The following is a 72,089-nucleotide window of genomic DNA, read 5'->3' on the forward strand; positions in this document are numbered from 1 at the left end:
CCATCCTTCATCAAAGACACCAACCACTTTCTCGAACGCCTGGAATCCTTACCCAATCTGTCACCCCCGGAAACCATCCTTGTAACCATTGATGCCACTTCCTTATACACAAATATTCTGCACGTCCAGGGCCTCGCTGCGATGGAGCATTTCCTTTCACGCCGATCACCTGCCACCCTACCTAAAACCTCTTTCCTCATCACCTTAGCCAGCTTCATCCTGACCCACAACTTCTTCACTTTTGATGGCCAGACATACCAACAATTAAAGGGAACAGCCATGGGTACCAGGATGGTCCCCTCGTAGGCCAACCTATTCATGGGTCGCTTAGAGGAAGCCTTCTTGGTCACCCAGGCCTGCCAACCCAAAGTTTGGTACAGATTTATTGATGACATCTTCATGATCTGGACTCACAATGAAGAAGAACTCCAGAATTTCCTCTCCAACCTCAACTCCTTTGGTTCCATCAGATTCACCTGGTCCTACTCCAAATCCCATGCCACTTTCCTTGACGTTGACCTCAACCTGTCCAATGGCCAGCTTCACTCAAACCCACCAACAAGTAACAGTACCTCCATTATGACAGCTGCTACCCATTCCACATCAAACGGTCCCTTCCCTACAGCCTAGGTCTTTGTGGCAAACGAATCTGCTCCAGTCCTGAATCCCTGAACCATTACACCAACAACCTGAAAACAGCTTTCGCACCCGCAACTACCCTCCCGACCTGGTACAGAAGCAAATAACCAGAGCCACTTCCTCATCCCCTCAAACCCAGAACCTCCCGCAGAAGAACCACAAAAGTGCCCCACTTGTAACAGGATACTTTCCGGGACTGGATCAGACTCTGAATGTGGCTCTCCAGCAAGGATACGACTTCCTCAAATCCTGCCCTGAAATGAGATCCATCCTTCATGAAATCCTCGCCACTCCACCAAGAGTGTCTTTCCGCCGTCCACCTAACCTTCGTAACCTGTTAGTTCATCCCTATGAAATCCCCAAACCACCTTCCCTACCCTCTGGCTCCTATCCTTGTAACTGCCCCTGGTGTAAAGCCTGTCCCATGCACCCTCCCACCACCATCTACTCCAGTCCTGTATCCAGGAAGGTGTACACGATCAAAGGCAGAGCCACGTGTGAAAGCACCCACGTGATTTACCAAATGACCTGCCAACACTGTGATGCATTCTATGTGGGAATGACCAGCAACAAACTGTCCATTCGCATGAATGGACACAGGCAGACAGTGTTTGTTGGTAATGAGGATCACCCTGTGGCTAAACATGCCTTGGTGCACGGCCAGCACATCTTGGCACAGTGTTACATCGTCCGGGTTATCTGGATACTTCCCACCAACACCAACCTATCCGAACTCCAGAGATGGGAACTTGCTCTTCAATATATCCTCTCTTCCCGTTACCCACCAGGCCTCAATCTCCGCTAATTTCAAGTTGCCGCCACTCATACCTCACCTGTCATTCAACAACATCTTTGCCTCTGCACTTCCGCCTCGACTGACATCTCTGCCCAAACTCTTTGTCTTTAAATATGACTCCTTGTGTCTGTATATGTGTGGATGGATATATGTGTGTGTGTGTGTGTGTGTGTGTGTGTGTGTGTGTGTGTGTGTGTGAGTGTATACCCGTCCTTTTATCCCCCTAAGGTAAGTCTTTCCGCTCCCGGGATTGGAATGACTCCTTACCCTCTCCCTTAAAACCCGCTTCCTTTCGTCTTTCCCTCTCCTTCCCTCTTTCCTGACGAAGCAACCGTTTGTTGCGACAGCTAGAATTTTGTGTGTATGTTTGTGTTTGTTTGTGTGTCTGTCAACCTGCCAGCGCTTTCATTTGGTAAGTCACATCATCTTTGTTTTTAGATATATTTTTCCTACGTGGAATGTTTCCCTCTATTATATATATATAGAAAAATATATCTAAAAACAAAGATGATGTGACTTACCAAATGAAAGTGCTGGCAGGTCGATAGACACAAAAACAAACACAAACATACTCACAAAATTCTAGCTTTCGCAACCAACGGTTGCTTCGTCGGAGGGATGGTAAGAGGAGCCCCCAGTCAAGGGAGACTTACAGGGGAGGATAAAAAGGAAAGATAGATTGCTGAGGACTGCACTGCATGAGATCTGAAAATCTGAGAGCTTAAAGGTGGAATATATGGCAATATATAATACAAGTATGACTGACACAACATTGTGCACAATCTAATAAGTTTAGAAAGATAAGTATGTGATAGAGGGAAGAGGGGGGGGGGGGGGAAGAGGGCTTGGAGGGGGAATAGATGGGACTGAAAACTAAGGTACACAAAACTAAATGGATGTGAAGAAATGAATACTGAAACCAAAGAAATTAACAAAAATGAAGAAGCAAGGACTTGTAATGCCAGTTCCCACCTGTGGAGCTCTGAGAAATATATTTCTGTGGTAAGAATCAAGATGGGATGTTTGATGAAACAGCACTGAGGTTAACACTGTCATGTTGCAGAGCAAGTTCTGCAACAGGATGTTGTGTGTTTCCAGCATACACACTGTGCCTATGAAAATTCATCCAAACTGATGACCTGGTGGTAGTCGTACCAATGTAAAAAAGCTGAAGAGTGTTTATGTAACAGGTGGTACAGGAGATGTGTCATTTCACAAATAGTTCTCCTTTGATAGAATATGTTTTGACAGATACAGAGTTGGTATAAGTGATGGTAGGAGGGTGCATAGGTTAAGCCTTACAGTGGAGACAGTCACAGGGCTAGGAACCATAGAGTAGGAATAAGTATGGAAGAAGCATCAGGTCTGAGAAGGATGCGGTTATTGGCAGGGACATGACAAGCTATTCTACATGTCATGGACAAAATGTCGGATAGAATGGACCTCATTTCATGGTATGATTTTAGGGAGACATAGGCTTGTTGAAGTAACTGATAAATACTTCCAAGGCCAGGATAATACTGAGTGACAACAAGTGTATTCCTAGGAATTATTTGGAGGGATCAGTAGTACCAGAACTGCATGTGATGGCCGAGGAAATCTGCTTTTGAGCTGAGGTGGTGCTGTAATTATGACCAGTGAAGACAGAAATGGGAAAGGTGATCTATCCCTGTAAAGAGCCTGCATCTGAATAAATGTGTTTGCCTTGCCTGTGCTGTATGAGAGGAAACATTTGACATGGAAAGAATGGCAGCTGTTAAAATATAAGTACCATTTTTGTTAATAGTTTTAACCTTTTAAGTGGGCATGATGGATATATCTGTCCATGCTCTGCTATTGCACAGTGGGTTCGACGGATATATCCGTCCACTGCGTTCTGTGGCTAGTAGCTAGTGGGAATGACGAGTTATCGGCCTGCCGTTGACACTGTGGTATTAGTTGAGCTTCGTCCACTAGATGGCAGCTCTTGTCATGCAACACAGCGTGTTCTAGGCTAGTTATAACATTGTCCACCCGAGCGCACGTCAAGAAAATGCGTCCTGTGAAGCAGCTGCAAAAGCGTGCCTTTTTCGTCTGTGTTTACCGCAGTGTTAGTGAGTGATCTTTTGCAATAGCGAAAAGAAGTCGTTTATCATATTCGCAGATTGAGAAGCTGCTTTTAGAAAGTGATGATAATTTCAGTGACAGTTCTGAAAGTTTTCAAGATACAGATGTTGAGGCTCATGAAAGTGAGTTTGATTCAGAACCATCTGACAACGAGACACTACTGCAGCAGATGGTACCTAGTGAATTTGTGCATGCTAGTTCAGTTCGTATTCAATATTTATTCAGTGGTGATAGCGGTACAGTTGTGCCTCTAAAACAAAATGATGTGATGAGTTGTTTTATGTGTTTTGTGGATGATGCTTTGCGCACAATGATAGCTGAACAGAAGAACTTATATGCAGAACAGTTCATAGCTTCTCATCCCAATATAGCAGCATGTTCCAGGGTTCACAGTAGGCAGAATACTACATGCGATGAGGTAAAAACGCTTATTGGAATGCTTGTACTTCAAGGAATTCTTCACAAACCAGACCACAAAATGTACTTTTCAAAGAGGGAATCAGTTGACACACCTTTCTTCAAGAAAGTGATTAGTGAAAAGCGGTTTCATCTTCTATTGAAATTCCTCCACTTTGCTGACAATACCTCATATGATCCACTAGGCACTATCAGCAGAAAACTATTCAAAATTTACCGCATTATGGAGCATCTGTGGCGTAAATTCAGATCAATGTACATGCCAGATAGGAACATCACCGTTGACAAATCGTTGTTGCTCTGGAAAGGACAGCTTGGATGGAAGCAATATACACTCCTGGAAATGGAAAAAAGAACACATTGACACCGGTGTGTCAGACCCACCATACTTGCTCCGGACACTGCGAGAGGGCTGTACAAGCAATGATCACACGCACGGCACAGCGGACACACCAGGAACCGCGGTGTTGGCCGTCGAATGGCGCTAGCTGCGCAGCATTTGTGCACCGCCGCCGTCAGTGTCAGCCAGTTTGCCGTGGCATACGGAGCTCCATTGCAGTCTTTAACACTGGTAGCATGCCGCGACAGCGTGGACGTGAACCGTATGTGCAGTTGACGGACTTTGAGCGAGGGCGTATAGTGGGCATGCGGGAGGCCGGGTGGACGTACCGCCGAATTGCTCAACACGTGGGGCGTGAGGTCTCCACAGTACATCGATGTTGTCGCCAGTGGTCGGCGGAAGGTGCACGTGCCCGTCCACCTGGGACCGGACCACAGCAACGCACGGATGCACGCCAAGACCGTAGGATCCTACGCAGTACCGTAGGGGACCGCACCGCCACTTCCCAGCAAATTAGGGACACTGTTGCTCCTGGGGTATCGGCGAGGACCATTCGCAACCATCCCCATGAAGCTGGGCTACGGTCCCGCACACCGTTAGGCCATCTTCCGCTCACGCCCCAACATCGTGCAGCCCGCCTCCAGTGGTGTCGCGACAGGCGTGAATGGAGGGACGAATGGAGACGTGTCGTCTTCAGCGATGAGAGTCGCTTCTGCCTTGGTGCCAATGATGGTCGTATGCGTGTTTGGCGCCGTGCAGGTGAGCGCCACAATCAGGACTGCATACGACCGAGGCACACAGGGCCAACACCCGGCATCATGGTGTGGGGAGCGATCTCCTACACTGGCCGTACACCACTGGTGATCGTCGAGGGGACACTGAATAGTGCACGGTACATCCAAACCGTCATCGAACCCATCGTTCTACCATTCCTAGACCGGCAAGGGAACTTGCTGTTCCAACAGGACAATGCACGTCCGCATGTATCCCGTGCCACCCATCGTGCTCTAGAAGGTGTAAGTCAACTACCCTGGCCAGCAAGATCTCCGGATCTGTCCCCCATTGAGCATGTTTGGGACTGGATGAAGCGTCGTCTCACGCGGTCTGCACGTCCAGCACGAACGCTGGTCCAACTGAGGCGCCAGGTGGAAATGGCATGGCAAGCCGTTCCACAGGACTACATCCAGCATCTCTACGATCGTCTCCATGCGAGAATAACAGCCTGCATTGCTGCGAAAGGTGGATATACACTGTACTAGTGCCGACATTGTGCATGCTCTGTTGCCTGTGTCTATGTGCCTGTGGTTCTGTCAGTGTGATCATGTGATGTATCTGACCCCAGGAATGTGTCAATAAAGTTTCCCCTTCCTGGGACAATGAATTCACTGTGTTCTTATTTCAATTTCCAGGAGTGTATTTCATCAAAGCGTAGCAGATTTGACATCAAATTATACAAACTCTGTGAAAGCAGTTCAGGATATGTATGGGACTTTATTGTTTACACTGGAAAGGACACTAATTATGGTAGCCACTATCTAGACGAAAAAATAACCTCTTGAATTGTTTTAGAGCTTGCACACGATCTACCTGGGAAAGGCCACTGTATTTATCTTGACAATTGGTACACCAGTACGTATATGGTGGACAAACTAACCAGCAATAACACCGATGTTGTCGGCACAATGCGGCAAGACAGGAAGGGGTTCCCTGACTCCATAAAAAAGGAAAAACTGAAGAAAGGGGAGTACATAACAGGGTACAAAGGCAAGCAGATGGTAATGAAATGGAAAGACAAAAGAGACGTTGTAATGGTCAGCACCTTCCATGACGATACATTTGTAAATGTAAACTCAAAGAAGGGAATCGTACAAAAGCCACAAGTTTTCGTTGACTACAACAAGAATATGGGGGGTGTGGATAGGTGCAATTCTCAGTTACAAAAAGCTACCAGATGGCCAGAAACAGCCTGAAAAAATACTATCAGAAGATTTTCCGCCACTTGTTGGACATTGCATGCTACAAGACATTCATTCTGTACATGAAGCATGGTGGCGAACAAAGTAAAATGAGCTTCCTGATTAGTCTTGGTGAACAGTCGACCATATCTTCACCACATCAAGGGACATCAGTAGGACGCCCACCTCAAACACCAAAAGCAACACACCTTACAGCCAGGCATTTTCCAGACCTTCTGCGACCCACAACGAAGAAAAGACCAACAAGGTGTGTGGTGTGTATGAGAAAAGGCCTTCGCAAAGAGACTTCATACTGGTGTGCAGAATGCGAAGTTTCCTTATGTGCAGCACCTTGTTTTAAAATGTTTCACTCTGAAAACGATATGTAATATTGTGAAAATATAGTTTTGTTAACTTCTGCAATATATTTTATTCATTTCCACCCAATATCAATTTAAATTCCACAATGAAAATGCGAAGGAAAACATGAGAACAGTGCGCAGCACCATCGAGAACGGGCGCGCTGGCTTATATTACCCACTGTGGAAGAGGCGCGCATGCAAACGACCCACTTAACAGATTAAATGGTCTGGACATCATGAGGGTTCAAAAAATGAAAATTTTCTGTTTTATTTAATAAAATTCTGTAATTCTTCACAATTCTCCAAACATGTACTTTATGTACAATATGCAACCTCATCACTTTTGTGTTTAAATGCCTTTTTAAAGCAGATGCAGTGAGTGCTTTTTAAGTGCCTAGGAGCCCACAAGAGGTCTGCTAATATCAAATATAGACCTTAATTTGAGGAGGAAATATCTCAGAATGTATGTTTGCAGCTCAGAATTGTGTGGTACAGAAAAGACTCATTGGAAACAAGAAGGGACAGAGTGATAGGGCATATGTTAATGTATCAGGGAATAACTTCTGGGTGCTAGAGGGAGCTGTAGAGGGTAAAAACTGTAGATGGAGACAGAGACTGGAACATATCTAACAAATAATTGAGGACAGAGTTTGCAAGTGCTACTCTGAGATAAAAACAGTGCCACACTGACAGCGGGAATTTACTGCAATTGACCCTTCTGTCAATACAAGTAGTTTACTTCAGTTTACGTGTGCTTTTTGCATGCATTTATGTTGTAGACCTTGTGTTGTGATTGGGCTAGGTGTATTTCAATGATTTAGCATGACAAAATGTCAAAAACTAACAAACTGAATTCCAGTCACAAATTTGATGGTAAACTGCACAAGTGGATTGTTGGAAATCATATTAAAACTGTAGGAGTTGTTATGTCACAGTGAAGTGGGGTTAGGATTAATACTTAATTGTGCCAGTACAACAGATGTGAAGCAAAAGGATGAAAACATACACATGCACAACCCATGCTAGAAACTGTTGTGGTAGAACTAAAGCCAAAATACGAAGGTCTTTCAGATTCTAAATTCCTGCAAAAATGTTTACAAGGCAAAATGCAGAATCCAAAAAAAAAACTCTCAGTAGTTGCATTTGGGACCACTTGCCAAAACTGCATTTTTTGGCATGTCAGCCTTTCAGATTGGTGTGATGAATGTCATAATATACTTTAATAATGGAGTTACAAGCAGATTCAAAACCTTAAACAGACTAATCATCTGGAGACACAATAAAAATGGGCTTCTACTGGTGGACAGACAGTGTGTCAGTGAAGGTAAAAAAAACTGCTGAATGCATGACAAAGGAGGCCAGAGTAACAAAGAAAAGAAAGAAAACTAGAGAAAACTTGTCCAAGACTTAGCATATCATTGGCTAATAGCCAGCAAACATTTTATTGTATTCTAAGAAGCTAAATGAAAATTTTCCCAAACAGGGCTTGTTACAAAGTTCAAGATCTTGTTGTTGACCCACTGTCCAATGATCCCTCCAATCCACAAACTGCATATACCTAGGAACGTGTGTGAAGATAATGGTAATGAAGTCATCAAGATAAAGATCTTATCTTGAGTTTTATTTCTGAGGAAATGCAATAATCCTATTCCCTTGTCTAGTGTTACTGTTAATAATGTTAGTATCATCCACAATCTGGACAGTTTAGTATGATTACAACTCCGTCCAGGTAATATTACAATAAACAATTTACTTTTTTGTCTGTCTCACAACATGATTAACAATAAACAGCAAATTCTTTTATCCCCAGAACCATGGCAGAAAATGATTTGAACAGGTCTCAGAATTATAAGCACTTTGTATGTGTGTAGGAAGGCGATATGAACTACTATCTCTGGCACACAGTATAAGCATAATTAACAAAATATAAAAAGTTGTACCACACTGTCCCTCTCCGTAGGTGAGCAGAATCTTAACACTCTAACCACAAGTGTATTTTCCTGTTTATCTATGAAAATAGTGGGGCTTTATTTCAGTAATTAGAATAGTTGGCCTTTACAAATGTCTGCTTGTGTCTGTATATGTGGGGATGGATATGTGTGTGTGTGTGTGTGTGTGTGTGTGTGTGTGTGTGTGTGTGTGTGTGTGTGTGTGTGTGTGTGTGCGCGAGTGTATACCTGTCCTTTTTTCCCTAAGTTAAGTCTTTCCGCTCCCGGGATTGGAATGACTCCTTACCCTCTCCCTTAAAACCCACATCCTTTCGTCTTTCCCTCTCCTTCCCTCTTTCCTGATGAAGCAACCGTGAGTGGCGAAAGCTTTAATTTTGTGTGTGTGTTTCTTTGTGTATCTATCAACATACCAAAGCTTCGTTTGGTAAGTTACATCATCTTTGTTTTTAGAATAGTTATAAGGATATAATTATATGAATATAACAAGATGACCAAATCTTATTTTTGAGATGATTTTAAATTGACCTTTAACATAAATAATCAGAAAAATTTGAATATTCCATTTAGTATTATAAAAACTGAGTAAACTTACTGGTAAGTTTTCTGTGTCGTTCATTTCTTAAAGGAAGGTTCTATGCAAAGCTCAGGAATATGAATACAAAATTGCTTCCACCAGAAGGTACATGTGTAAGTATATGTATGAGACTAGAGAACATTAAAAACATGAATCCCAATATTATAGATAGGAAAACAGTGACCTAAAATGTCTCAGAGAGAGAGAGAGAAAAATATATATATATTTCACGTGAAAATAGCAGCCTATGATGTTTCAGAGTAAAAGAAAAATATTTGATGGGAAAATAGCAGCCTATTATGTTCCAGAGCAACAGAAAAGTAACTGACAGAAAGATCATGATTTGTGAGGTGCAGACAGAGTAGAAAACAGATCTGACACCATAATAATGGGCCCTGTAAAACTGTCTGGAGAGAGCTAAGTGCACCCGTCACATTGCCCATGGATGGAGGGTTAAGGTATTAATATTTCTGCTAAATTATTTATTAATGACTGCTAAGATTAAATTGTATGATTTCTGGAAACATCCCGTCAAAACTGATCGAAGTTCAGAATATCTGTTACAAATTCTTTTAAATGTTCATATATGTAAAATTCATATAAATTTTCGTCAGGGTGATTACTCAAACATGGAAAAAAATTCCCAGAAAGTTTCAGGTGCAATGGGTAACAGGGTGTCAAGAAACTCCTGATAAATTAATAGAAATTAATGGTGAGTGGGAGCATGGTGTACAGGCAGCATTTCTCAATGTCTTTTCCTACCTCTCACCTGAGTTATAGTAAGACACTATTCTTTATTGCTAGCTTGTCAAAGGTTAAGCAATTAGTAATTTTTCTTCTACTCATTAGCAGTTAGTGCTACTGGGGATTAGCTTCCCCATTTGGGCTAATTCTGAGATGGGAAAGTAGGCGCAACTGTGGGCAAAGTTAGATCAGTCTTGGTTCATAATAAAGTACACTGCTGGCCACCGTAAATGCAACACCCTGAAGGAAGCATCCGAATCAAGTGAAATTTACACCATGAGTTTGCAGCGATGAGATATGCAACTGATTAGAATTTCAGCGCAGACGCACATCACGCGCGCCTGTGGCGCCACCTCATAGCGCCATTTAAGGCTTGGCGATTTCGATGAGTGTACGTTCGGCACGTGTGTTTACCTTGTGGTTGTTTCACAAGACGATCAGTTATGCCTCGTAGACAACAGCGAACATCTTTTGATCAAGTATCCGAGTTCGACAGAGGAAGGATAGTGGCTTACCGAGATTGTGGATTATCATACAGAGAAATCGCTAGTCGTGTTGGACGAAACCAAACAACTGTAAAGCGGATATGTGACCGTTGGATGCAGGAGAGTACGACGGACCGACGTGGTCGATCGCATTCACCTCGGTGCACCACTGCATGTGCTGATTGGCAAATTGTGCGCATGGCAGTGACGGATCGCTCAGTGACATCCCGAACCATAGCACAGCACATTGCGTCTGTAACGCATCATCCAGTGTCTGCGCGTACCATTCGACGCCGTTTACAGCAGAGTGGTCTGTCCGCAAGACGTCCATTGCTTCGTCTACCATTGATGCAGAACCACAGACGTCTCCGTCACCAATGGTGTGATGACAGACGGATGTGGACGGCAGAATAGAATGACGTTGTCTTTACTGACGAGGCACGCTTCTGTCTGCAGCACCACGATGGTCGGATTCGAGTGTGGAGACACCGTGGAGAGAGGATGCTGGACAGCTGCATTATGCACCGCCACACTGGTCTTGCACCGGGTATTATGGTATGGGGCGGTATTGGATATTACTCTCGCATGCCTCTAGTACGCATTGCCGGTACTTTAAATAGCCGGCGCTACATATCGGAGGTGCTGGAGCCAGTTGTCCTTCCTTACCTTCAGGGCTCGGCCACAGCCATATTTCAACAGGATAATGTGCGACCATACGTGGCACGCATTGTCCAAAGGTTGTTCGTCAATAACCAGATTGAATTGCTTCCCTGGCCGGCTCGCTCTCCGGATCTTTCGCCGATAGAAAACATGTGGTCCATGGTTGCTCAACGAGTGACCCAGATTACATCCCCAGCTGCCACACCAGATGATCTTTGGCAACGTGTGGAAGCTACTTGGGCTGCTGTACCCCAGGAACACATCCAACGTCTCTTTGACTCAATGCCGAGACGTGTGGCAACGGTGATCTCCAACAATGGCGGCTACTCTGGCTACTGATTCTGGCAGGAACCACATGTCACAGACGTCTGTAAACGTAATCATTTGATACTTGGTCAACATGTTATCTACAAAATAAATTTTGTTGTGCTACCTCTTGTCTTTCTTGGTGTTGCATTTACGGTGGCCAGCAGTGTATTTGCAAAATCATAATGACAGTACTATAAAAATGATAGATTTCTACTCTCCAGATATTAGAGATGTTGTGTCCCAGACAGGCATAACGAAAATACTGCCAAACATGTAACCTCTTGAGCCAAAGGGTCTTCTTCTGAAGTCAACACGCCCCCCCCCCCCCCAATTCCCTCTCTCTCTCTCTCTCTCTCTCTCTCTCTCTCTCTCTCTCTCACACACACACACACACACACACACACACACACACACGACCATTATGTCTGGCTGCAGAGGCAAACTTCGAATAACTGTGCATGATGGGAGATGAAATCTGGTTAATATGATTAAGGAGGGGGCTGCGGTGTCTTTCTTCACATACTTAGGCTGATCTCAGAACCTCTCCACTGAGTCTCTCTCTCTCTCTGCCTCTATCTGCCCTCAGACCTACCACTGCATGCACTCCTACCTTCTACATGCTTCATAAAGTCCATATGCCCCACCATCCATTGTTTCCAGTATTGTACGCACACTGAGAGAATCTCTGCTTCGTAGACCAACACCATCTGCCTATCATCTGCAGCCTTCCCTCCTACATAAAAGACACTGACCATTTCCCCCACTGACTCTCCATAGTTACCATTCCTTAACCACACAGTGCCTGGTTTATCACTACTGATGCCACCTCCCTTTATACTAACATCCCTAATGCCAATGGTATTCCTGCTATTGAACACTTCCTTTCCTAAGGCCCAAAGGATGCCAAACCTGCAACTTACTTCCTGGTCACAATAACGAAGTATATCCTAACTCATAATTACTTCACCTTTGAAGGCATCACCTACACACAAATCTGAGGTAGGGCAATGGACGCCTGCATGGCACCCATCCCATGCCAAGCTATTCATGGGCCGTCTAGAGGAATCCTTCCTAACAGCCCAGAATCCCAAAACCTTGACCTGGTTCAGATTCACTGATGATATTATTGTAATTGGGATCCAGGGTGAGGGCATCCTACCTCACATTCCCCCAGACTCTCAACAAATTCTTCCCCATTTGCTTCACCTGGTTCTCCTCAACCCAACAGGCCACCTTCCTGTACGTTGATCTCCATCTCAGAGATGGCTACATCAGTAACTCCATCCATATCAAACCTACCAACCACCAGGAATACCACCATTTTGACAGCTCTTACCTATTCCCTTGCAAACATCCTAACCACTTATGCCTTTTTGCTTCTGTAGTGAGAAGCAGTCCCTCCCAAAATGAAACAACCATCTCGCTGAGGCCTTCACAGACCTTACAGTCTTGTACTGAAATAGATGTTCCATGACTTATCTCTACAGTCACCCATCACCACGCAACGTACCACCATCCAACCACAGAGGAGCATTCCCATCATAAATTGGTACCACACAGGACAGGAGTTACTGAACCACATTCTCCATCAGGGTTTTCACTATCTCTCGTTGTGCCCTGAAAGGAAGAGCATCCTATTCACTATCCTTGCCACCCCTCCCACAGTGCTGTTCCAATGGCAAACAAACCTATATAGCATCTTCTTGCATGCCTACTCCACCCCTGCTCCCATTCACTTGCCTCATGTTTCATATCTCTGTATTAGACCTACTTGCAAGACCTGCGCCATACATCATCCCGAGACCACCTACTCCAGTCCAGTCCAAACATCACATGTCCCAATTAAAGCAGGACTACCTGTGAAAGCAATCATATGATCAACAAGCTAAGCTGCAACTACTACGCTGCATTTTACATGGGAATGACAACTAACAAGCTGTCTGTCCGAATGAATGGACTCTGACCTACATACAGTTGGTCCACACAGTTGCTGAGCACACTAACCGACACAAAATTCTTCACTTCCGTAACTGCTTCACAGTCTGTACCATCTGGATTCTTACTACCAACACCAGTTTTTCTGAACTGAAAATGTAGGAACTCTCCCTGCAGATAAACCCTACACTCCTATCCCCCTAGACTCAACCTTCATCAGTCGCAGTCCTTCACCCACCTGTCCCTTTCCCTGTTCCCACTTGAGTACTACACAGCCTTCTCTTCCACCAATGCACCCATGTATTTTCCTTCTCGTTTTTTTTTTACTTCTCTCTTTTTTGCGCACTCCCCCCCCCCCCCCCCTCTGCCCCACAAATCATCTGTCTACCTCCTGACTGTGCCTTACTGCCCAACCCTCTTCACACCAGGCAGGTCCCTGTCTACTCCTAGAGCCAGTACTTGATTATGCCCATCCCTACCCTACTATGCTTTGATGTCCAAATACTTATAATCTAGGTTACATAAAGCTATTCAATCTGTACATTTTGCAAATGTTTCTTGGATGAAGATTTAGGTACCACACCAATATTTCAATGAAAATGGAAACATATTAATCAGATGTAATAACATCAATATGATGTCCCTAAGAAAACTGAAGGGAAGGTGGTGATGAATTTAGTGTGCGGGACAGTGAAGCCCTTCTTGATTTCATCCATGATGTGAGATGGACAGGAAATAGGGTTGATCCAAGGAATGGTAGAATGATGGTGGTCTGACCGACATTATGCCATGTCACACTGATGGCATGTGAATATACAACATAGTTGAACATAAAAGAGCAAAACTTTATTGATATGAATAACTTTAAAGGAATTTACTAGTTTATCAATGACAATTTGTGCAGAGTAATTTGTTTTCATTTATTTATTTATTTATCCATCCATAGACAATCAGGATTGTATGGATGTTGTCAAATGAGTATATACAATAGGTAAACAAATTTATAATTATCACAATTGGAATTCATGAATATTGTAACATAAAGATACAGTGCTAAATCATTTAATAACACAATTGATAATTTTTACATGTAGCTGTATACTGACATCTTCCAAGTAATCCTTGACAGTATAAAAACACTTTTCCAAGAGATATATTTTTAGCGATTTCCTGAAGATATCTATTTCGCTTATGTCTTTGATTTCTCATGGAAGATTTTTGTACAATTTCATTACATTGTGTAACATGCTATTTTGAGTTTTTGATTTGTTTTTCCTATAGAGGTGAAAGTGTTGCCTGTGTCTTGTTTCATGTGCATGTATGGAACTGTTTATTAGAAACTGGTCAATGTGTTTTTTATGTATATCACTGTCTGAAAAATGATATTCACAAAGAATGTCAATATACCCAAAGATTTGAATAACTCTGTCCAATGGGATCTATTGCTACTTTTTGGTATGATTTGTACAGCCGTTTTTTGCAACTTAAATATTGTTTGTCTGTTCTGCTCATTTGCTCCCCCCAGAAGGATATGCCATAACTATTTATAGAGTCGACACATGCAAAAAATGCATTTCTAGTAGTTGAGCTACTACACATTGAATTCATTATCCTAAGTGCATAGCATTCTGAAGCTATTCGTTTTCCAAGTACTGCAGTCATGTGACTAGGGCCTCCCATCGGGTTGACTGTTTGCCGGGTGCAAGTCTTTCGATTTGACACCACTTCAGTGACTTCTGCATCAATGGGGATGACATGATGATGATTGAGAGTCAACATGCATTCCTAAAAATTTTGTTGTTGGTACACATTCTATGTGCTTGTCATTAACTTTCAGTGTGGTACTGTTTAGTTTTCTGTTTAAGTGGAAACTAATACTGTTGGTTTTTTTTTTTTTACATTTAGGGTTAATTTATTAGCCTCTATCCACTGGCATACATGCTTAATTGTTCCCTCCACATGATACAGATTGAGAACTTTAGTTTAGCTACTCATTACTGTAGATCTGTTATGGAAAAAGGTGGTGTTGCAACATTTATAAGAAATAATATAGTGTATAAATCCCTAGATTTAAGCAAATACTGCGATGAACAACATTTTGAGGAGTGTGGCATTGAGTTAACAGCAGACAGTGCAACTGTTATTGTTCTGGTTGTTTACAGGGCACCTGCTGGAAATCTAAATGTATTTCTAAGACAAACTGAATCACCTCTGGCCCACCTATGTAGGAAAACTAAATCTCTCATTGTTATACGTGACTTCAATGTGGACCTTTTAACAGAAAATAGAGACAAGACAGATTTTGAACATTTAATGTACTGTTACAATTTAGTACCATTAGTGGACACTCCAACTAGAGTAACTGCCAGCTCTAGCACTTTAATAGATAATGTATTTGTAGATAAGGATGTTGTTGCTGTTGTGGTGAAGTCACCCATTGTTGTTGTGGTCTTCAGTCCTGAGACTGGTTTGATGCAGCTCTCCATGCTAATCTATCCTGTTCAAGCTCCTTCATCTCCCAGTACCTACTGCAGCCTACATCCTTCTGAATCTACTTAGTGTATTCATCTCTTGGTCTCCCTCGATGATTTATACCCTCCACGCTGCCCTCCAATGCTAAATTTGTGATTCCTTGATGGCTCAGGACATGTCCTACCACCCGATCCCTTCTTCTAATCAAGTTGTGCCACAAACTTCTCCCCAATCCTATTCAATACCTCCTCATTAGTTAGGTGATCTACCCACCTAATCTTCAACATTCTTCTGTAGCACCACATTTCGAAAGCTTCTATTCTCTTCATGTCCAAACTATTTATCATCCATGTTTCACTTCCATACATGGCTACACTCAATACAAATACTTTCAGAAATGACTTCCTGACACTTAAATCTATACTCCATGTTAACAAGTTTCTCTTCTTCAGAAACGCTTTCCTTGCCATTGCCAGTCTACATTTTATATCCTCTCTACTTCGACCATCATCAGTTATTTTGCTCCCCAAATAGCAAAACTCCTTTACTACTTTAAGTGTCTCATTTCCTAATCTAATTCCCTCAGCATCACCCGACTTAATTCGAATACATTCCATTATCCTCGTTTTGCATTTGTTGATGTTCATCTTATATCCTCCTTTCAAGACACTGTCCATTCCGTTCAACTGCTCTTCCAAGTCCTTTGCTGTCTCTGACAGAGTTACAATGTCATCAGCGAACCTCAAAGTTTTTATTTCTTCTCCCTGGATTTTAATACCTACTCCAAATTTTTCATTTGTTTCCTTTACTGCTTGCTCAATATACAGATTGAATAACATCGGGGAGAGGCTACAACCCTGTCTCACTCCCTTCCCAACCACTGCTTCCCTTTCATGTCCCTTGACTCGTAACTGCCATCTGGTTTCTGTACAAATTGTAAATACAATTTCGCTCCCTGTATTTTACCCCTGCCACCTTTAGAATTTGAAAGAGAGTATTCCAGTCAACATTGTCAAAAGCTTTCTCTAAGTCTGCAAATGCTAGAAACGTAGGTTTGCCTTTCCTTAATCTTTCTTCTAAGATAAGTCGTAAGGTCAGTATTGCCTCACGTGTTCCAATATTTCTACGGAATCCAAACTGATCTTCCCCGAGGTCGGCTTCTACCAGTTTTTCCATTCATCTGTAAATAATTCGTGTTAGTATTTTGCAGCTGTGACTTATTAAACTGATTGTTGGGTAATTTTCACATCTGTCAACACCTGCTTTCTTTGGGATTTGAATTATTATATTCTTCTTGAAGTCTGAGGGAATTTCACCTGTCTCATACATCTTGCTCACCAGATGGTTGAGTTTTGTCAGGACTGGATCTCCCAAGGCAGTCAGTAGTTCTAATGGAATGTTGTCTACTCCCGGCGCCTTGTTTCGAGTCGGGTCTTTCAGTGATCTGTCAAACTCTTCACGCAGTATCGTATCTCCCATTTCATCTTCATCTACATCCTCTTCCATTTCCATAATATTGTCCTCAAGTACATAGCCCTTGCATAGACCCTTCATATACTCCTTCCACCTTTCTGCTTTCCCCTCTTTGCTTAGAACTGGGTTTCCATCTGAGTTCTTGATATTCATACAAGTGGCTCTCCTTTCTCCAAAGGTCTCTTTAATTTTCCTGTAGGCTGTATCTATCTTACCCCTAGTGAGATAAGCCTCTACACCCTTACATTTGTCCTGTAGCCATGCCTGCTTGGCCATTTTGCATTTCCTGTCGATCTCATTTTTGAGACGTTTGTATTCCTTTTTGCCTGCTTCATTTACTTCATTTTTATATTTTCTCCTTTCATCAATTAAATTCAATATTTCTTCTGTTACCCAAGGGTTTCTACTAGCCCTCGTCTTTTTACCTACTTAATCCTCTGCTGCCTTCACTACTTTATCCCTCAGAGCTACCCATTTGTCTTCTACTGTATTTCTTCCCCCACTCCTGTCAATTGTTCCCTTATACTGTCCCTGAAACTCTGTACAACCTCTGGTTTAGTCAGTTTATCCAGGTCACATCTCCTTCAATTCCCACCTTTTTGCAGTTTCTTCAGTTTTAATCTACAGTTCATAACCAATAGATTGTGGTCAGAGTCCACATCTGCCCCTGGAAATGTCCTACAATTTAAAACCTGGTTCCTAAATCTATGTCTTACCATTATATGATCTATCTGATACCTTTTAGTATCTCCAGGATTCTTCCATGTATACAACCTTCTTTCATGATTCTTGAACCAAGTGTTAGCTTTGATTAAGTTATGCTCTGTGCAAAATTCTACCAGACGGCTTCCTCTTTCATTTCTTAGCCCCAATCCATATTCACCTACTATGTTTCCTTCTCTCCCTTTTCCTACTGTCGAATTCCAGTCACCCATGACTATTAAATTTTCGTCTCCCTTGTCTACCTGAATAATTTCTTTTATCTTATCATACATTTCTTGAATTTCTTCGTTATCTGCAGAGATAGTTGGCATATAAACTTGTACTACTGTAGTAGGCTGGGCTTCGTGTCTATCTTGGCCACTATAATACATTCACTGTGCTGTTTGTAGTAGTGAGTAGTCCCCACCCGGAGATCCAAATGAGGGACTATTTTACCTCCGGAATATTTTACCCAAGAGGACGCCATCATCATTTAACCATACAGTAAAGCTGCATGCCCTCAGGAAAAATTACGGCTGTAGTTTCCCCTTGCATTCAGCCGTTCGCAGTACCACAACAGCAAGACAGTTGTGGTTAGTGTTACAAGGCCAGATTAGTCAATCATCCAGACTGTTGCCCCTGCAACTACTGAAAAGGCTGCTGCCCCTCTTCAGGAACCACATGTTTGTCTGGCCTCTCAACAGATACCCCTCCGTTGTGGTTGCACCTACGGTACGGCTATCTGTATCGTTGAGGCATGCAAGCCTCCCCACCAACGGCAAGGTCCATGGTTCATGGGGGGAGGTAGATAAGGATATTTGCAATAATTTAACAATGAAAAATATTATAAATGGGCTCTCTGATCATGAAGGGCAATTCCTCACTCTAAACCAAATGAATGTACAAAGAAAAGAAAATTTCATTTGGAAAACATTTAGGATTATAAACAGACACACCACTGAAACCTTTAATCAGCAATTATGGCTTGTGAATGGTCTCCTGTATATGCTACAGTTGATGTTAATTCAAAATTTAATATATTTATCAATGAAGTTACAAGCCTTTTTGAAGAAGCATTTCCTAAAAAATCAGTGAGAGAAAACCTGTTCAAATCTGGAAACAAGCCTTGGATTACTAAAGGCATCAGAATCTCTTGTAAAACAAGAAGGGAACTATATGCTGAAGCCAGGAGTTCAAATGATAACAGTAGGATTACACACTATAAAATCTACAATAAAGTTCTGAATAAGACCATTCAGGTAGCAAAGAACATGTGCTTGAAGGCAGAAATTGACAACTCGAGCAATAAAGTAAAAACTATCTGGAAATTTGTAAAGAAAGAAATGGGGAAAAATGCAGTTTGTAGTGAAAATATCCAAATCAAAAGTGAGGGTAAACTTGTTAGCAATCCAAAACCAGTTGCAGACACATTCAACAACAATTTTTTAACAGTGACAGAAAAAATAGCTTTACAAGGGTCCATGAAGCAAGCCATCAATCTTTTGAAAGCTAGAGTACCTGGTTCAGTACAGCACATGAAGGTAAAAACAGTCACTGTTCAAGAAATTGAAAGAGTTATTAAATCCCTGAAAAGTAAAAACTCTGCTGGAATTGACAACATTTCTAACAAATTATTAAAATACTGCTCCAGCCATGTAAGTAAAGTCCTTTGCCACATTTTTGATGCGTCACTTAAGCAAGGAATAGTTCCTGAGAGGCTTAAGTATGCAGTTGTAAAACCACTGTATAAGAAGGGGGATAAGACGGATACTGCTAACTATAGGCCAATATCAGTACTGACAAGATTTTCAAAAGTTTTAGAGAAACTAATGCATGCCCGGATAGTTAAGCATCTCAGTGAACACAATAGCTTCAGCAAAAGTCAGTTTGGATTTCAGAAAGGTTTGTCAACAGAAGATGCAATATTTGCATTTACTGGCAAACTCTTGGAATCTATCAACAAAAAACTGAAAGTGATTGGCATATTTTGTGACCTAACAAAAGCATTTGACTGTGTAAATCACCAAATTCTTTTCTGCACATCTCGGTATAAGTGGCGCAGCAGGGAAATGGCTCGACTCATATCTGTCAAACAGAAAACAAAAAGTTGTAGTAGATAGTCAAGATGGTGTCCCAATATCTTCGGAATGGGGTACCATTACATGTGGAGTGCCGCAGGGCTCTGTTCTGGGACCCTTACTTTTTATTATATTTATAAATGATCTTCCTCTCTCTACAGAATATTGTAGATTCACCATTTTCGCGAATGACACTACACTACTTATTGATAATTCGGAAGATAAGCTTGAGGTAACGGCAAATAAGGTTTTAAATGAAACGGTGAACTGGTTCAACATTAATGGTCTTATTTTAAATTACTGTAAAACAAACTACATTCAGTTCCATAAAACATCCAAAGATGAGGAAATATTTGTAAAGGTAGGTGAACAGACAATAACCAGGGTAGATTCCTCAAAATATCTAGGCTTGCATATTGATAGCAAACTGAATTGGTCCAACCACATCATGAATCTGTGCAAAAGACTAAGTTCAGCAACATATGCATTGCGCATTGTTTCTTCTTATAGGAATATGGAAACCATGAAGTCAGCGTATTATGGTTACTTTCATGCAATTATGGCATTTGGAATTATGTTTTGGGGAAATCAGCCACTGGCGTGTACAGAAAAGAGCCATAAGGATCATGTGTGGAGTCCATCCTAGAGCCACATGCAGGAATCTTTTTAAGAAGCTTGAAATACTTACATCCACTGCGCAATATATATTCTCATTGATGTGCTGCATAAGGAAAGAAAAATCCATCTTTAAGCTGAATAGTGCATATCACAGTCACAATACTAGAAGGAAACATGATATCCACTATGAACAGCCAAATGTAAGTATGGTGCAGAAAGGAGTCCATTTCAGTGGCTGTAAGATTTTTAATGCCCTCCCTTCAAGAATTAAGTGTTTGGTAGATGATGATCTCCTGTTTAAAAAAACCTTAAGGCAGTTCCTATTGCAAGGATCATTTTATACATTAGAAGAGTTCCTGAACTACAGTGTTTAACATCTCTTGTATTGTAAGTTGCAAATGTATGCCCAAATTTGTATTTGTAATAACGAATATTTTTATTGTAAACATATATTTTGCAATATTTATTTCTCTGTAACACCTATTATTTTGTAATCTTTATCTCTCTCTAAAATGTATTTTTGTAGTGGGACCTAAGTTACTGTTTACTGTTTTTTGTTTCGTAATCTCTATCTATTTCTAAAATGTATTTTTTTTTTTTTTGTAGTGGGACCTAAGTTACTGTTTTTGTTTTGTTTTATGTATTACCATAAATTCTGGCCAAAAGCTTGTAAAACTGACACGTTCCATATCCTGTAATACTGTCACAACATGGATCACTGGAACAAGAGATAAATAAATAAATAATAAATAAAATAAATAAAAACCAAACGATATAAAAATATGAGCTTATGTTATGAAGGACAAATGATTTCTTGCCCAACAGAAATTGCAGGGACCTTCAACAAATACTTTGCAAACATAAGTGAACAGTTGGTGAGTGGACTGGAAGAGCACAGCAAAATATCACCTCCATCATGCAATAGTGTGAGAAATGTGTCTACATCTTTGTTCCTTTCATCCACAAATACTGAAGAAATTTTATCAGTTATAAAAACCTTGAAAACAGGGTACTCATGTGGAATTGATGGAATACCAGATCCAATTATTAAAAAATGCTGTCTTGCCTTAGCTGAACCCTTGACACACTTGTGCAACAGCTCACTGGCATCAGGAACCTTCCCTTCATGCCTAAAAACATGAAACTGAAACCACTGATCAAAAAAGGAAATCCCGAATGTGTTTCAAATTATAGACCAATAGCCCTACTGCCTGTATTTTCAAAAATTTTAGAAAAAGTTTTTTATAACAGATTGATTTCCTAAATAAAAATGAAATTCTCTCTCCCTCACAGCATGGCTTCAGGAAAGGCTATTCAACTGAAAGTGCAATATTTGAATTTCTTAATGCAATCTATACTAAACTGGATGCAAGTGAGTTTGTGACAGGCATATGTCTTGATTTATCTACAGCTTTTGACTTCATTGACCATAATGCCCTACTGCAGAAGCTTCACCAATTAGGAATTACAGGTATATCCAATGAGTGGCTCAAGACATACCTATGTGGTCGCAAACAGGTGGTTGAAGTGCAATATACTGACCATAACAAAATCAGCTACTACTATTCAGGATATGAAAATCTGAAATATGGCGTCCCTCAAGGATCAGTATTAGGACCCATTCTGTTTCTCCTCTATGTCAATGATCTTATGTACAACAAGTATTGCTAAACTACCCTCCAATTTGCAGACGATACAAGCTTCCTTATTAGTGGTAAAACAGAAGAAAAACATAAAGACTCCGCTATCCAAACAATGAACACTGTAGAACAGTGGTTCAGCTACAACAAGCTAATTACAAACAAAGAAAAGACAGTAGCACTGCACTTCTATAATGCAAAAGGAAGACACCACCCAAACATAGAAATAGAACTTAGGGACAGAGTTCTTGAAAGTGTTAACAGCACTAAATTTCTGGGACTCTGACTCCAGAACAACACAAAATGGGAGGTACACATTGAATATTTGCAAAGAAAACTAAGCAAAACCTGTTACATGATACGGATCTTAAAAACTTGTTGCAGCAAAGCCAGCCTCTTAAATGTATACTACTCTTATGTGCATTCTGTAATTAAATATGGCACAATCCTCTGGGGCAATACAACAACAAATATTAAACTTTTCAGGATGCAAATGAGAATACTAAGAATTATTGAAGGGGTAAACAGTACGAAATCATGCAGACCCATATTCAAAAAACTGTCAGTTCTTCCTCTTCCTTTCATTTTTATCTATGAAACTTCAGTCAAACAATGTATTGATAGACACCCAGATATCTTATTAAAAAATGAAAATATGCATGCACACAATACAAGGCAAAAATCTGACCTTCATATGAAACAGGTGAGAACATCATTCTGCCAAAAAGGCCTACTACATACTGGGATAAAGATTTTCAATAATCTACTTAACCATATTAAATCAATAGGTAAACTCTGTAGTTTTAAGGCTGAAGTAAAGGCATATTTAATTGATCACTGCTTTTACAGTCAGGCAGAATATATAAAAGCCAAACAACAAAACTAAAGATGCATTATTAATATTATACTTTGTATATTGCCTGTAATGTTTGTTGTATGTATGAATCTTTGCTAAATTACTTCAATATCTAGTCCTCAGGATTGCAATACAAACTGTATTTTATCTTTTAAATACCTAACCATGTCCAGTATCCTTGTATATATTCTATACATATAGGATTTGAAGGACTAAATAAATAAAATAAATAAATAGTTATGAAATGCTGAATTGTTATGGTAGTTTTTCATTTAGCTAACGTGCTTGAGGGTTTCAGAGGATTTCCTTATCCCATTGGTTACCCAGTTGTTATTGTTGCATGATTTAGTGATTCTTAGAACTTTAGGAATCATTTCTTCAAATCTGTATTTAAAATTGAAATAAACTTTGAAAACTTCCCATTTATAGTAGTTCCTCTGTACACTTCCACCCATGTTTCACTGTTAATTAGTGAGGCAAATAGAGATCTTTTTGTCTCAGAGAAAACCCTACTGTACTTGTGTATTTTAGTGTTATTATTTAATTCTATGCCTAATTTTAATAACTGAATTGAATGTTCTGAGATACCAAGGTCATCTACGACAATGTCACACCTATCTTTCTCTATGTCTGTTAGCATATGGTCAGTACTTGATGCTAAATGTATGGTCATCCCAGTGACACGTGTAGCTTAATGGTAATACATCATAGGAGCACATAATGTTCAGAGAACTGTTGCCCCACATATCTGGGTCCATCATGTGAATGGATCTCCAAAAATGATGAGTTTGCTTTTGAGGCTACAGACCATATCTACTGCTTTGGTTAATTGAACTGGAAGACTCTTGAAGGTAGATGTATACAAGATGGCATCAGTTGTGGAAGTATTGAATATAGAAGTTCGCAAAAATAGTGTTATACAGTGTCAATCTTGCAAAAAGTGCACGAAACCTGTTAAAAGTGGCTTCATCTGTGTCCGGTGTAACCATAAATTTCATTTTCGTTGCAGAAAGGTTGATCCTTCCCTGAGAAGGGACGATAATTGTGCAACTATGTGGACTGTGCGGATTGTACACAAAATGCTGCATAATGATCAAGAAACGTGTACGTGTGATGCAGCAAGGAAGACCAACAGTATCAAAAAGGAAAACCTATCATATATTACGATTATTGGACTCTTACAGGACGAATTAAAAAAATTGTACGAGAAATATGAATTAAATCCACACAAGTCGGAGCAATGGCGTGGTAAAACAAAAACCAAAGATGTGAAAATCGGTGCTTCATCCTCCGAAAATGATCTGTTGTTAATTATTGCTAAGCTACGAGAGGACACAAAAATTCTGAGTGATGAAAACAGAAGACTCAAGCTTAAATTGGAAGAGAGTGGTCATCAGGTATGTCTTAATATCCCCAAACCTATGGAAGGTTTGCCAGAAAGTGAAGCTATGACTAAAACAGCTCACAATAGGCCTAGCAGTAATTAGGTAACTGTAAAATCAAAGGGGAGCGCTTACAAACATATTAACAATAAACATAGGCAGGACTTTGTGTTACCATTAAATAACAAATATAATTCGCTTCAAAACACAGATGACATAGAAACTGTATCAGCACACTCATCTGATAAGGTGGTGCAGGACTCTCAAAACTTGGGGACAGCCAACTAAGGTATAAGAAAAAACGTAAAATCAAGATTTATTCAGATAGTTACGCCAGAGGATTAGCAGCTATGTTAACGGAAAGCGGACCTCGTGTGATTGACAAGTTTGAAATAGAAGGTACGTTAAATCAGGAGCTGGTTTACGAGGTGTTTCAACATCAATCAAGAAAGAAAGCACAGTCCTCGCGGACAGAGACTTTGTATTGGTAATGGCCGGAGCAAACGACATCAGCAGAAACGAAAGGAAGATTGCTACTTCGACACTGAAGAAGACTCTCGGAATGTTAACCCACACCAACGTGATTGTTGTTAATGTGCCACATCGACACGATTTGCCCCAGTGGTCATGTGTGAATAAGGAAGTGGAGCAGACAAACAAGGAGTACAAATTTATCTGTAAGCACTTTAAGAATGTTTCCTTAACTAACACCAGTAGTTGTAGCAGAGAATGGCATACCAAGCATGGTCAACATTTCAGTTATCTAGGTAAACGTCTTTTAAGTGATACAATTATCGGAATAGTATTGGATAACCAACAGAAGGGAAAAAGACCAGTAATGTGTTTGGATTATGTTTCAACTGAGATGACAAAAAACTTGTATGCATAGACCACGTTGGGTGTTCTAGTAACATAAGGACACAACCTGGTCAACTTTCATGGAGTAACGGTAGGTCATGTCAACTAATAGAATATGCAAAGAAAGAAATGCCTAAAGTAGAGTTTAAAATATGCTACCTCAATATTCAGGGCATGGTAGATAAAAACTTAATTGTCAACAAATTTTCAAATGAAAACGTGATGGATATTCTATGTTTAAGTGAACATTGGTGTAAAGAGGATGAGCTTGGGTACAAAGTATTGGATGATTACACACTACATAGTTGCTATTGCAGAAAACAACACTTACGTGGTGGGGTAGCAATATATGCAAAAACACCTCTTGCACCAAACTTTGGCAGGATAGATCTCAGTACACTTTGTGATGAAATGCATTTTGAAATGTCAGGTCTAGTAATTGAGAGCCTTAAGCTAATGGTAGTAGTAGTGTACAGGCCACCGAGTGGTGACCCCATATCTTTCTGGAGAAACTTGAGGAACTCTTAATGTACATATGTATACCGAAATGGAAAAAATACAATGTTGCCATTGGAGGGGATATCAATTCAAGTTTTGATGTCCTGCAGGACAGAAAAACTGTGACAGAGCTCAAAAATGTGCTTCGACAATTTAACCTGTACTATGTTAACTGCAAACCTACCAGAGGCTCATCCTGTCTAGACAATATATTTACAAATATTAAGAGAACTTGTATGTCCACTGATGTAATTAGTTTCCCTTTCTCAGACCATGATGTAGTATATCTTAGTCTTAATAATGTAACTTCAGACTGCACCAAACCAGAATCTAAAACTGTGATTACTAGACCAGTGAGCAGAGAGAGGGTGGGTAGGTTTAGACATGCCCTCACTTATTTCAGTTGGGACACATGCTTTATTAGGCTTCAACACTGTTCAGCTGATATTGTATTCACAAAGCTTTTGTCCGTCTTTTTAAATGTATTTGAAAATAACATCCCTCTGAAAAAATGTACAGTAAATATTAGTAGTAATTACAAGAAAAGGAAAATGAAGGAATGGTGTACTCCACAGTTAGGGCAACTGAAAAATACTGTTATGCTGTATTCTAGTCTGTACAAAACCAGTAAATCAGAACTGTATAAAGACCTGTATGCTAAAGCTAAATGCAAGTATAGGAAGGCAATAAATGAAGCCAAGAAACTGCATAACATAGTAAACATTGAAAAATCTAACAATAAATGCAAGAAGGCCTGGAGTGTAATAAACTCCATTTTACACACTAAACACAAAGACGAAATTGCCATTACCCCAGAAGAATTTAATAAATATTGCATTCAGTCCATTGAAGAAATTAGTAGTTCAATAATCAAACCACCTGAAAATGCACTTAGTATTATGGACAGCTGCTTTGAAAAGCTTCCCCAAAGCACCTTCACTTTCACAGAAGTGAGCCCAAATAATATCCTAAAAATAGTGAAAAATTTCAAAACTTCAGTTAGTGTTGATTACTATGATATGTCATGTAATTTGTTGAAAGATGTTATTGATTGTGTGATTTATCCTTTAACCTTTTGTGTTAACAAATGCCTAGTTGAAAGTAAGTTCCCCGACATACTAAAAATTTCTAGAGTTGTGCCCATATACAAAAAAGGGGAAAAGAACTGTCCCGCTAGTTACAGACCTATATCCATAACCCCAGTTTTTTCAAAAATTTTAGAAACCAACTATAATTAGTGATAAACAGTTTGGATTTAGGAAAGGTAAATCCACAACGGATGCAATGGACTCCCTCGTAAAATTAGTCCTAGATGTGTTCGAGGCTAGGGACTATGCCCAGGCTACATTTTGTGACCTGAGCAGAGCCTTTGACTGTGTAGAGCATGACACTGTGCTGAATAAGCTAGTTTACTATGGTTTTGATGACAACAGTATAAATATGTTCAGGTCTTTTCTAGAGAACAGTCAACAAGTTGTGTGCATTGGTAGGGAGAAATCAAATTTGGTTAATGTTAGGTACAGAGTGCCTCAAGGGTCGGTGCTTTGACCTTTACTGTTTATACTAATTATTAATGACCTGCCCTTATTCATAAATTCTCATACAATATTGTATGCTGATGACACAACTTTTCTACATAAAAGCTCTGATCTAGGTACACTGAAAACACTGACCGAAAATACCCTTGCTCAGTCCTCATTATGGTTCAAAGCTAATGGCTTCTTGATAAATGAAAATAAAACCCACACACTTTACTTTAGCCTCAAAGAGATTCCTAACTACCAGGAATTAGAAACTATTAAATTTTTAGGTGTTACTATTGACAATAAATTGACGTGGGAACCACACATTAAAAATATATTGGCTAGGCTTTCAAGAGTTATTTATCTAATTAGCAATTTAAAAAGACATGTTCCCAATGACTATGTGAGATCAGCATATTTTACCTTCTTCCAAATCATCATCTCTTATGGAATTTTACTGTGGGGTAGTAGCTGTCATGTAAATGACATTTTACTTTTACAGAAGAAAGTAATAAGAATAATAACAGATTCTGATGAAACATAACATTGTAAACCTCTGTTTATTAAATTGCAGTGTCTTACAGTAGTGAACTTATTCATCTACAATGTTTTAATGTACATTAGAAACAATGTGTCTAATTTTGTGTTGAGAAGTGATTTTCATAGCCATAATACTAGAAACAGAACATCTGTAGACGTACCGTATCATAGATTATCAAAATCGCATAACTCTTACCTAGTTCTTGGACTAAGGATATTTAATAGACTAAGTGCTGACTTTAAAGAACTGCCTGTAAATATCTTTAAAGCTAAATTATACAAGCTACTAGTGAACAATTCGTTTTACACCATTGATGAATTCTTTGAAGATGAAAATACTGTATTCTAACGTGTACCTATTTTATGTAAACCAATTTACATCGATTAGTAGTTTATGTAGAAATATATGCTATTGACTTTGTCTATTGCTGTAATCAACTGCACGACAATAAAATTATTATTATTATTATCATCATCTTCTTTCCTTTCTCAGACCTTAGGTCTGGTTAAAAATGGAAAGTGACGCGGACCTTGATCAAGTGTGGCTTCCTTTTAACTGTACGGTATATGTTACATTACATTTAGGAACTTTCGGGTAATTGAATATGTATCAATAATTACAGATTTCTGTAGTTGTATATGTAAGTTTGGCTGTAGCTGTATTGCATTGATGTACTGGTGGATATTGCGTGGTATGACTCCTGTAGTTGAAAATATAATTGGTATAATGTCAACTTTATCCTGATGCCACATGTCCTCGACTTCCTCAGCCAGTTGGATGTATTTTTCAATTTTTTCACCTGTTTTCTTCTGTATAGTTGCTGTATTGGGTATGGATATTTCAATTAGTTGTGTTAATTTCTTCTTTTTATTGGTGAGTATGATGTCAGGTTTGTTATGTGGTGTTGTTTTATCAGTTATAATGGCTCTGTTCCAGCATAATTTGTATTCATCATTCTCCAGTACATTTTGTGGTGCATACTTGCATGTGGGAACGTATTGTTTTATTAGTTTATGTTGTATGGCAAGTTGTTGGTGTATTACTTTTGCTACATTGTCATGTCTTCTGGGGTATTCTGTATTTGCTAGTATTGTACATCCACTTGTGATGTGATCTACTGTTTCTATTTGTTGTTTGCAAAGTCTGCATTTATCTGTTGTGGTATTGGGATCTTTAATAATATGCTTGCTGTAATATCTGGTGTTTATTGTTTGATCCTGTATTCCAACCATGAATCCTTCCGTCTCACTGTATATATTGCCTTTTCTTAGCCAAATGTTGGATGCGTCTTGATCGATGTGTGGCTGTGTTAGATGATATGGGTGCTTGCCATGTAGTGTTTTCTTTTTCCAATTTACTTTCTTCGTATCTGTTGACGTTATGTGATCTAAAGGGTTGTAGAAGTGGTTATGAAATTGCAGTGGTGTAGCCGATGTATTTATATGACTGATTGCTTTGTGTATTTTGCTAGTTTCTGCTCGTTCTATAAAGAATTTTCTTAAATTGTCTACCTGTCCATAATGCAGGTTTTTTATGTCGATAAATTCCCTCCCTCCTTCCTTTCTGCTAAATGTGAATCTTTCTGTTGCTGAATGTATGTGATGTATTCTATGTTTGTGGCATTGTGATCGTGTAAGTGTATTGAGTGCTTCTAGGTCTGTGTTACTCCATTTCAATACGCCAAATGAGTAGGTCAATATTGGTATAGCATAAGTATTTATAGCTTTTGTCTTGTTTCTTGCTGTCAATTCTGTTTACAGTATTTTTGTTAGTCTTTATCTATATTTTTCGTTTAGTTCTTCTTTAATATTTGTATTATCAATTCCTATTTTTGTCTGTATCCTAGATATTTATAGGCATCTGTTTTTTCCATCGCTTCTATGCAGTCGCTGTGGTTATCCAATATGTAATCTTGTTTAGTGTGTTTTCCCTTGACTATGCTATTTTTCTTACATTTGTCTGTTCCAAAAGCCATTTTTATATCATTGCTGAATACTTCTGTCATCTTTAGAAATTGGTTGAGTTGTTGATTTGATGCTGCCAGTAGTTTTAGATCATCCATGTATAGCAAATGTGTGATTTTGTGTGGGTATGTTCCAGTAATATGATATCCATAATTTGTATTATTTAGCATGTTGGATAGTGGGTTCAGAGCAAGGCAGAACCAGAAAGGACTTAATGAGTCTCCTTGGTATATTCCACACTTAATCTGTACTGGCTGTGATGTGATATTATTTGAATTTGTTTGGATATTAAGTGTGGTTTTCCAATTTTTCATTACTATGTTTAGGAACTGTATCAATTTAGGATCTACTTTGTATATTTCCAATATTTGTAGTAACCATGAATGGGGTACACTATCAAAAGCTTTTTGGTAATCAATGTATGCGTAGTGTAGCAACCTTTGTTTAGTTTTAGCTTGATATGTCACCTCTGCATCTATTATCAGTTGCTCTTTACATCCTCATGCTCCTTTGCAGCAGCCTTTTTGTTCTTCATTTATAATTTTGTTCTGTGTTTTATGTGTCATTAATTTCTGTGTAATGACTGAAGTTAATATTTTGTATATTGTTGGTAGGCATGTTATGGGGTGATATTTTGCTGGGTTTGCTGTGTCTGCTTGCTCTTTAGATTTCAGATAAGTTATTCCTTGTGTAAGTGTATCAGGGAATGTGTATGGGTCTGCAATGTAACTGTTAAATAATTTAGTTAGATGTGGATGTGGATGTGTTGAGGTGAACTTCTTTAGCCAGAAATTTTGATATTTTATCTTTTCCAGGGGCTTTCCAATTGTGCATAGAATTAATTGCTTGGGTGACTTCATGTTGCAAAATTATCACTTCAGGCATTTGTGGTATCGTCTTGTATGTGTCTGTTTCTACTTGTATCCACTGTGCATGTCTGTTATGTTGTATTGGGTTTGACCATATGCTGCTCCAGAAGTGTTCCATGTCTGTTATGTTTGGTGGGTTGTCTATTTTAATGTGTGTGTTATCTATTGTCTGGTAAAATTTCTTTTGGTTTGTGTTGAATGTTTGGTTTTGTTTCCTTCTACTTTCACTTTTTTTTATCTTCTAAGTCGTTTGGCCAATGCTTGTAATTTCTGCTTCTTTTCATCTAACTGCTCTATCGCTTCTTGTTGTGAGATGTTACCTAACCTTTTTCGTTTTTTGTCTGATATTTCATTTCTTATAAATTGTGTTAGCTGTCCGATGTCTTTTCTCAGTTTTTCTATTCTGATCTGTAGCCTGTGTTGCCATGCTGGTTTTGTGGGTTTCTTCTGTGTGTTGGTTGGTTCTGATCTCTGCCTAGTGTGTATATTTAGTGTAGTGAGTGCTCTTATATAAACCAGTAGCTGTAACTCTTCCATAGTTGTATTTTCATTTATTTTGTTGTGTATGATTGTGTTGATAGTTGTTATTGTTGTTTCGACTTGTGGGTTATTTGGTGGTCTATGCAAGAATGGTCTAATGTCTGTACTTGTGTCTTTGTATTCTATATATGTCAGCTGAAATTTTTCTTCTATATCTAACATGTGTGTCACTTCGCGTTCTATTTGTGCTTGTTCTGGTGGCTGTCTTAAGATTTCGTTTTCCTCTGATTGTTTAATTGATGTGTGTTGTTCTTTGTTTGTTTGCTCTGGGATGTTTGTGTCCATTACTGTATTTTCTTCTTCTTCTTCTTCTGATTGCACATTATTTTGTTCCAGTATTTGTTGTACTTGTTGTTTGATGTTTTCTAATTCTGACTGGGGTATCCTGTTATTTTTGATTATTACACGGATCTGATCAGCTAGTCTTTGTTCTGTTAAAAATTTTAATTCTGGGTATCTGGTAATAAATTGTGTGTATACTCATGATATGTATCCAGTTGTGTTCATTCCTAAGTTTGTTGCTTGGTAATAACAGAACATGAGGTGTCGGTTAACTTCATCTGACCATCTCATCCACTGTCTTTGTTTTCCTTCTAGGGTGGTTGCAGGAAGCATATCCTGCAAAACACCTCTATTTGGATTTAAATCATTTTCCGAGTGGCTAGCAGTGTCGTTTCCACTGTGGGCGGGCACAGGGTTCAAGCGCCATCCCCGAACATGACAGCGCTTGTCCGAGGCTTCATTAGTTCTGTCCTGAACCAACTAATCACACTAAAAGGGGGATTAGCCCTATTAGTGATTTGTTCTTTTTGTTGCCTTTTACGACTGGCAGAACATACCGAAGGCCTATTCTTTTCCCGAGCCTCTACGGGGTTTATTATATTATTATTATTATTATTATTATAACTTTGTAGTGAATGTGTCCATGTCACCACTGGGAGCACGATAAATACACAGTACAGTTCGTCTTTGGAATAATCTAGGTTTTCTTATCTCTAAAGCTTCACTTAATGCCAAAACATCATTTCTTATTTTATATATAATCCCCTCCTTCACATATATGCATGATCCACCACATTTCAAAGTGCTTCTACTGTAATGACAGGCTTGACTGCATGAATTTAGTGCTACATTTGTTAATTCTGAATTATTACACCAACGTTCTGTTATGCAAACAAGTGAGCTGTCAATAGACACTTCTAATTGTTGCACTTTGTTTCTTATGCATTGCATAGTTTGGTGGAAGATTGAGAAGCACTGAGCACTGCTTACCGTGAAAACTTTATGTTTCTCGTGCCTTGGTCTAAACATGCATTTGGTGATGAGGTGTTACAGTTATCCTACTGATTGATGCACTGACCACTGTTTGTTCTGTTGGACCCTCACATTTTCTTGCTGTTTTTGCTGAAGAGGATTCTGGCACTGCCTCTTTTTGTTCAAATGATGATCCTGGTTGCACTGATACTGTGGCTGTGACTGACTTTCTTGTTATGCAGCTGTTATGGTGATTTCATATTTCCTTTCCTTGACTGTGCACTTCATTGGACATTTTGTTACTGATTTTGGTTCATCTGTGTTTGCTGTTTTATTACAGAACCAAGTATTTATTTGATAGCGGTGTCAGCAGAGCTGCACTTACTGTTTGTTTTCATGCTTTAGTCGGCACTAGCATAGAAAGGCCATTTGCAGCAACATCTTGTGCTACGTGATGATTTTACTCTAATCCTTGCTATTTAATTTCTAGTTCTTGAAATTTCTTCTGGAGTTCATGGTATTACATGGTTATAGTCACTAAATTGTATGTAAGAACCATTATTATCGTTTCTTTTGATTTTAGTGTGATAAATATTTGGTTTTTCAAGGGACTCATAAAGCATTGATGGCATATCCAGACATGATCAACTTTTATATACACTCCTGGAAATGGAAAAAAGAACACATTGACACCGGTGTGTCAGACCCACCATACTTGCTCCGGACACTGCGAGAGGGCTGTACAAGCAATGATCACACGCACGGCACAGCGAACACACCAGGAACCGCGGTGTTGGCCGTCGAATGGCGCTAGCTGCGCAGCATTTGTGCACCGCCGCCGTCAGTGTCAGCCAGTTTCCCTTGGCATACGGAGCTCCATCGCAGTCTTTAACACTGGTAGCATGCCGCGACAGCATGGACGTGAACCGTATGTGCAGTTGATGGACTTTGAGCGAGGGCGTATAGTGGGCATGCGGGAGGCCGGGTGGACGTACCGCCGAATTGCTCAACACGTGGGGCGTGAGGTCTCCACAGTACATCGATGTTGTCGCCAGTGGTCGGCGGAAGGTGCACGTGCCCGTCGACCTGGGACCGGACCGCAGCGACGCACGGATGCACGCCAAGACCGTAGGATCCTACGCAGTGCCGTAGGGGACCGCACCGCCACTTCCCAGCAAATTAGGGACACTGTTGCTCCTGGGGTATCGGCGAGGACCATTCGCAACTGTCTCCATGAAGCTGGGCTACGGTCCCGCACACCGTTAGGCCGTCTTCCGCTCACGCCCCAACATCGTGCAGCCCGCCTCCAGTGGTGTCGCGACAGGCGTGAATGGAGGGACAAATGGAGACGTGTCGTCTTCAGCGATGAAAGTCGCTTCTGCCTTGGTGCCAATGATGATCGTATGCGTGTTTGGCGCCGTGCAGGTGAGCGCCACAATCAGGACTGCATACGACCGAGGCACACAGGGCCAACACCCGGCATCATGGTGTGGGGAGCGATCTCCTACACTGGCCGTACACCACTGGTGATCGTCGAGGGGACACTGAATAGTGCACCACGGTACATCCAAACCGTCATCGAACCCATCGTTCTACCATTCCTAGACCGGCAAGGGAACTTGCTGTTCCAACAGGACAATTCACGTCCGCATGTATCCCGTGCCACCCAACGTGCTCTAGAAGGTGTAAGTCAACTACCCCGGCCAGCAAGATCTCCGGATCTGTCCCCCATTGAGCATGTTTGGGACTGGATGAAGCGTCGTCTCACGCGGTCTGCACGTCCAGCACGAACGCTGGTCCAACTGAGGCGCCAGGTGGAAATGGCATGGCAAGCCGTTCCACAGGACTACATCCAGCATCTCTATGATCGTCTCCATGGGAGAATAGCAGCCTGCATTGCTGCGAAAGGTGGATATACACTGTACTAGTGCCGACATTGTGCATGCTCTGTTGCCTGTGTCTATGTGCCTGTGGTTCTGTCAGTGTGATCATGTGATGTATCTGACCCCAGGAATGTGTCAATAAAGTTTCCCCTTCCTGGGACAATGAATTCATGGTGTTCTTATTTCAATTTCCAGGAGTGTACTTCAGATTCACTTTTACACATTTATCATGGTACCACAACTTGCACTCAATACACCCTGGGTAACTCACATAACCTTTTTTAAACAAACTTTTCACACATCACTATCACATTTTATAGTAACTGAGACATCATTACATGAGGAGGTTTCACCTGACACCATACTGATCAATAATTTTAAATTATCAGCTGTGCTGAATTTGTTGGATTTGGGAGAAGTTTAATTACAAGGTTAATTATTATGCAATCGTAAATGTTCCTTAGATTATCATTAGACCATCACTTGAAACCCTAGTTTCAGTGGCAAACTGGTTAATGCCAATACAGCACAGTCACAGAATGTCTGTGGTACATTTCACAAATACTTCAAATAAAACAGCATCCTTATACCCATTAGCTTTGCTTCAGTGGCAACGCTGCAGACTTTATGGGCCAATTGTCATACCACATTCATGAGTGATCATTTGTCATTTGATACACTTTGTGCACACTGAATGTGTTCACTTCTTCAAAACACTGTACGCACATATGTTCATGATTCTATGCCCATTTTATTGTCAAAATATCAACAACATTTTTTCTTGATGTTTATTGTTCCACATATTTATATAAACCCCTCTCATAAAAGTTCCATAAATCATGACAACTATAGTAATTGAACAGCACCACCTCATATTTTCATGAATTCATTTAATTAAGCTGATATGTGGAGCAAGTAGCTTAGTCTCAGACAATGGAAAATAAATTATGCCAAACACCCAAGTTCAATATTCAGAAATCAAGCATGTATCTCTGAAGAAGGATGAAACTTAAGAGTCTAGAAGACATCCCACCAAATTCATATCCTACCTGTATGAATGTTGGTGCAGCTTTAGTCACAAGCTAGACCAACTTCTAAATGAATGACTATCATGTCATCTCGTAGAACTGAGTGAACTGCTGGTGGACCACATCTTCCCAACACGATATTTCGACGTTGTAACTCGGCGTCCTCATCAGGTGTTCCCTGAGACTGGTTGACGAGCTGACCTTGTCCCATATTTACGCCTGGGTGGTGTGTGGCGCTCCCTATGCCATCCGCACCCACTGTGGCCATTTCTGGCGGTGGTATCAGTCTCTAGGCATTCCATCTTCGGTCCGCAACTGTTGTGGATCTCTTCTGAAGTAGTGGACATCCCAAGGTGTTCCCTATTGGGTCCGCACCCGATAGGCGTAATCTTATCACTATCATGCCTCTGTTGAAGTTCCTTATGCTGTTGGCGACCGCAACGAGTTTCTCTCCAAGGAGCCTGCTGCTGCCTGGTATCATGTATGCCATTCTGTTACTTACACCCTTGGACGTCTGTAGTTCATTCCTGTCGGAGGGAACTTTCTTCCATTGTTTCTGTAGTAGTTCCAAAGCAGGATTCCATGCAGTACTAAGCTGATATCCTGCTTCCCGGTTGATAAAGTTCTCCGCCATCTTGTTTCCTTAAGATGAGAGCGGGATTTACTGTCATACTGCTGAAGACTGACTATGACCAAAAGATCTGCCAACTTTTGGAGAAGGTTGTCAAACAACTAAAAGCTAAGGCACCAGTACCACCCAGACTGTATGGATGAGCCAATATCCATATACAGGGTGTTCCAACTCCGCCAGATCGTCAGTAATATTTGCCCAGCCACCTACACCACAACCTCCTACCTTAAGAAAATGATGTCACCATATGTCTGAAAGTGTGTCCACCACATCCGCAACTCCTTGGACTTTCTGGAACGTCTCAACAACCTACGGATCTTGGACACAGACATCATGGTCAGTTTTGATGTGGTGTCTCTATTCACCAGGGTACCACTTCAGGACACACTCAATATAATTAGTGGGATATTTGATGGAGCATTGCTGGATCTTTTCAAGCATATTTTGACATTGACGTACTTCCTTTGTGAAGTCCAGTTCTATGAGGAGACTGAAGGAGTGGCCAGGGTAGCTCCCTATCTTCAGTAGTGGCGAATCTGTTTATGGAGAAATTCGAGGATGAGGTACTTACAACTGCTGCCTAACAGCTGATGTGTTTCTTCAGATACGTTGATGACACATTCATCATCTGGCCACATGGCAAGAGAAGACTAGACGTGTTCCTGGACCATCTGAACACAAGACACCCCAACATCAAGTTCACTATGGAACTAGAGAGTGATGGTCAGCTCTCATTCCTCGATGTCCTGGTAAAGAGGAAGGCAGATGGCACCTTACGCCACAGCGTGTACAGGAAACCAACACACACTGACTTATATCTACAGGCTGATGGCTGCCATCACCCAGCACAGAAGCAAGGAGTGCTGAGAACACTCGTACACCAAGACAAAACACTTTCTGACTCAGGCAGCCTGACAGAAGAATTAGAACATCTACAGATTGTTCACAGACAACGGATACTCCACCAGGGACATCCGCAAAGCCCTCCAACCCACTATACGGCCTGAGGCAACAGGAGAGGAGCAGGAAGAAGAGACCAGGAAAGTAGCCTTTCTACCATATGCTGGACCTATATCTGCCAAGATCAGCAGAATCTTGAAGAAACAAAGTATCAAGAGTGTGTTCTGCCCACCTATAAAGATAAGGACGCTCCTTGGAACTGTCAAGAATGATTTGGGGTTAAGGAAACCTGGTGTCTACCATACACCCTACGAAAGTGGGATGCCTTACATTGGTCAGACTACCAGAATAATTGAAATAAGATGTAAAAAACACAAGAGACACACCATGCTATGACAGGTAACTAAATCTGCAATAGCAGAACATTGCCTGGACCTCGAGCACACCACGGATTATGACAAAACCAGGATCCTGCCTCAGTGCCCCCACTTCTGGGCTAGTTGCATTAATGAATCGATTGAAATCAAGATGGCAGAGAACTTGATCCACCGGAAACAGGATATCAGCTTCGTACTGCGTGGAATCCTGCTTTGGAGCTACTACAGAAACAACGGAAGAAAGTTCCCTCCTACAGTAATGAAGTACAGACATCCAAGGGCATAAAGAACAGAACAGATTTGGGTATCACGGTGATGTCAACCTCGTCCTGTCTGTCCCCAGATCGGTCTGCCGCTGTGGTTGCCCCAGTTGCTGCCCGCAGTGGGGCTGAGCCCCCGCCTGTGGTTGATTGGGAGATCGTTCCAAGGCGTGGCAGGCAGTGAAAGACGTCCCTGAAGGTTGATCAGAAAACCTCCCCGGTGCACCTGACAAACAGGTTTCAGGCACTGTCTCTGGCTCAGCCTGTTGCAGCTGCCTGCCCTGTTTCAGAGGATGATTCTCAGTCTTCAAGGTCCGGGCAATCACAGAGGGTGGGCTTATTGGTAGTTGGGAGCTCCAATGTTAGGCACGTAATGGGGACCATTAGGGATATGCGGCTAAGGAGGGGAAGAAATGCAGTGTGCACTCTGTGTGCATTCCGAGTGGAGTCATTCCTGATGTGGAAAGGGTCCTTCCGGATGCCATGAAGAGCACAGGGTGCAGCCAGCTGCAGGTGGTGGCACATGTCAGCACTAATGATGTGTGTCGCTTTGGATCTGAGGAAATTCTCTCTGGATTCCAGCGGCTATCTGATTTGGTGAAGGCTGCCGGTCTTGCTTACGAGATGAAGGCAGAGCTCACCATCTGCAGCATTGTTGACAGAACCGACTGCGGACCTTTGGTGCAGAGCCGGGTGGAGGGTCTGAATCAGAGGCTCAGACGGTTTTTTGACCGTGTTGGCTGTAGATTCCTTAACTTGCACCATAGGGTGGTGGGGTTTCGGGTTCCGCTGAATAGGTCAGGAGTTCACTACACTCAGCTGGCGGCTACACAGGTAGCGGAGGCTGTGTGGCATGGACTGGACAGTTTTTTAGGTTAGAAGGCCTCGGGAAACTACGGGGTGGGCTGCAATCTCAAAGGGTGCATGGCAAATACAGGACGTGCTTGGATCAAGGAACAGTCGGAATTGTAGTTTTAAATTGTTGTAGTTGTGCTGGGAAAGTCCCTGAGCTTCAATAGAAAGCACAGAAGCTGAAATCGTTATAGGTACAGAAAGCTGGCTAAAGCATGAAATAAGTTCTGCAGAAATTTTTGCGAAGTCTCAGACGGTGTTCAGGAAAGATAGAGATAGATTAGGCAGAATTGGTGGTGGAGTGTATGTGTCTGTCAGTAGTGGTTTAGCTTGTAGTGAAGTCGAAATAGATACTCCGTGCGAATTAGTATGGGTGGAGGTTATACTTAACAGCCGAACTAAGTTAATAACTGGCTACTTCTACCGAACCCCAGGCTCCAATGATATAGTTGCTGAACAGTTCAGAGAAAATTTGAGTCTCGTAACAAATAAATACCCCACTCATACGTTTATAGTTGGTGGGGACTTCAACCTTCCCTCGTTATGTTGGCAAAAGTACTTGTTCAAAACCAGTGGTAGGCAGAAAACATCTTTCGAGATTGTCCTAAATGCTTTCTCCGAAAATTATTTCGAGCAGTTAGTCCACGAACCCACGCGAATTGTAAATGGTTGCAAAAACACACTTGACCTCTTAGCCACAAACAATCCAGAGCTGATAGAGAGCATCATGACTGATACAGGGATTAGGGATCACAAGGTCGTTGTAGCTAGGCTCAATACCGTTTCTTCCAAATCCACCAGAAACAAACACAAAATAATTTTATTTATAAAAGCGGATAAAGTGTCACTAGAAGCCTTCCTAAGAGACAATCTCCATTCCTTCCGAACTGACTATGCAAATATAGACGAGATGTGGCTCAAATTCAAAGATATAGTAGCAACAGCAATTGAGAGATTCATACCTCATAAATTGGTAAGAGATGGAACTGATCCCCCGTGGTACACAAAACAGGTCCAAATGCTGTTGCAGAGGTAACGGAAAAAGCATGCGAAGTTCAGAAGAATGCGAAATCCCAAAGATTGGCTAAAATTTACAGACGCTCGAATTTGGCACGGACTTCAATGCGAGATGCCTTTAATAGGTTCCACAACGAATCATTGTCTCGAAATTTGGTAGAAAATCCGAAGAAATTCTGGTCTTATGTAAAGTACACAAGTGGCAAGACGCAGTCAATACTTTCGCTGCGCGGTGCCGATGGTACTGTTACCGACGACTGTGCCACTAAAGCGGAGTTATCGAACGCAGTTTTCCGAAATTCCTTCACCAGGGAAGACAAATGGAATATTCCAGAATTTGAAACATGAACAGCTGCTAGCATGAGTTTCTTAGAAGTAGATACCTTAGGGGTTGCGAAGCAACTCAAATCGTTTGATACGGGCAAGTCTTCAGGTCCAGATTCTATACCGATTAGGTTCCTTTCGGATTACGCTGATACAATAGCTCCCCATTTAGCAATCATATACAACCGCTCGCTCACCGATAGATCTGTGCCTACAGATTGGAAATTGCGCAGGTCGCACCAGTGTTTAATAAGGGTAGTAGGAGTAATCCATCGAACTACAGACCTATATCATTGACGTCGGTTTGCAGTAGGGTTTTGGAGCATATACTGTATTCAAACATTATTAATCACCTCGAAGGGAATGATCTATTGATACGTAATCAGCATGGTTTCAGAAAACATCGTTCTTGTGCAACGCAGCTAGCTCTTTATTCGCATGAAGTAATGGCTGCTATCGACAGGGGATCTCAGGTTGATTCCGTATTTCTGGATTTCCGGAAAGCTTTTGACACTGTTCCTCACAAGCGACTTCTAATCAAGCTGCGGGCCTATGGGGTATCGTCTCAGTTGTGTGACTGGATTCGTGATTTCCTGTCAGGAAGGTCGCAGTTCGTAGTAATAGACGGCAAATCATCGAGTAAAACTGAAGTGATATCAGGTGTTCCCCAGGGAAGCGTCCTGGGACCTCTGCTGTTCCTGATCTATATAAATGAACTGGGTGAGATCTGAGCAGTTCTCTTAGGTTGTTCGCAGATGATGCTGTAATTTGCCGTCTAGTAAGGTCATCCGAAGACCAGTATCAGTTGCAAATCGATTTAGAAAAGATTGCTGTATGGTGCGGCAGGTGGCAGTTGATGCTAAATAACGAAAAGTGTGAGGTGACCCACATGAGTTCCAAAAGAAATCCGTTGGAATTCGATTACTCGATACATAGTACAATTCTCAAGGCTGTCAATTCAACTAAGTACCTGGGTGTTAAAATTACGAACAACTTCAGTTGGAAAGACCACATAGATAATATTGTGGGGAAGGCGAGCCAAAGGTTGCGTTTCATTGGCAGGACACTTAGAAGATGCAACAAGTCCAATAAAGAGACAGCTTACACTACACTCGTTCGTCCACTGACAGAATAATGCTGCACGGTGTGGGATCCTTACCAGGTGGGATTGACAGAGGACATCAAAAGGGTGCAAAAAAGGGCAGCTCGTTTTGTATTATCACATAATAGGGGAGAGAGTGTGGTAGATATGATACACGAGTTGGGATGGAAGTCATTAAAGCAAAGACGTTCTTCATCGCGGCGAGATCTATTTATGAAATTTCAGTCACCAACTTTCTCTTCTGAATGCGAAAATATTTTGTTGAGCCCAACCTACATAGGTAGGAATGATCATCAAAATAAAATAAGAGAATCAGAGCTCGAACAGAAAGGTTTAGGAGTTTCTTTTTCCCGCGCGCTGTTTGGGAGTGGAACGGTAGAGAGATAGTATGATTGTGGTTTGATGAACCCTCTGCCAAGCACTTAAATGTGAATTGCAGAGTAGTCATGTAGATGTAGATGTAGATGGACAGAACGGCATACTTGATACCAGGCGGCATCAAGCTCCTTGGAGGATGGCCATCATAATACACTCCTGGAAATGGAAAAAAGAACACATTGACACCGGTGTGTCAGACCCACCATACTTGCTCCGGACACTGCGAGAGGGCTGTACAAGCAATGATCACACGCACGGCACAGCGGACACACCAGGAACCGCGGTGTTGGCCGTCGAATGGCGCTAGCTGCGCAGCATTTGTGCACCGCCGCCGTCAGTGTCAGCCAGTTTGCCGTGGCATACGGAGCTCCATCGCAGTCTTTAACACTGGTAGCATGCCGCGACAGCGTGGACATGAACCGTATGTGCAGTTGACGGACTTTGAGCGAGGGCGTATAGTGGGCATGCGGGAGGCCGGGTGGACGTACCGCCGAATTGCTCAACACGTGGGGTGTGAGGTCTCCACAGTACATCGATGTTGTCGCCAGTGGTCGGCGGAAGGTGCACGTGCCCGTCGACCTGGGACCGGACAGCAGCGACGCACGGATGCACGCCAAGACCGTAGGATCCTACGCAGTGCCGTAGGGGACCGCACCGCCACTTCCCAGCAAATTAGGGACACTGTTGCTCCTGGGGTATCGGCGAGGACCATTCGCAACCGTCTCCATGAAGCTGGGCTACGGTCCCGCACACCGTTAGGCCGTCTTCCGCTCACGCCCCAACATCGTGCAGCCCGCCTCCAGTGGTGTCGCGACAGGCGTGAATGGAGGGACGAATGGAGACGTGTCGTCTTCAGCGATGAGAGTCGCTTCTGCCTTGGTGCCAATGATGGTCGTATGCGTGTTTGGTGCCGTGCAGGTGAGCGCCACAATCAGGACTGCATACGACCGAGGCACACAGGGCCAACACCCGGCATCATGGTGTGGGGAGCGATCTCCTACACTGGCCGTACACCACTGGTGATCGTCGAGGGGACACTGAATAGTGCACGGTACATCGAACCCATCGTTCTACCATTCCTAGACCGGCAAGGGAACTTGCTGTTCCAACAGGACAATGCACGTCCGCATGTATCCCGTGCCACCCAATGTGCTCTAGAAGGTGTAAGTCAACTACCCCGGCCAGCAAGATCTCCGGATCTGTCCCCCATTGAGCATGTTTGGGACTGGATGAAGCGTCGTCTCACGCGGTCTGCACGTCCAGCACGAACGCTGGTCCAACTGAGGCGCCAGGTGGAAATGGCATGGCAAGCCGTTCCACAGGACTACATCCAGCATCTCTACGATCATCTCCATGGGAGAATAGCAGCCTGCATTGCTGCGAAAGGTGGATATACACTGTACTAGTGCCGACATTGTGCATGCTCTGTTGCCTGTGTCTATGTGCCTGTGGTTCTGTCAGTGTGATCATGTGATGTATCTGACCCCAGGAATGTGTCAATAAAGTTTCCCCTTCCTGGGACAATGAATTCACGGTGTTCTTATTTCAATTTCCAGGAGTGTATGCAGCTCCAACATCAGCTGGATGCCACAGGAAGCACACTACACAGGTGCATACCGGGTCCAGAAGGCCAGGAGAATGGCTTGGCCATGAGAGAAACTCGCCACTGTCGTGGACAGCATAAGGTACTTCAACAGAGCCATGATAGTGCTAGGATCGTGCCTAACGGGTGCGGACCCAGAAGGAAATGCTTTGAGATGTCTGCTACTTCAGAAGAGAGCCGCAATGGGCGCAATCCAAAGATGGAGCGCCTAGAGGCTGATACCACCACCAAAAATGGCCACAGTGGGTGCAGGCGGCATAGGAGCGCCACACTCCACCCAGGCATAAATATGGGACAAGGTCAACTCGTCAGCCAGTCTCACGGAACTCCTGATGAAGACGTCAAGTTACGACGTCGAAATATCGGGTTGGGAAGACACGGACCACCGGCAGTACACCTGATTCTACGAGATGACAACAAATCGCCGGGAAAGTCTTAGAAATTATAATTACTATCATCATTGAAATATACTTCGCATTAGAGTCACTTGTTACATTCATTAATCTGGTTTATATTTTTATATTTCCATAAGGCTTTTGGCATCATTTCTCACAAGTGAGTCCTAATCAAATTTCTTGCCTATGGTGAATTGTCTAGTTGTGTGAATGGATTCAGGATTTCCTGTCAAATGTTCCAATGTGTGTGAAATCGTATGGGACTTAACTGCTAAGGTCATCAGTCCCTATGATTACACACTACTTAACCTAAATTATCCTAAGGACAAACACACACACCCATGCCTGAGGGGGGACTCGAACCCCCGCCGGGACCAGCTGCACAGTGTATGACGGCAGCGCTTTAGACCGCTCAGCTAATCCTGTGCAGCCTTTCCTATCAGAAAGCTCATAGTTGACTGTAATCAATGGAAAGTCATCAAGTACAATAGAATCAACATGTAGCATTCCCCAAGGAAGTTTTGTATGCCCTCTGCTCTTTCTGATCTCCATAGACAATTTAGGAGATGATCTGAGAAACCCTCTTAGATTGTTTGCAAAATATGCTGCCATTTAATGCCTTGTAAAGTTATCAGATGATCAAAACAAAATGCAAAATGGTTTCAACATGATATCTGTATGGTGCAAAGAGTGCCAACTAACTGTAAATAGTGAAAAGTATGAAGTCATCCACATGAGTACTAAACGGATTCTGCTAAAATTTGTTTAAATGATAAATCACACAAATCTAAAGGTTGTCAATTCAACTATGTACTTAGTGATTACAACTAGATATAGTTTAGATTGGAATGATCACATAGATAATGTTGTGGGGAAAGCAAACCAAAGACTGTGATTTATTGGCAGAACACTTAAAATATGCAACAGATGTACTAAAGAGACCGCTCACACTACACACTTCCATTCACTTCTTGAGAATTGGTGTGCAGTGAGGGTTCTACAGCAGATGCAACTGATGGAGGACATCAAAAAAATTCAAAGAAGTCATTTTGGATTATCACAAAATGGGGGAGAGAGTGCCATGCGATATGATACACGAGTCCTAATCAAATTTCTTGCCTATGGTGAATTGTCTAGTTGTGTTAATGGATTCAGGATTTCCTGTCAAATGTTCAAATGTGTGTGAAATCGTATGGGACTTAACTGCTAAGGTCATCAGTCCCTATGATTACACACTACTTAACCTAAATTAAAATAAAGGCATTTTTTGTCACAGTGGAGGCTTCACATGGAATTTCAATCACCAACTTTCTCCTCAGAGTGTGAAAATATTTTGTTGGCACCAACCTATATAGGGAGAAATAATCATCACAGTAAAATAAGAGAAAACAGAGCTTGTATGGAAAGACTAAAATTTTCATTTTTCCTGACTGCTGTTTGATAGTGAAACAGTGAAGAAATACCTTGAAGGTGGTTTGATGAACACACTGCCAGACAATTAATCATGAATTACAGAGTAATCATCTAGATGTAGATGTACCAAATAGTGATCTGGAGACTGTCAGCTCAGAATCATTCACGCTACATAGACAGAGAAGTTCATCTTACACTATGTTGTAATAATATGCATCATTTTTAAACAGACCTTATTACTATGAAAAATGACTGTATGTATTCTCAGGACATGACTAAATATAATTCAAGTATCATTCATGAGCTTCTGTATATTTCACAGGGTAATACTTATCTTCTACAGACAGCAATACATAAACCCACGTCATATAGTCACAAAACCAAATATATATCTTAAGCCTAAATTAAAAATGTCATGCTGTAAAAATAAAAAAAATCCTATTTTATGCATTATGCTAATGCAAATATTCTGCTCAATCATTCCAATTGATCCTGTATTCTTTCAATGATGTTCCACATGTTGTAAAATTAAAAGAATCCAATTTTATGCATTACACTAATGCAATATTATGCTCAGCCATTCCAACTGATCCTGTGTTCCTACAATGATGCACACTAATTCCACTACAAATAACATTTCCATAAATCTTGAAGAGGGTAAAATCCTTTAATTCAATGATGACTTGAGCTCCCTAATAAATATGCACCACGATGTGAAATTCTTAGAATGGAAAAAATGTCCCATATACAGTGGCTGCCACATTTTGTTCCTTTTGTTCAAAAGGTGGGTGGCTTCTTAATAATATTTTCTTCACCACTAGATACCTTACTATTTTTACCACTTCCTTGTCACACTTGTGCTTTCTTCTGAATGCTTTGTGTCTGAAACTGATCAAAGCTTTCTGAACCTTTTCTCCCATTAATCTCTGTCATTGGCAACCTGTGGGATCTGGTCCATCCATATCATTCTTTCCCCTCATGTGAAACATTAGCTCTGCTGTTGTGTAGTGTGTTGACAAATGAAGCAGATGATTCACTATCTCTTCAAATGGTTTCATGTAGTCAATCAGTAGCATTGGCTGGTCATGACAATATGTCCTTATGAACCTCTTATGTTCTCTAAGCATCCTTCCAATTTCATTATCTAGTGCTTCCCACTGTGACCATGTGGTAAGATAGAAACTGTTTTACAAGGTCATATGTATTTCCTTAGATTATTCCAGGTTTTTCTTCAATTGTATCCCCACACTGATTCCGTGCTACTGCTATCTTTCCTTGCTGGTGAGGTTCCCTGGCTCTTCTACTTTCTGTTATACTTGTAATGTGACTTCAACTTCTTTGTTCAACAGGATTAGAAATGCTCTTATCCTCTCTTGTTCCTTAACAATAGAATTTGATCTGAAAACCTGGGCACTACTGTCTGTAGCTACCATCCTTCCACAGTAGCTCCACTTTAGCTCCTTCACTGTCAGTGAGAAAGAAAACCTTACTGGTAGAGAAGTCAATATTGTGTCCTCACAGATAAAATAAAGGCTCAGAATACAGTCAACAATCAAGTCTACAGCTACTAGAAGGATGCATGGTTTTGCTACATTTTATAGTTTTACTGACATCTCAGTCATTCGAACATTTCTGGATCACATGCGAGTGCCTTCAATAATCTTGCAGTTCTGAACAGCAATGCCATGAAACTTGGTTTTTGTGGACACTTTACTGAAAGAACTTCTTGAAATCACATTGACAAATGCTCCTATGTCTACATCAATAGTTACTGGAACATCCTCAACCATAGTAGCATGCCATATTAAGTTATTTTTCCAAATATTGGCACAAGCTTCCAATTTGAAAAGATTAGGCTCTGAGTAAAACCTTTCCTCCATAGTATTAACTGTACACCACTGGACCCTGATTGGGCAAGAAATGTGTTTTCAAAATCTTCATACGCTGAGGGGTCAAAAGTCATTTCATACCACCTAATATTGTGTTGAACATCCTTTTGCTCGAATGATGGATGGAGAGGGTTGTATAGGTGCACGACAGCAAGGTCTTCAGTGCCCGCTCAGTAACAGATTGAGACGGGTGTCAAGAAAAAACTCAGAACAGTAAGATAAAACAGAACCAAAAACACAGGTAACAAGCTTGGAAAAATATGGGCCTACCTACACAGAAGCGTGGAATGAAGCATGCCGCCAGCACTAAAATATGGACAACATAGGAAGTAAGTGGTAGAGGGAGTTAAGACAATATAGCAGATGGAAGTGGCTGGCTGACTGCAAGGAGTAGTGCACCATCTCAACACGGCATGGACTCAACAAGTCATAGTAAGTCCTATGCAGAAATATTGAGAGGTACTGACTCTATGACCATTCATAAATGCAAAAGTGTTGCCAGCGCAGGATTTTGTACATGAACTGATCTCTTGATTATGTACCATAAATGTTTGATAGGATTCATGTCGGACACTCTGGGTGATCAGATTATTCACTCAAATTGTTCAAAATGTTCTTCAAACCAACTGCAAATAATTGTGGCTCAGTGACATGGGGTACTGTCATCCACAAAAAGTCTATTGTTGTTTAGGGATGAAGTTCATGATTGACTGCAAATGGTCTACAAGTAGCTGAACACAACCATTTCCTGTCAATCGTTGGTCCAGTTGGACTAGAGAGTCCAGTCCATTCCATGTAAACACAGTAAACACCATTATGGAACCACCACCAGCCTACAAAGTGTCTTGTTCACAATTGGGGTCCATGACTTCATGCGGTATGTGCCATACCTGAAACCTATGTCAGCTCTAATTACCTCAGATTGGGACTCATATGACCAGACTTCAGTTTTCTGGTCATCTAGAGTACAGCTGATATGTTCAAAAGCCCAAGAGAGGTGCTGCAGGAAATGTTGTGCTGTTAGCAGAGGCACTCATATTGGTAGTCAGCTGCCACAGCCCATTAACAACAAATTTCACAGCACTGTCCTAACAGATATAATTGTCATATATCCCACATTGATTTCAGTGATTATTTTATGTGACGTAATTGTCTATTTGCAATGACACCTCTGCATAAATGCTGCTGCTCTCAGTCTTTAAGTGAAGATCATTGGCCACTGTATTTTCCGAGGTGAGAGGTAATGCCTGAAAGTTGATATTCTCAGCACACTCTTCAATCGTGGATCTCAGAATATAGAATTCTCTAATGACTTCTGAAATGGAATGTCTCATACATCTAATTCCAACTACCATTCCCCATTTAGTGTCTGTTAATTCCTGTCTTGTGTCCATAATCACATCAGACACCTTTTCACGCCAATCATGTGAATACAAATGACAGCTCTGCCAAAGCCTTGTCCTTTTATACCTTGTGTATGTGATGCTGCTGCCATCTATATATGTTCATATCTCTATCCCATGACTTTTATAACCTTAGTGTAGGTTTCACATGAATTATTTATTTTAGTTACCCATAGGGCTCCATCACCATTTATATATTCGTTTACATAACTTATCTTTTGTGCCTTGTTGCATGATCATGGCAACACACCTGCAAAGTAAGAAATGAATACCACAAAATATACCATCTTCTTATCTGATGAAAATATTTAAAATTTTCTATTCTTAAGCATCTTCTATTATTACTGTTGTGGGTAGTGTTGTTGCCAGCAGCATCTCATGTGTAGAAAGTGAAATATTTTGAACTGGTTGATTTGCATTCAGATTGTTTTTTCCTCATTCACGCATTGTGGGACTTGATCTTCCTTAGACTTTGCCTAAGCATCTATCTCTATTGAGACTTGCTCCTGTCCATGGTCAGCTGTTCTTGTATAATTTTTTTCTTACTGTAATGGCTAATTCATCACTCAGTCTAAAAGTCAGCCTACCGTGTCACCTAGGGATTCCTGCCTACCATGGTTCTCATTCACTTCTGTTGGTAGCTTCTCCATAGATCCAGGAATTCTAATTCCTTCACTCTGCCTTCCTGTTTCTCCACTGATTCATAATTTGAGTGCTCACGAAAGCCATATCTTGCCTAATGCGTCTTGCTTCCCCACAACTAGTCATCCCTTTTTGCTTTGTGACTTATGCTGCAACCTGAGTGGCCATGTCAGTTCGTTCTGCAGCTAGAATTCACAACTGCAGCAGAGTTTAATTTTAGGGATCTTGAGTTTGTGGTTTACATGCCACTGCTTTCCACTACCTCTACCTCAACATTGACTAAGTCCACCGACTCCATATTATACTGAGCATAAGTTTTGACCGTAACACATAAACAAATTTGGATGAGAACCTTGTGCCTACTATAAAATTACAACACAGTTTATCCATAATGCATATACACACACAATATCATCACATAGATAAGGATGCTACAATGATAATTGCTGTTAAAAAAGAGATCAGAAATACAGTTTTCTATGACACATATTGTGAAGAATACTACTCTGAAACTGGAGAACAATCCCAGAAAGACATGATCTGTACCAGCTCTCTACCCTAGAAGATTACCTAAAACCCTACAGCTTGGTAAGGGGACAATGTAGTCAAGGAAGCAGGAGTTATATGCTCTGATTTTACTTGCTGCTGTATTGTGAAGTTCTTCTGTAAAGGACATGGACTCAGCACTGATTGCACCTGACCTCCAACCATAGAATTTTCAATACTTACAACAAAAATGGTTAACAACAGAATACAATAATACAATACAAAGTGATGTGTCCTCAAGACCTTTTTAAAGGGGCCCATTAGAATTTAGTTGATGCTGTAAGGGTCTACGGGTTGTACACAGCCGTACAGTATGTAACACGCACTCGCCAGCTGGCCTAACTGGAATACTGACAATTTGCTTGGTCAGTACACACAGTGTCCGGCTGGAGTGCAAGGCAGTGAGTAGACCACTGGCTGCAGTGTGCAGTATTAACTAGCACGTCCTCGGGCACGAATATGTCTCTTTTCTTAGCTCAACATGGACCCATTGAATATGACCATAATTAACCACTGTTAGGATGTCAGACACAGTGATAATGGTTACGCAGGGTGTGCGTGTTTTATAATCTGCCTTTGTTAATAAAACTGCTTAAACTTACTTCTCAGTGTTTGCGTATTGCCGCCGTACCTCAAAAACCCACAGCTTACAAATATTGACAAAATATTCATGTAATCATCATCCGGGGCAACAACACATAACCCCCTTATAGATGTGGTGTCAGCATGGGGATAATTATGGAAAATCTACAGTTCTGAAGAGGTGCAGCACAACGTGAACTTCGAGCAACAGCAGCCTGAACATCTTTCGACTACTCATGGACATCCATGAACTGGAATTCAGGTTGGCCTACTCCAGTTTGGCTAGAATACAAAAGGCAGTGATGGATTTTTATTTTACATTTGAGTGACTCATTGGCGTTAAACTAGACAAAAGGTTGCAATCCAGTCAGAGTAACATTGTCAATCTACAAACTGTTATTAATGAACTGCAATAAGAGATTCAACAGTTAAAAGCAGAAAGAAGCAAGAGTAACATTACAAAAGACTTGGTAAATGATAGTTCATGCAGTACAGGTACAACTACAATAAAGAATTTTTCATTATTGCCATCAGTACCAGAGAAACCTGAAGATGATGTGAAAGTGCTTTTTTGTAAACTTGAAGGTGCCACGCTGTTAGGATCATGGACAGATTCCGATAAGCTACTGGTTGCCAAATTAAGAATTCAGGAAGCAGCACTAGATTTCATTATTGTGGAGTCTACCTGCATGAAAACAGAAGATTACAATGACTTTAGAATGATTGTTGTTCCGAGATTTAAATGTAAAAACGCAGTCAGATTTTACAGAGAGCAGCTTTACATATGACGAGACGAATCTATCAAGCAGTTTGCTGACAAAATTCAGAACATCAACTCTCAAATGTACGAGTTAGTAGAAGACAAAAATGAAGATCACATACAGTTGTTCGAAGCCAACCAGAGAGCCTTGGACACATTCACTCATGGGTTGCACGGAGGAAGTAAGCAAAGCTGTTACATTGGCACAATGTAAAACGTTTCAGGAAGTATTAGAATCAGCTGTTGGTTTCGTTGATGCACTAAGATGATCAAACGAGATGCAGAAACAAGAACACAGAGTTTTCAACACAACAGTACAATGCTACAGATGCAATAAGCTGGGTCACAAGCATAAGGATTGTAAAGAGAATTGAATCTGCTATCATTGTGGGATGCAGCGTCATGTTTTGAGAGATTCTTGCAACAAGAAGAAAGGTAATGCAAACAACAGACAATCTGCCAGATCTTTAAACGAGTATGTGGACATACATGCCACCACTTCATCCACCCCTTGCCAGAGACAGTGATTTCTGTTAGTTCCAGCGAAAATCAGACCAAACATGATTTCGTGATAGGTGCTGTATACCATGAGAGAAACATCAAACTACTTATTGACACAGGAGCACAGACATCATTAATGTGGTCTTGCATAGATAAACAGGATAAATTGAACCACCACTATTAAAAGTGTGAGGGTTAAATGGAGGAAAGCTATGTAACTATGGAGAAGTTGATGTAGAATTAATTCTTGGCCATCGCAAAGATAAAGGTGAAAATAAAGATAAAGATAAATACACAGCAAGGGTGCAAGTAATTTCAAATAATGTAATGCGTTACGACTGTGTAATTGGATTTGATTTCTTGTCCACTAATGAGGCAGAGATATTTGCCACACAAATTAAGATGAGACTCGACTGTAGCAACTACATTGCTTCCAGACAATTAAACAAAGCAGAATGTAATTAAACTACTATTGAGAAGCAGCTTTGAGCTTTGGTTTTTGGTATAACACATAACAGATGTTTCTTAATAGGAAGAGAATTTATAGTTATTACAGATCATCCCACACTTAAATGGTTATTGAGCTTAAAGGATCCAAGTTCCAGATTAACAAGATGGGCTTTAAGACTGAGTAAGTACCAATTTAAGGTTATTCACTGACCTGGTAAACAACATGTGAATGCTGATGCAGTGAGTTGCAAAGTCAATGTTTGTCTTACAATAAGTCGAGAAGACAAGTTAAAGGCAGCTCAAGAAGAAGATCCAGAATACAAATTATCAAAAAATGATCAACATTTTGTCAAAATAGATGGATTATTGTAAACAATCACTAGTAAAGGAAATTGGCTAGTTATTCCAGAAAGCATGAAAGAGCAAATCATTAGAGAGCAACATGATTCTTGAGAGTAACATGATTCTTTATTAATAGGACATTGCGGTAAAAAAGCAACAAACATTAAAATAGCTCAAATGTTTTGGTGGCCAAGCCACAAAGTTGACATTTTCGAGTTTGTGTCACAATGTGATTCCTGTAACAGATGGAATAATGTAGGAAAAAGTAGAGTACCATTGCAAGAACTGCCAGAAACAAGTGAACCATTTGAATGAGTAGGACCAGATGTCATAGGACCATTGCCTAAGACTAAAGATGGAAACAAATACATATTGACAATGTTGGATCATTTCTTTAGATACCTTCTCATAATACAAATATCTGATCAGAGTGCTGAGACTATAGCTAAAGTTTTTGTAAAAGAATGGGTTCTTAAGTTTGGATGACCATTAAGTATAATTAGTGATCAAGGAACGAATTTTATGGGTGAATTACTTAAACAGACTTGTAAGCCCATGCAAATAACTCAGTTAAGGACTACACCAGCACAGGACAAAATGGAAGAATCAAGCGAGTCCACAGAACAATTATTAAAATGGTTAGCCATTATGTGAGCAGCAAACATGACAATTGGAATGTCTGTTTACCATACTTGGTAAGTAGTTACAATGCCAAAATGCACAGCTCAACTGGCCAAGTCCATATGAGATCATCTATGGAAGAAGAATGCATTCACCCTTGGACTTTGCACAATCAACTATCGGAATCAGCAATGAACACATAAGGGATCTAGCATGCAAGCTAAAGGAAGCATGGAGGGGAGACAAACAGCAAAATTATCAGTCCTTTCTTCAGCAAGCAAGACAACACGACCACCAAGCAGCAATGCCACAGTATTGAAATGGAGATCTTGTGTATCTGAGTGACGTGCTGTTGAAGAAGAGACAAGTCAAAAAGTTTAAGAAGTTTTGGAAAGGACCATATCTGATCTTGGAGGTGTTGTCACCAGCCACTCTTAAGCTCCAACTGACCTTTTGTTTGATTGTAGTACATGTAAATCGTGTAAAGTCATTTCTGGGTAGTTTTCCTGTAGTATCGCAAGATGACAAGGACCGACCAAGAGGCCGACCTGCTGTTCTCAAACCCAGGAAGCAAGAACAGCGAGCTCGCAGTCCAGACTTCGAGGCCAAGGCATCGCCACATTCCGAGCGATCCTGTTCCAGACACCCCTACAATCTGCGTAAATGAGTGTAGTGTCTGAGAGTGCAATGTGAGTGTTTATTTTAGCCATGTGCTTATGTGAAATTTAAGTATTGAAGCTATTGCACAAGTGCAGAGTGAAACTAAACCTTTTAGTCCACAGGTTACCACAAGAAACTCATTTAATTTATGTTCATTGTTAACTCTGATATATAGAACTAATTAACCATGTTCATTAGATTCATTAGATTCACTTAGATCTAAACATTCTTTTGTTAAGGATTACTGATAGTTTATCAAATGCTAGAATTGATGCCCTTAACTTGAGAAAAGCCTTTGAAAGTAGTTCAAATGATTGTTTGAACAGTGTACTACTATTTTTACAGATCCTACTATCAACTGAGCAAAAGCCAGATGCAACCTATACTATGATTTACCCAGTTAACTCTTACAATTTATATGCTTACAATACGTTAACCACCACACACTCTTTAGTGATTGAAGATGAATCAACTGTTATTAATTCTACACCCATTGCTAGATCAAAACATAATTTTGAAATGTATAAGATTTATAATTACCCTGTGAAATGGAGACAGACAGATACTCATGTATGTAAAGTACATACTGAATGATTATCTACTGATCAGCAAGGATCGAAGATATTTTGTGTCCCTAAATGAAAAAGATTTGCATATGTGTAAACATAGTCATACGTTAATTTCCCTGAATCAACAGTATTCATAAATAGTAGAGTGTACAGCTGTGAGAAAGAATTGTTTATGAATCATCCTCCAAGAAATGATTGCCCTAGAATTTTAATGCATCTTTATCATCCATTTCTTAAACGATGTTCTGAAGCTATAATTTTCTCATTTAACTCCACCCTTGACGTCACATTTACATGTAAAAATTATGATACACCTGCACTACCCTTTACACTCAAACTGAATAATAGTGTATTAATCTTGAATGAACTGTGATTTATCATGTTAACTATTTGATATGCCTAGTGTATAGCCAACTACATTTCATGCAACTGGACATTTGCCACTAACGAGAAGGTTATCTGTTTATTACAATGATTCATACATATTAACATATGGAAAGCATTCCTTGTCATGTTTTTCTGAAGACAATAATTTAATTAAGGACATCCACGAAAATGTAATTTCTTCCAATAATGAGTTAAGCTTCATTGAAGCAGGGAATAGATTAAGTCCTTTGATTTTTCCAGTAATGTTAATGCATACTTGATTGTCACTATGGTGTTTCTTTTGCTTTTATTAATTTATCTTTTGTCAGCAGCATGTCATGTATGAAGTTGTTAACCTGAAGGCATGCCTCTCTGTACCAAACGTTACTGTGTCTGCAAATGAAATATATGTTGCAATGCCTTCTGATGCCACAAATGGTGAAATAGATTCATAATGCCCAAGAGGTCATTTTGAGCCAGCTATGGTTGCTTTTTTTCTCTGGGGAGAAAGATGTAAGGGTCTACAGGTTGTACACAGCCGTACAGTACGTAACACGCGCTCGCCAGTGAGCCTATCTGGAATGCTGACAATTTGCTTGGTCAGTACACGAGGCATCTGGCTGGAGTGTGAGGCAGGGATTGTGCCACCGCCTGCCATCTGCAGCACCCCGTATTAACTAGCACAGCCTCGGGTGCGAATATGTCTCCCTTTCTTAGCTCAACATGGAGCCTTTCGATACGACCGCAATTAGCCGCTGTTGGGATGTCAGACACAGTGATGATGGGTACACACAGTGTGCATGTTTTATAATCCTTCTTTGTTAAGAAAACTGTTTAAACTTACTTCTCGGTGTTCGTGTATTGCCATACCTCAAGGACTTACCACTAACAAATCCTGACAAAATATTTGTGTAATCATCATTCGAGGCAACAACACAAACAACACCCTTATAATGCAATTTAAAAGATGAAGATTTAATTATTGCTATTATTATTTATGATGTTGATGATTTTGATTTGTAGATTCATCTGATTGTTTACTAATATTAGAAACATTATGAGACTACATTATGTGGTAGGTAAAATGTTGGCTGCAAATTTCTTACCTTATGTGAAAAAATTCCAGTCTTACATAAACCAGAATTTCACATGTAATGCCACGAATAGCTCTGTCATTGACTAATGGCCACAGCTGCAATCCTGCATTTTAGAGAGTTAAATGAAAATTTTCTCCAACAGGGCTTGATAAAAAGTGTAGGTTCTTGTTGCTGGTCCACTTTGCAATGACCCCTGTGACCTGCAAATTCATCTACATGTGAACATGGGTGAAGATAATAGTAATTAGATGTAGTTGAAATAAAGATCTCATCTTGAGTTTTATCCTCGAGAAAGTACAATAATGTTGTACCCTTGCCTATTGATATTGTGAGTAATATTACTACTGTGCACAAATCAGACAATTTAGAATAATTATAACTTGTTTTGCATCACATTAAAAAGGAAGTAATTATCTTTTTGTCTACCTCACAAGATGATTAATGATTGAGAGTAAATTCTTTTCTTTGTCCCCAGAGCCTAGGCATAAAATGACGGGTGCCTTGTCTGCTCCAAGGCAGTATACATACCTGGAGCAAAGAGTGTGCATGTTAGACAAAATATAAAAAGATATACTGCACCAGCAAGAAATGGTCATATGTATATTCAGGAACACATGTAAATGAAAAATTCAGCTAATTTATGATTATATTCTAATTAAAATTTCAGGAGAGATTTCCTAAAACAGCACATACTGTGGAGAATCTGCCAGAGAAAACTGGGTAACAAGGATAACAGAATGCTTAGAACATTCAAGTACCTCGGCTCTAGCAAAGATAATGAGAGGGTCTTCTTACAGTTTTTCCTCAAATACAAAAGGACATATAGGAAACTGCTGCAAGATGCAAAAAGAATTCAAATTAGTAAGGCCATACAGATGTTCAACAATAAGAGCAAAGCAATAACAAATATATTAAAACAAGAAACTGGTAGCACAAATCCAAAACAGACAAATACAAAAATCAGAAATATAGGTGGTTAAATAAATAAGCCTAAGGATCTGGATGACTTTATAGACAGTTACTTTAGCAATGTAGGAATCAAACTGCAAGAAAAGTTACCTAACATGATATACAGATACAAATAACTATGTGCCTCACATAATGCTGCTGCTGCTGAAATGGGAGAGGAAATCACTCAGACCGTGCATTAATTTAAGAATAAATTGTCCACATTTCTAAATGATGTTCCTGTGTGTCTACTAATTGACTGTATTAGCAGCGTAAAGGCATCTCTCAAAGGTATCATACAAAAGTCATTCCCACCAGGTTGCTTCCCTGATTACCTAAAGAAAGCAAAAGTTCTTCCCGTCCACAAAAAATGTGATAAGGAAAATGTAGAGAACTACAACCCCACTGACTTCATTTTCAAAAATAATAGTCAATATTATGAAAAACTGACCGATGGATTATTTAAATAAAGATCAACTTCTGTGGAAAGGATGGTTTGGTTTAGATCTTACCTATCAAACAGGGCGCAGCAGTACAGATCTCTGAAGTTTCAGATGGCTGAAAATATATGGTATTGAGATAATTTACATAGGAAGTACAATAGGCACATTCTCACACATAAAAGAGATAATTGCTCACTAAGTTAACAGTTATTGACAGCACTGTTGATTCAAGAAACTATTGACAGAAAAGATCACAATGTCACAAAACGCCCATTGCAGGGAGAACACTTATTCACGGTATAGGGTTTGTTGCAAGAGCAACCACTGAAAAACACTTAAAATAGTCCATCGCTCAGGTGAGAACTGCACTCACTGCCACATCGTGTCACACAAGCAAGCACTAGTTTCAGAACAAGATCTGTCACTTGTGTGACAACTAACACCACAGCATATCACATCACACAAGTAACCACCTTTTACACTACATAATCCATCATTTAGATGATCATTGAAATCACAATGCATTCCATCACACAAGTGACCACTAAAATCACCAAACCGTTGAAGAACACACAATGAATGGTCACATTCTGTCTTGTGTGTGTGAGTATACATTATACGCAGGTCGGTCGAGTGAACCTGCAGCAGCAGGGATCCATCTGAAACCTCTGCTCCATAATTGTGCTGGACCCCCTCAAACTGGGCACACAGTGGGATAAAAATTCTTTTGATATAGCCTAGACACGAAACTTGCAGCCTCTGTTGTTTGGGTCCTGTACTATATTTCCGTGTAGGCTGGCCACTCGCTTACTGACACTGCTACAATGTCGTCAATGCTGTAAGCTCACAGCCTGACTAACTGTATTTCCAGTGCTACCTTTTGGCCTCTGCTATAAGTGCATGACTTGGCTAGATTGTAGTACTGTGCCTGGTCAAACTGTGAAGTTGCTGGTTGCAGTCGCTACCCCAAACAGGGAAGTAGCAGAATGTTTGGGCAAATTGACCTGGTTAACACACTTGTTGCCCAGAGTTTTATAGGACCAGTGGTTGTGCTAACTGGGGAGGTGGTGGCAATGACATCTGAGGGGTGTGCAAAGAGATGGGCTCAGATGGGGGAGTCAATGGCAGCATCCGATTCCACCCATCTGCTTTGATCCATGACGTACGGGTTTTGTGGTAAGTGACATCATTACAGCGCAGAGTTTATGAGCTGGTTGTGTTTGTAGAGTCATCCTGTTGTGTTTGATGGTGCCATCTGTGTGTGCACGTGTGTGTGTGTGTGTTTGGGATGGTCGACCTACTATGCAGCACCGAAATATGTTGGTGGTAAGTAATTGTTTTTTTGGCTCTGTCTTTCTCGAGTTGTAATTTTTTGTGTATTTATTGTCTATTTAATGTGTTTTAATTTATATAGGGATGTTTGACTTATGAATTTTTGAGATGTTGTTGTTTTTCTTTTGTTTTTTGTAGTTGTAGATGTTGGTTTTTTCGTATCAGTAGTTATGGTTGTCCTATATAGGTCAACGGAAATGACTGATTCCAATTTTCGTAGTTTTATATGTAGGTATTGGTTTTTTGGTATCATCAGCTGTGGTTGACCTATATAGGTCAAGGGAAGTGTCCAATTCCCGTAGATTTCCATTTTTTTTCCTTTTGTTTTTGTGATCATGGTGTGTCTTTTTTTTACTACTATATTTAACTGTTCATTCTGTCCATTACATGCTGAACATTTATAAGGCTTTTTTAAAAATACAGGTTTGAGTTTGTAATTTTAATTTCTAACCATTACCTTTCACACATTAAGATAAAGAGTTTCTGTTGAATAGAAGAAGATGCGAAGGAGAATCTTTTTAAGTTTGTTTTCAAATTTAATTTTGCTGTCAGACATGTTATATTACTGGGCAAGTAATCAAAAATTTTTTTTGCAGCACTATGCACCTCTTTTTGTGCTGAAGACAACATACAAGAATAAATGTCTTTTTCATTCTAGTATTGTAATTATGTATATCAATGTTCCTTTTGAATTGTAGTGAATTACCTACAACAAACTTCATGAGAGAAGAAATTCGTATACTGTGAAGCAGTAGTCAGAATGCCCAACTCTTTAAACAGTTTACAAGATGTTTGTGGGTGAGCACCACATATTATTCTTACAGCATATTTCTGAGCAAAGAAGACTTTCTTTCTTAAACATGAATTACCCCATAATTTTATATAATATTATTGAAAGAAAACAGACAAAATGTGTTACCTTACTGATTAGTCTTGCCACAAGATTTGCTATGATTCTAAGTGTAAAAGTGGCTGAACTAAGTAGTTTTAGGAATTTCAAATTGTGCTTTTTTCAGTTTAAGTACTCATCAATATGGACACCTATTTATTATTTCCTTGCTGTTTATTACACTTATCACTGGTGTAGTACACCTAGATACGCAGAACTGAATATGTGACGTCTTTTTAAAATGAAAGGTGGGACAATTTGCAGAAAACGAGTCAATCATACTTTTAAAAAAATTGTTAACCATTTTTTCAGTTTCTGTATGTGTGATGTGGTTGATTACAATAAGGGAGTACATGTACAAGAAAAAAATTCCAGAACTTTTTCCATATCTCCCAGTTAAAAATACACTATTCCCAGGGTGAAAATACACTATAACTCTGGTAAAAGTACATTTTTTCCCCATGCCAGTATACATTGGCTCAGAGTTGTAAATCTTGTCATTCCTTTGAATGCTGAATGTGTTATACAGTGGCAAAGAATTTCCCGGCACTTTGGAAAATGAAACCCAGCAAAAAAACAATGCATTTTGGAAAGATCTTTAATGCACAGCAACATTTATAGCGTGTGGCACCGATGAAATCGACACCAACATCGATTTGCATTCGTCTTTGGACTGTAAGCTTATCTTTGGCTGTTCCGCCATGTTCAGTTCATTTCTTTGTGATCCTTGTATGTGTTAAGGTTAATAAATGAACTATTGCTAAATGGGTGTGATTATTAGTGCAACCTACCCAGTAATCCTCCTCACTGGTAAACCCGAGGTGTAACGTCTTCCGTTTTCGCCGTTTTACTGTGTCCGCAAGCTCCGCGTCGGTTATTTTCATGTGTATTAAACCGACACAGCATTTGAACAATGACTTCGGCCCAGCACCTAACATCAGATTTTGTGATCGACATGCATCATGTTGTGGGTAATGTACACCCGCCAGGACTGCAACACAATGCCTCTCACTTCATGATTCCACTGATTTTGCCGGATGTTTTCGAGCCTGCAACAACAAGTAGGGTTAGGAGTGTGCATGACTCCAGCTATCAAACGCATTTGTTCCCGCCACATGTGCCCTCCCTCATCAGCTGTGCAGTTACCTCTTACGGATCTCCATGCAGTGTGGGACCAATGCCTTTGTCGGACAACCTCCTACTGCCAGGACAACGATTTTCCACGCCGCATTCCGTGCAGTACCATGCGGATACCTTCCACGTGGCTGGAACTGCTTCGTTCACTGGTCTACTTCTTCAGCAACCGAACATGCCCTCGCCTGCCTTGGTTCAACATCAGCACATGCCTTCCTACTTCGATGCCTCAGCCTGCAACAGGAACAATAATGTGTTATCTGTGCCTGACTTCCACCTCCATCCCACTGCTACGTCTCAGTGTTTTGTTCCACGACATTCACCTTATCCACACACCATTTTGAGTGGAGTGACTATGAACAGTGAACATTCACACATTCCCTCCCACGCTCGACGTCATTTCCCACACTGTGCTTCTGGACAGCCCGCACCTACACAGCCTCCCTACAACACAGGTGGTCCCTGCTCTGATCATATGTCTAGCTTTCTGCGGACCAACATGCGTTCACAAACTTTGAACTTTTTCTGTCGCCCCCGCACCGGATCCAGTCGAGCTTCTGCTACCATTCTCGGCACATCTCGGTGCCTCTGTGTCGGTCTTCTGTGATGCATCAATCCGAATACACCCAAAATGTGATGAGCTTCCGCAACTGAAAACAACACATTATGGTGTCTCACCAGCGTTGGTCTTCCGCGTCACAACGGATCGTGCTCAACCACAATGTGTCGCCTCACGCTGCCAACCGCACAGCCATCGTTGCCACATCTCCTGGAGGCACACTCTCCTGGAATACTACAGCAACAACAGCTCAATTCAGGCAGTGTCCCAACAAACTCAACTCAACCTGTTCTTCCGAACATTCTACAACACTTACCGACGCTGGCGCCATTTAATCCTGACAGAGCAACACCATGGTTCAAAATAGTGTAGAAAGTGTTCGAGCGTTACATACTCGACGAGTCAACCAGGTTTCTGTGCCTCATCACGCACCTGCATGACCAGGAGGACTTGATTGCTGACCTGGTCGACGCCCCAGACTCGTCTACCCGGTACACTCTAGCCAAAAAGACAGTTCTACGTTGGCTTGCACGCTCAACTGAGGCAGAAATACAGCAAGTGCTCCACGTTGAGCAGCTAGGCAATGACAAACCTTCCCAGCTCTGGAGACGGCTATGTGGCCTGGTCAGCGCCGATCTATTCACTGACAGAGCTCTCCTCGACATCTGGTCAGATAAACTATCTCCTCACATCCGCTTTGCTCTGGCTCAAAGGCCTCCTGAACCTGTCGAGCAAAGAATGACAATTGCTGACAAGCTACACGAAGCATCACTACTCTATTTCGCCAGCCACTGCCTACCTGACACGTCTCAGGTTCAGGCTCATCGCACAGCTTCCGGACGCGGCCGGGGCCGTACTGTGCCTACTGCTCCACTCGCTCTGGGAAGCAGTAAACAAGCAACTGGGATGTCACCGGCTCCATCCGTGGTCACGCCACTCCTGCAACCAAACCTGCTGTGACCACCAAACCTCGGCCACCACCACTGGCAATGAACTTTCCGCAGAAAATGCAACCACACTACCCATACTGTTACTTCCGCACACGGTTTGGTGAGGCGGCACGGAACTGCAGACCACCCTGCTGCTTCCCATATGCTAGTCGCAGGTAGGTTCGGGTGCCGCCTCCTGCACACAACATGACAGCCACCCCCCTGTGCTCCATTCTGTCTGGGAACAACTGGATAATCGAGGACGACTTTACATTAAAGACATTTCGTCGGGATACCTTTTCCTAGTGGACACAGGCAATGAATGTTTCGCTGCTGTCTACGTCCTTAGCATTGTCGAACAGCCGCCCTCATCATACTGCATTCACTGCAAGCCATGAATTCGACTAAACTACAATGCTCAGGTTCAACTTCCCACATCGTCTCACTCTCTGCAAACTGCAAACTCGAGTGGACTTTTTTAGTGCACAAAACTGACAAACATATACTAGGGATTGACTTCTTGCGACACCACAAACTTTCACCGAACCTAGTGTGAAACACCGTGTTTCATCATCTGTCAAAGACTCACTTCCCCTGTGCTCTGTTGAGCAACGCCCCCCCCCCCCCCCCCCCGACGCATCAGTCTGGGCTCATCTCATCCATAAATGCTTGTCTCTGTCGACGACGTTACAAGAAAGAAACCACGCACAAGTGCCTTGTCGAGCTTCAACATGTCACTCGCCTACGCAAGGAAAACTTTGAGCTCTCCCTCCGGCTCCACAAAACACAGCTCCAGCTCTCCGATGCAGCAAAGGAATTACAAACACTACAGCAAGGGCAAAGCAAGGTCAGTAAGTGTGCCGAATAAGCTTGCAATCCCAGCAATCGAGCCTTCATGTGTTTACCTCCCACTACCCCTCGCAACTGTGCTATCAAGATTGCCATAATGTGTACTGACCGTTCCGCAGGGCCACACCCTCCTAACACGGCAGTGTATGACACTCAGCCGACACAAGTGCACATGTGCAACGAGCGTACATGTTCCCGAACTGACGGCTCCTACGACAACCCTCACGGGCAGCACCTCAAACTATGCAACTTTGGCTCCTGTGTGCTGCCATGCGAACATAAACCGTGCACTCGTGCCAAGCGTTTCGCCCAAGACCGTGCTGCCACAGGCCGTGCCCTCAGGCAATGGACTCACTAACAGCTCACGAGCTCTACCAAGCTCTCCCGACCACGGTGCCACTGCTTCGGGCCAGTGGCCATCTTGCCGCCTCAGGTCCCATCAGACCTGCTGAGTGGCTCCGAACACCACGACCACGCCTTGCCTGCCCCGCCTGCCGCACATTTTAAACAAACCACCACCTGCACCGCCGGCAACATTTTCATCGTCACCAATGGCACGGTTCACAAGCTTCGCTTCATGCCAGGTCCCTCGATCTCCAGTAAACCACGTCAACTTTGTCCCAAGCACCTCTCCGAACTTACAAATCAGATTTCTGAACTACTAAGCTCCAGCGTCATTGAACTCACTGCCAGTAGTTAGTCTACGCCCATACAAATGACACCCAAGAAAGATGGGTCGTGGTGCATGTGCGGAGACTACCATCGACTAAATGCACGAACAATTATGGACACTTACCCCGTACCCAACATTGCTGACTTTACCAGTTCCCTCGCAGGTGCGACCACATTCTCTGTCATTGATTGCAAACGGGCCTACCACCAGATCCCCATGGCACCTGAAGACATCGAGAAGACAGCCATCACCACCCTGATTGGGTCATTTCAGTTTTGATTCATGCCCTTCCGTCTGAAAGATGCAACCCAGGCCTGGCAACGCTTCATCAATGAAGTGCTATTCGATCTAAAATTCTGCTTTCCATATCTTGATGACATTCTCGTGTTCAGCTCCTCTGTTGAGGACAACATTTGACATGTGCAAACTGTTATGAACACTCTCGCAGTTCAGGCATAGAGACCAACCAGGACAAATTACAGCTACATCAACCTGCTGTCACTTTTCTTGGTTTTCGGGTCTCTGCCGATGGCATTTCAACCCCCCACCCCCTGACAAAGTACAAACAATACTAAAGCTACCCAGACCTTCGTCATTCGAAGAGCTCCGGCGCTTTCTGGGGATGGTTAATTATAATCGCCGACATCTACCTCGGGCTGCAGAGATTCAGGCTCCACTGACGGACGCCTTGGCAGGCACCAACACTTCTGGATCTTGGCCCATTCCATGGACCCCTGCTATGACTGACTCTTTCACTGCCCTCAAAAATCTTCTTGCCAAGGCCTGCACCATCGTGCATCCTCATCCCAATGCACAGCTTTTCATCACCACAGAAGTGAGCGATACTGCCATCAGCACTGTCCTTAGCCAGACAATCGACGGCCAAACTTTGCCTCTTCAGTTCTTCTTGCACAAGCTCACCAATGCACAACAGAAACATTCCGCGTTTGACAGGGAGTTACTCATGGTCTACAAAGCGATTAAGCATGTTAATACTGACGTTGAGGGACGCTCTTTCTATGTTCTAATGGACCACAAACCCCTGGCTGCAGCCATTACAAACCTGCCAGCTGACCTGCCTCCTCACCACTTCAGATACGTGGACTTCATATCTCAGTTCACCACTGATGTCAGACACATAAAGGGTGCTGACAATATCATTGTTGATTTCCTTTCAAGAGTCAATGCCGTCCATTCACTGTTAGACCTCTCTGAACTGCGTAGCCTCCAACCCGCCGCCAAGGAAACACAAAACCTGATTTCAGACTCTACCTCTTCACTACACTTCGTCCGCACCACCTACCCTGGCATTTCTGGTGAGATCTGGTACGACGACAGTACAGGCACGTTACACCCTCTCATCCCAACCACACTCCATCGAGCTGTCTTCAACGCATTGCATAATTTAGCCCACCCCAGTGTTCATGTATCCGCCCACCTTGTAGCGCAGCGCTTTGTATGGAGAAATGTCAACAAGGACTGCCAGCAATGGGCACGCTCCTACGTTGCATGCCAACGCTGCAAAGTACACAAGTACACTTCACCCCCATCGGCGCCTTTTCGATTCCTCCTGGGCGTTTCCAGAATATTCATATTGACATTGTCGGCCTTTCTCTGCCTCTAATGCCTTTTGTTACGTTCTCTCATCTATCAACCAAACAACTCGCTGGGTCGAGGCTGTCCCCCTCCCCAGTATTACAGCAGAAACTGTTGCTCGAGCTTTTGTTGAGTCATGGATATCGCCAAAGAGATATATAAACTACATAGAGTGGCTATCTGTGAGGTAACAGCGCTCCCAGCAGCAGCGAAAAGCAACACCAGCCGCCATTTTTTGAAACGGCTACATGTCAGTGTATTTACATTTGGTGTATAGTACTGGCATTAGAAAATCACTGTTTTCTGGTTGTAATTTGTTTTAAAAGTCTTATTGACCGATCGCGAATCATGCCCAGTGTATGTGCACTAATAGAAGTGATAAAACAACTGGAACATCATATTTCAGTTGAGTATCTAAATGCGTGTTGTACTTAGCATCTTGTGCATCATTTTCGTGTTTAAGCTGTATACAAAATGTAAATAAGCTACTGTATACACGTCTCTTTATTTTTAGATTTCGTCTGAAGAAGAAAAAGCTGTTAAGTAGGTGTGTAGCCGATATGAGGCGAGATAAGTGGCAGCCAACTCAATGTAGCTACATATGCTCATTTCACTTTGAAGATAGATACATGTATAGTACAAATGAGAAAAGGCGACTTCTGGCAAATGCAGTACCGACAATATTTACGTTTCCTGACCATCTGCAGAAATCAACTATAGTATAGAGACAACCAAGGAAACGGCTTGTCAGTGAAGAATCGGCTACATTATCAAATGAACCAGGTAAAATAGTTTTCCTGTTATTTATTTGTTACATGGGTTATGTGTGAATTTTACTATTAATCAATGTATGTTTATAGAAAAATAAAGCTTAATGATAATACTTCATTTTTGTAGGTGAAAGAGTGAATCAGCATGATCATACAGATCATTCTTATTGTTTGCCTAGCACCAAAAAATTGAAACAGAATTATGAGGCATTACAGAAAAGGACCGAGAAGCTGAGGAAGCAAGCGAAACATTCAAGGCAAAGTGTTTCAAGAAAGAAGAAAATTTGTGACATATAAAACAATGGTTGTAGGCCTAAATAAGAGACTTCAAGACTGAGCTTCTGAAGTGATAGGATGTGACAAAAATAGTGATATTCTGAAGCACTTTTTGCAATGCAAAACAAATGTTCAATTTATGAATATCCTAAAGAAATAAGACAGTTTGTCCTTACACTCGATTTTTACTCCTCCAAAGCTTATAATTATTTGAGGAAGTTTGTTAAATTACCCCATCCTCGAACACTCCGCAGGTGGGCAACTGCAGTAAATGGCAGTCCTGGATTTACAGAAGAAAGCTTAAAAAAATTAGCAGATGAGGTTCAACGTAGTTCAGGACCTATTTTAGCTGCCCTTATGTTCGATGAGGTGGCTCTTAAAAAAAGACTTAATATGGGATGGTAATAAGGTCAGGGATTACGCTAACTTAGGGCAAGGATGTGAGGAAAGTGATGATAGCCAAATAGCAAAAGAGGCACAAGTGTATATGATCACTGGGATTAATAGAAGTTGGAAAATTCCTGTTGGCTATTGTTTTCTTAATGGTTTAACAGCAAGTGTGAAACTTAATTTACTACAGCAGTACCTCCGTAAATTGGAGGAAACTGATGGAAAACACGTTTCATTGCAATAAAATGCATCAAAAATAGTTTTTATACTGCTCCAAAGGGTGTATTCAAATTTTTAACAGTGGCAGGGACTGTCAAACCTTAATATGGAAGAAGAACTTCCTTCTGTAGCTGTGTGTGGAATTGTTCAGAATGTTGGGTGACAGGCAGAATTTATTTACTCGATTTTGACCATCTAATGGTGCCAGCTGAATTTGGAGAAGAGTCACATTACTCTTTTCTAGCCAGGATGCTGTTAAAATAGTATTTTAATTGTAGGGTACACCATTTGTGCAAAAACCAGGCAATGGAAGAAAGAGGGAAACATATTCGGCAAATATATACAAACTTATATTGTTTAAGGGACAATGAAAGCTCTGGTGCTGTCAATTGATCGGTTTTTGACCTAATCTATATGGCACTGCAGCGAAATGAATTGCAACATTTCAAAATAAACTTCCAATTAATCGATGTCAGAAATGTGTTTCATTTCTTTTAGCCTTCATCACTATATATTTTACAGTAGAGAAATCAGATTGTCAGTGCAGATTGGCTTGTTTTTACGCCATGCGTAGTAAACAATAACGACATTCAGTATTAGCAGACGACGTGTAGGCTGCACCTTGACGTTACATGACATGGCGGCTCAGTTTTCAAGTTGCTTCAAAGATGGTGGTGCCATAGCCAGTCTATGTTGTTTATATAGGTCGTTGGGTATCGCGTTTCAGATGTCCAGCTATCATCAAGACTGACCAGGGCAGACAATTTGAGTCTGCCCTGTTCAATGGGATTTGTAACATTTGCGGCATCCGGCGCATACGTACCACAACATATCACCCGTAAAGTAACGGACTAGTCGAGCGCTGGCACCACACTTCCAAGGCAGCTCTTCGATGCCATGACTCTCTATGGACGGAGGCCCTTCCCCTTGTGCTACTCGAATTCGTGCAATTTATAAGGAAGACCTCAAAGGCACAATAGCCGAGTTCGTATATGGCTAGAACATTGTTCTCCCTGGTCAACTTGTGAGCCCTTCTGCTTTTATCCCTCAGTCGGACTCACCTTCCTTCGTGGACCAAGTCAGATGCCATTTCATCAACCTTCATATCCCTCCACCCACCAGCCATTCCTGCCCTAAGGTTCATGTCTGGAAATCTCTGGACAACTGCGTGTACGTTATGCTCTGAGGCGACACTGTCCGTGCTCCCCTCCAACCTCCATATACCAGCCCATATCGGGTTCTCCGGCACTCAGCCAACACCTATGACATCCAGATGAAAGATTCAGTTGTTACAGTCTCTCTCAACAGTCTTAAGCCTGCTCATGTTGAGCCTTCTTCTACCCCCCTTCAGGCCACGACCACGCCACTCACTGCCATGGCTCACGACGCTGCGATCGCTCCCTCCACGTCAGACTTACACACTCCGTCAAGTGACTTCCAGCTCCAATCGTCGAGCTCTCCTCTGACCTCGCCCTCTACTCTGGTCTCACCCACTCCATCGAGTGAGCACATGTTCCCCACGTCGAGCTTACCTATGATCATGCCCTTTGGTGGTCCCTTTGACCTCTCCACCGTTGCCTGCCTCGCTCTGTTGAGGTTTCTCACGCCCCCCCCCCCCTTCTTGAACGTGGCCTTGCTCAAGGTGTTTGTGCCTGTTCCCCCAGACATAACTCATGACATCTCAATAATACTGCACGATTATTCACTGTTCGTCATGTGTTTCTCTTCATCCAGTGCTCATGACACAACCTTCGCCATTCCCTGCCGCCTGGTCTCACGCACTCCGTCAAGTGACCACATGCTCCCCACATCAAGCTTACCTACGATCACGCCCTTCGGCGATCCCTTCGACCTATCCACCGTCGCCTGCCTCGCTCTGTCGAGGTTTCTCACGTGCCCCGTCTTGAATGTGGCCTCGCTCGAGGTGTTTGTGCCTGTTGCTCTGGACATAACCCACAACATCTCAATAATACTGTGCGATTATTCACTGTTCATCATATGTTTCTCTTCATCCAGTGCTCACGACACAACCTCCGCCACTCCCTGCCACCTGGTGAAATGTGTTTCCCTCCCACCTGACGTCGACCTGGACATGCTTTGTGTGTTCACCATGCCCACCAGAGACATCGTCGTCATCGCTCCTTTCCACCTGCAAACTGCTGGCCTACCTGTTCTTGTATGTGTTAAGGTTAATAAATGAACTATTACTATTATTGGTGCAACCTACCCGATAATCCTTCTCAAGTGTATGTGTTTGCATTATGGAAGTATAATGGAACTCCTGCAGATGCAGCATGCTAACTACTGAAACACTGAAATCAAGTTTGGGATGTGTTTTTGTCAGACAGTCATAGTTCATGTCACATGATCTGGCAAGCCTTTGACAGCAGATATTCAGAACACAGGAAACGTGATGTACTCCCCCAATAGTGACATTACTGTTAAGTAGCGCAGACACACAAATAGGAAAAGTTGATTATTTAAATTAATGTATATACAGCTTAGCTGCAAGGAAAGTTAAGCTTTGACATGTAATATTAGTCCTCAAAAATGTTTTGCTGTTTTTCTTTTCTGATCTTATGATTATGCAGGATCCTAAGAACACAGCTTAAATTGTGGGACTGAAAATTTCTGACAAGCCTTACTATAAATTTTATATGGGTTACCTACCTGAACACATGTTCTGCTGAGCATTTTGACTTTTGCATAGAAAAGCCAGCTATGTATGTAATTGCTCAAGAACTCACTTCTCCCATTTTCCTTTTTAGGACAATTAAACTTTTTGCCAGTGTTATTGCATAATTTATAATCTACAAAAGAACTAAAATAAGCATGAAGAACTAACCTTGAAATTTGGTGTTTTTCAACTTGCTTTACCCTTTAAGATATACCATACCACAAATATGGCAGTAAAATACTAAATAACAGCATAAATGTCTGGTGTTCATTGTTAATTTGTGAATGAGTGTCTAAGGCTCTGTGATTTAAGAAATGCATTGCACATTCTCACACATAACATAATTCATCTTGTATAAAAAGAAATATATTTTGAAAGTAATACTGCTCCAACTACCATTCATTATATTTTCCCACAACCTGTAACAAATTTAAGCAGTTGTAATATCACACTGATTCAAACAAGGGCCATCAGAAAGGCATGTTCCAAGCCAGTTGATGTTATGAATTACTGTTTAGTCTTTGACATATTTTGCTGCTGGCAGAAACTTGTGTGTGCACTGTGTATTTTTTTTCCTCTCTTTGTAAATGATGCTTTTTCTTTGTAATTAAAGTTTTATTTTGGAGTTATTCTCTCATTTATGTTTTTTGCTGAAATATTGTTCTGCAGCAGTGGCCTAAAGTAAAACTCTTTGTTAGAGATATCTACACTCCTGGAAATTGAAATAAGAACACCGTGAATTCATTGTCCCAGGAAGCGGAAACTTTATTGACACATTCCTGGGGTCAGATACATCACATGATCACACTGACAGAACCACAGGCACATAGACACAGGCAACAGAGCATGCACAATGTCGGCACTAGTACAGTGTATATCCACCTTTCGCAGCAATGGAGGCTGCTATTCTCCCATGGAGACGATTGTAGAGATGCTGCATGTAGTCCTGTGGAATGGCTTGCCATGCCATTTCCACCTGGCGCCTCAGTTGGATCAGCGTTCGTGCTGGACGTGCAGACCGCGTGAGACGACGCTTCATCCAGTCCCAAACATGCTCAATGGGGGACAGATCCGGAGATCTTGCTGGCCAGTGTAGTTGACTTACACCTTCTAGAGCACGTTGGGTGGCACGGGATACATGCGGACGTGCATTGTCCTGTTGGAACAGCAAGTTCCCTTGCCGGTCTAGGAATGGTAGAACGATGGGTTCGATGACGGTTTGGATGTACCGTGCACTATTCAGTGTCCCCTCGACGATCATCAGTGGTGTACGGCCAGTGTAGGAGATCGCTCCCCACACCATGATGCTGGGTGTTGGCCCTGTGTGCCTCGGTCGTATGCAGTCCTGATTGTGGCGCTCACCTGCACGGCGCCAAACACGCATACGACCATCATTGGCACCAAGGCAGAAGCGACTCTCATCGCTGAAGACGACACGTCTCCATTCGTCCCTCCATTCACGCCTGTCGCGACACCACTGGAGGCGGGCTGCACGATGTTGGGGCGTGAGCGGAAGACGGCCTAACGGTGTGCGGGACCGTAGCCCAGCTTCATGGAGACAGTTGCGAATGGTCCTCGCCGATACCCCAGGAGCAACAGTGTCCCTAATTTGCTGGGAAGTGGCGGTGCGGTCCCCTACGACACTGCGTAGGATCCTACGGTCTTGGCGTGCATCCGTGCGTCGCTGCGGTCCGGTCCCAGGTCGACGGGCACGTGCACCTTCCGCCGACCACTGGCGACAACATCGATGTACTGTGGAGACCTCACGCCCCACGTGTTGAGCAATTCGGCGGTACGTCCACCCGGCCTCCCGCATGCCCACTATACGCCCTCGCTCAAAGTCCGTCAACTGCACATACGGTTCACGTCCACGCTGTCGCGGCATGCTACCAGTGTTAAAGACTTCGATGCAGCTCCGTATGCCACGGCAAACTGGCTGACACTGACGGCGGCGGTGCACAAATGCTGCGCAGCTAGCGCCATTCGACGGCCAACACCGCGGTTCCTGGTGTGTCCGCTGTGCCGTGCGTGTGATCATTGCTTGTACAGCCCTCTCGCAGTGTCCGGAGCAAGTATGGTGGGTCTGACACACCGGTGTCAATGTGTTCTTTTTTCCATTTCCAGGAGTGTATTACTGCCAATCGAAATTACAAACATTTAACTGAAAACTAATAAAATTAAAAACTCCCAGAAGTCTAAAAAATTCCTGAGTTTTACCCATTTGCCCTATGGTGTGTAAAACCTGCAATACTACTGTTATCTGCTTGTTGTATATTTGCTGGCATATTGTTTCGACTTACAAGAAATATTTGATTTTCCTGATAGAATTATGTCCCTAGACTACATTGGCTATATGTATCATCAATACCATAAAATGTCCGTTTATATCAGAAAATACTGTGATTCACACAGTAGGTTCCATAGATAGGTCACAGAAAACAGATAATATCAACCAGAACTCTTATATGAAGATGACATCTGTTCTTACGCGAGTAATGGGTATAATGGCAGGGGCACTATGAATGTAGTGTGTGCACAATAAGCTGAGAATGTGGGTCTCACGGGAAACATGCTGACAATAAATCCCTGCAGTCGCACTATCCTCTGTGCCCTCGGTGGCTCAGAGGGATAGAGCGTCTGCAGTGTAAACAGGATATTCTGGGCTCAAGTCCTGGTTTTGGCACACACTTTCGCCTGTCCCTGTTGATGTATATCAATGCCTATCAGCAGCTAATGGTATTGATTTAATTGTAATTTCAGAACTATTTTATTATTTAATGCTTATTAAATTTGGCTAGTGAACATGTAAATGGCATTCTCAGTAGAAAAACTCTTCTGAATCCCAAACTGTCATTTGGAGAGGATTTTGTTGTGAAGGTAAGACACTATTAGAGAATACATAACCTTCTCAGAAGTCAGCAGTTCAGTGTTGCTGCAGTGAAGAAGAAAGCGCCAGTATGAAGTTAAGGTAGGGGGAAGTAAAAAGTCATGAAGCACATCATTAATGCATCTTTACTTCATTTATGCAGAATTTTGGAGATAAAATGATATTCAATGTGATTCAAACAGGCCAAAGGGTGTGTTGAAGGCTGTCTTTGGACTGTTTCCTGTGGTGACTGGTACTTGAATGAATGGTACCTGAATGAATGAGTTCATTCCGTGAAGAATACTGAAGTGCAGCTTAGGTCAATGGTTGCAGTAGCAAAGTTGTAGAATAGCATACATGTCTGGGATGGTGCTTGCATTAGGAGTGCAATATTTGCCCCAAATTTGTC

The sequence above is a fragment of the Schistocerca nitens genome, chromosome 5, assembly GCF_023898315.1.
Source record: "Schistocerca nitens isolate TAMUIC-IGC-003100 chromosome 5, iqSchNite1.1, whole genome shotgun sequence".
NCBI lineage: Eukaryota > Metazoa > Arthropoda > Insecta > Orthoptera > Acrididae > Schistocerca > Schistocerca nitens.